Raw genomic sequence first — 72,089 nt, forward strand, 5'->3', positions numbered from 1 at the left:
CCTGGTGCAGGCTCCTCCAAAGCAGGGTGTTCCCCAGAGCAGAAACATGTCAGAAAAAACATGTCCATGAATTTTTTGCAGTTTATGGACTAAGATGTTTCTAACTCCAAGATTTTCCCACATGCAGTCCCACTACCACAGTGGTCGGCAAACAGCGACTTGCGAGCCACATGTGGCTCTTTGGCCCCTTGAGTGTGGCTCTTCCACAAAATACCACGTGTAGGTGTGCACGTACAGTGCAATTGAAACTTCGTGGCCCATGCGCAGAAGTCAGTTTTTGGAAAGGAGGTAGATGAAACAAGTATACAAGACGAGTGTGGATGGGAGAGTTGGAAGGGGTTGACCTCAGCGAACGTATCCCAATCAGACTGAGGACGCTTTTAGCAAAGGCCAGCTTAGCAGTACCCTAATTAAGTTAATAACAATGTACCTACCTATATAGTTTAAGTTTAAAAAATTTGGCTCTCTTGCCGAAACTGGTTTGGCTCAGTGGATAGAGCGTCGGCCTGCGGACTGAGGGGTCCCAGGTTCGATTCCAGTCAAGGGCATGTACCTGGGTTGCGGGCACATCCCCAGTGGGAGATGTGCAGGAGGCGGCTGATCGGTGTTTCTCTCCCATCAATGTTTCTAACTCTCTATCTCTCTCCTTTCCTCTCTGTAAAAAATCAATAAAATATATTAAAAAAAAAAAAAAAATTTGGCTCTCAAAAGAAATTTCAATCATTGTGCTGTTGATATTTGACTCTGTTGACTAATGAGTTTGCCGACCACTGCACTATCATATGACTTTTACTGACTTTCATTCTTCAAGTCATCCTATATAATAAAAGAGAAACATGCAAATTAACCATCACTCTGTCACTCTGCCCCTCCACTCCACCTACCAGCCAATCAGAGCGATTATGCAAATTAACCCAACAAAGATGGTGGTTAATTTGCATATGCAGGCACAGAGTGAAGGCGACTAAAGATGGCGGTGGTCATGGAGCTGGAGCAAGCAGGAGGCTTGGGTTGCTCCAGGCAATGGAGGAAGCCAAGCTTCCTGCTGGCCATAGACTCTGCTGGAGGAGCTGGAAAAAGAAAAAAGGAGGGGCTGGGAGCAGCTGGAGCAGAGAAGCCAAGCCTCGATACTGCAGCTGGACCAAAGGCCTGGGTCCCCAGGTGTTGGAGGAAAAACAGTGCCAGCAGCCAGGGGAAGGAAAGCCTATTGCGTGAATCTTCATGCAACTGGCCACTAGTATTTAATTAAAACATAACAAAATATCACTTGATTACTGTTTAACTCATTCTTTGTCAAAATAATAAATGTTAAAAACTACCTGAAAAAAGAGATGCATTTTTAATGTAGGTAGAAGTCTCAAAATGAATGTCTCATTTTTACATGAATAATCGTATAATTTAACTCAACCTAGAAAAACATTGATGTTTTCTGTTTTGTTAACCTGGACAAACCATCCCTAAAACTAATATATAAAAAATAAAATAGAATTAGCCAGGAAATTTGTGACAAATAAATAGGTATAGGAACTAATGAATAAACATATTATTAAGAGATTATAATTTAAACAAGCTTGGTGCTAGAGCATGAATACACACATATTTATAAATTTGTTAAAACCCGAAAATTATATTCAGTATGGAAAAGGCTATTTAAACAAGGGCATTTCTACAATTGTCTAAGCATATACATGATAAAGTAAGAGTATGATTTCACTCTTCATGTACCTGGGGGATGGGAAGTACCCACTGCAGCCCACTGCCACCATCCTGTCCCACCTAAGGGGGAAATAGTCAAGAAGACAGGTGAGGGTCAAGTCCAGGGGCACAGGTTCCCTGAAAGACAGACCCCATCACAGATGTGTAGGCTCCAAGCTGCTCATAAACCTCACCCCCCCATCAACAGATCTCATCTTCTCTAACTGTTCCCTTCCTTCTTTCTTTCTATGCCACTGACTTATTGATAACACTGGTTTATTGTCCTATTCATCTAAACTGGAGAAACCAGGACATCTGTCCAATTTCACATTTATGACTTGGCTGGTATGGTTTAATTTGTCCCCTTTTGAACACTAATTTTTAGAGCTAATGTCTTGATTAGATGCAGGTTTAATTATTCTGACAAGAGGATTCATAGGTGGTGCTCTGCTCTCTATTCCATCACATTGCTTTTCATATAGCCTCTGATTGTCCCATTTTACTGACAGTAAGAGTAATGGATGTGTTCAGCCTGATCAGGAAATTCACCATCATATGTTTTCTTCATGGTTTTAATAGCTAATTAATAATTCTGTGAAAAAGGAAGAATTTATTATGGATTGTAATATTGTTATGCCTTAATTCTGTCATTTCTTCTGTAATTATTAACTGGAATTTAAGTTTAAAAAGGTGTTTTTCTCATTAACTACTTAGGCAGAAATAAGAGTAAGCACAGAGATAGTAGGAAAAATACTTGTTTTTCTCCCTTTATATATCTGTTGTAAGAATAATTTTTTGGTGGGGCTGACTATAGTATTTTATATATTTCAGGTATATATTTTATAAAAACTAAAATGCTTATATAAAATTATATATGTTTTATTTTTATTGTTGACACTATTACAGATGTCCTCACTCCCCCCTCCCCATCTTTGCTTGCCTCCACCCAGTCCCTGCCACCCCCTCTTTCTTCTCGCCACCACAACACTCTTGTATGTCTATGGGTTATGCATATATGTTTTTTGGCCAATCCCTTCACTGTCTTTTATAATTAAATGTACGCATCTTCCATACTTCTTTTTTCTACTTATTTTATTTGCATGTTTCTTGAATGTATCCAATATTTTTCTTTTTGGATTTTATAAAGCACCATCATTTTCAGGTATATATGTTTTATTATAATTTTAACTTGACATCTTCTAATATATTAATTTTTTTCTTTATTTTGTTTTCCATATTTTCTTTGTGTGTGCTTTTTATTCTATATAAACTGTCTACTTTAGAATAATTGCAGAAAACATGCAAAAATAGTACAGAGGTCCTTTGTACCAACATTTTCTAGTATCTTATATCTAGTATCTTTAGTATCTTACAGTAGTATGATACTTTGATACAAGAAATGAACCAATATTGATACACTGTTATTGTTTATATTAGAGTGTACTTGATATTATTCCTATATGTCTTTCTGTAATAAGAATGTTCATTATATAATTGTTTGAGTTAAAAACTCAATAGAAAGAAATATATAGAAACATGAGTTTGATTTCTCAAAATAAATATTTTATTAGACTTTACTTTTTAAGGTAGTTTTAGGTTCACCGAAAAATGAAGTGGAAAATAACAGAGTTCCCATGTACTCTCTACTTGCTAGACAGCCTGCCGCACTGTCAACATTCCTACCAGATGACAAATTTGTTGCGACTGATGAACCAACATTGATACTCCATCATTACCCAGAGACCATAGTTGACATTCGGGTTCACATTTGGTGTTCACTTTAAATGGGTTTAGACAAATGTATAATGACATGTATCCACCATTATAGTATCACTGCCCTAAAACCCCTCTTCATTTTGCCTATTCATCCATCCCTGTTCCCATATGTATTTTTTTTCTAAAATATATTTTTATTGATTTTTAGCAAGAGTGGAAGGGAGAGAGAGAGAGAGAGAGAGAGAGAGAGAGAGAGAGAATAATCAATGTGAGAAATATTGATTGGCTGACTCCTGCACACCCCCTTCCTGGGATTAAGCCTGCAACCTGGGCACATACCCTGACTAGGAATCAAACCAGCAACCTTTTGGTGCACAGGGTGATGCCCAACCAACTGAGGCACACCAGCCAGGGCCCATATGTATTTTTTTAAAAGATATATTTTCTTTCATGTAGGTGACTGCTTTTTGTCTAATCCCCCCCAAAATAAGGCACAATATTAAAATAAAATATCATATGCTATATTACTGTAAGATTAAAACAGAATGTTGTTTTATCTGAACAGTATATTTATTCTCTTTGATTCTATTTTCCCAAATGCATTTATTGAAGTTATAGGTAAGAAAGTATGCCTCTATCATTTAGTCAAAATTATAGAAATGAACAAATAATTACTTAAGAACTTTGCTCTTTGAGGTGATTATTATGTTGATATATGATATTAATAAGCTCTTATGTGTTTTTAACTTAGATCAGAAGTTAGGCTTTATGCAATAAGTTATTTATGAAATTGATTTTAAATATAACATGCCTGATCAATGGCTCCATTGGGTGAGTATCATCCTTTACACCAAAAAATTGCAGGCTCAATACCTAGTCAGGGCACATACAGGAGGCAACTGATCGATGTTTCTCTCACACATCTCTCTCTCTCTCTCTCTCTCTCTCTCTCTCTCTCTCTCTCTCTCTCTCCCTTCCTCTTTCTCTATAATCATTGGAAATATCCTCCAATGAAGATTAAATACTACTACTACTACTACTACTACTACTACTACTACTACTACTACTAAAAACAACAACATGATAGTCACCAGATACATTTATATCTCAGTAAATTAATAAATTGACATAATTTCTTGCTTTGAGGGTAATATTCTGTGCAAAGTAACTGGTAGTTGTGCTATAAAATTACTAAATACTCCTCTTTGCTCTCTATTTCATTTACAATATTGTAATTATCCATATTTACCAATATATAAATTTGTGAAGAAAAAAGCCAAGAAGTTCTATAGTATATAATTTTCCTCTATACTTACCAAGATTCTCTATAGGAAGAAATAACAAAAAGCATTGTATTCAACCCAATATCAGTGTGTTTAAGAGGCAGACATGGAGATAAACATTAGCTGGTTAAATAAGCACAAAAAACAGCCACAGTCTTGTCCTTACAAAGATGCATTGAACAGCACTCCCCTTTAGGGGTTATAGAGAGTAGAACTGAGCTACTCAAAATGGAAATTTATTCCTCAACATATTGCTGCTTAAATGGGGAATATTCTGATGTCTCTAAGGCTTTTGTGGATAATTTTATCAGTTTATGACCCTAATTCTTCAAGGCCACGAAATAGCTTTTCCTTTTTTTTTTTTCTTCTTTAGGAAGTTAGAGTGTGTCGTGTATTCTGAGTGCCATTTCTCTGTGTTATTCATGGTTCCATTGTTTGGTCTAATTAAACATATACCACATTATTTAGCAGAATTAATATATGCTATATAATCCATAATAAAGCACCATAAAAATAAATCTAATAGTTAAGTCACCAGAGATGTTTGCAGAAGTTTCTTTACTGACTTTTTTTCTAATGCAAGTAAATTGATATGGCATTTTTGGCATTGCTATAGTCTCTTGTGTATTAAATGGCTAATGCAGTGCTTGATAATATGAGCCAAGGGCTTATAAAACAAAATTACTGTAGTACCAACATATTCATGGTAATATAAAAATAATTCACTATCCACTGGCAGAGGCAATAATACTGAGCCCTGTTCATTTCCTTTACCCTTGGGCTGAAAAATGTATTTTGGTCAGGAGAAGCATATGACTTCATGTATGAGCCATTTAATAATTTTTAAAATTAAACATAACTCTTAAATTTCTTTTACATCTATGTTTTATTCAAAGTACTTTTTGTAATGGAGCCTTTCTGTTGTGTTGTAAAGCTTCTGCAGTGACAATAGTTCTGTTGAGCAAAGCATGTCAGAATATTTCTTTATATTTTTTCCAAACAATAATAAAAGTATACCCTGTCTAATTTGACCTTCCTGTTAACTTACAAATAATGTTAATTTATCAATAGTATTAATTAACACGACTCTAATGACTGCATTACTAACAGATATCCATTAACTGTTAGGTTCTATAGCAACTGAAATTTAGAAAACCAGTGTGGAGATTCTAGGAGAAAGTAATTTTAAGAAGACTGGAGAAGTACTAGTCTCCTTTTAACCAGACATTACGCCTAGAAAACTTAAACACATGTGCTTTTAGCTGATCTCTGGATGTGAAAGTGAATTCTCACTGATTTGCATAAAGTTTGAAGATTCCTGATACACGAGAAGACCCAGCAAACTCATTAACTGACCAAGGACAAGAGGATGTCAGCCAGCTCCTTGAAGCGGGGCACTTTCCCGTAGGAGCATGATTAGAGGCCGGTACTCATCTATTCTTGTCATGGACATACCCAGAATAAAAATTCCTATTTGTAGTTCACTCAATCTCTGTCCCATTGTCTTCTCTTCATTTCTCTCTCAGCCCAGGACCACCACAGCATTCAAACTAAGCAAATTGTTTTCTGATTCCATTTCCTTATAGCTATTCCTCCTAATATCTATCAAGGTTAGCCAGAACTCCTCCCAAAACAATAGGCATGGTGAAGACAGAAGGGTTAGGCCTGGGTCACTCAAAAACCAGTACATGGTCTGGTATAATTTATCCACTTCATTCATCTTCATTTATTGTTGAATTATAGGAAAATGCTAGTGATTGTGGCATAAAAGCAAAATAAGCCAACTGAAGAGCATTTATATTCAGAGAGTCCATGGCCATTCAGAGCAGAAAAATGTTACTTTTTCTCACTCGGTGTGTTGCCATTTTCATCCATCAAGATTTTTTGAGCAGTCATGTCTGCTCCCTATAAAGAAGACATTTTCTAACAATAAATTTATTTGTGCCAAAAAATATTCACTAGGCAACTTGCCCCCTGTCTTCCTCATCTCAAGGTGATTCCAGTTTGACTGTGTTCTGGGGCTGGAGAGAAATGTGGGAGCGTGGTCCCTATGTAAGGAAGGGACTCCTCATGACTTAACAAGGCTGGGACCATTTATATTATTATTTAGGGAAGAAGTTTATACTGAAAGAACACTAAACTGCAGCTCATCCGAAGGCTCTTTTGTTTATTATGTAATAGTTGGGAAATATTCTAACAGCTTATCTGTTTAGGGGATCTGGGTGAGGACCTGCTTTGTACCTAGGAAGCACTACACGATCTTAAATGTGCATTGTACCCAGTTAATTCTTGTACTTCCCTGGGTTAGCTCTGGAGCTTTATCATATTCCCTGTCTTGATAGAGGACAGAAGGCCTCCAATTAAAGGAATGCATCAGTAATGCATCTTTATCCTTGTCTGGACTCTAATGTGGAAGTTTCCTGTTGACACTTGTTTTTTCCATCTCTTGCTCTAGTTTGAGTATTTGTAGCATAGAATTATAGCTCTAATTCTGAGTTTATTCCTGTTCTACACTTGCTCCAATAAAACCTAGAGATTGAATGAACTGTGTATTATTATAGTTTTTCATAAGTGGCTTAGCCTTCAGTTTCATCCATTTCAGTGACATTGTCATTCCCACTCCCAGCCTTAGATTCTCACAGACTTTTGTAGAGGGAGCAACTCAACTAGACATGACTCCGCAAAAGATTCTCCCTACTGTTCCTCTCCCACCTCACATCATATGTTTGAAGAATATTTTTGAACATTTATAATGAAAGGTTTAAGGCATGAGCTCAGAGAAATTAACTACTGGATTTGAATCCTGTCTTCACTCCTTATATAAATTACATAAATATTTCTATACCTTGTTTCCCTGATATTTCTGATATCCAACTAAACTATAAGGCCATAGTAATCAAAACAGCATGGTACTGTCATAAAGACTGACATATAGGCCAATGGAACAGAATAGGGATCCCAGAAATAAATACACACCTTTATGGTCAATTGATATGTGACAAAGGTGGCAAGACCATACAATGGGGCGGGGGATGTGAAGAATAGGGAACCTTTGGAACTGTTGGTGGGAATGCAGATTAGTGCAGCCCCTGTAGAAAGCAGTGCACAGTTACCTAAAGAAAATAAAAATGGATCTGCCTTATTTGAAAGAATAGATACACCCCAATGCTCATAGCAGCATTATTTCATTAGCCAATATTTGGAAGCAGCCCAAGTGCTCATCAGTAGATGAGTGGATAAAAAAGTTGTGGTATGTATACACAATGGAATATAACTCAGCCTTAAAAAAAAAAAGGAAATCTTACCTTTGTGGCAGCATGAATGGACCTGGAGATTATTATGCTAAGTGAAATAAACCAGTCAGAGTCAAGTGTCATATGATTTTACTTGTGTGTGGAATCCAATAAACAAAATAAACTAACAAACAAAATAAAAACAGACTCATAGATACAGAGAACAGAATGACAGCTATTTAGAGAGGAAAGGGGTTGGGGCAGAGTGAAAAAGATGAAGGGATTAAGCAAAAAAATTAATACTCATAGACACAGACAACGATAAATTGGTTACCAGAAGGAAAGGGGGTACAGGTGGGGTAGAAGAGGGTATAGTAGGTATAAAGGTTGATGGAAGGAGTCTTGACTTTGGGTGGTGAACACACACTATAATACATCAATGATGCATTATATATTTGTACACCTCAAACCTATATAATTTTATTTATGAATGTCACTTCAATAAATTAAATAAAAAGAAAAATAGGGACAAAAATAGATTCCTTCTTTCAGAGAGGTTATGGACTTGGAGCAGGAAACAGACAATGACGAGCCAGTCTTTGCTACCTGCTGCAGAAGTTAAGCACCTTCAGCGGGCTTAGAAGAACCATGAACATTCATGGAGAACTTTGCAGAGGAGGAAAGGCTTGAAGAGAACTTGAGTGAGGGATTTCGGAGCAGACACAGGAGGAGTCACTCCAGCTATTTTAATACAATTTACATAGAGCTTATGCAGTGCCAAGGAAGTGTTCTAAGCACTGTACAAATATTGAATCAGTAATCCTCATAAAATCCTATAACATAAGGAATATTACTAACAGCATTTGACAGAAAATAAACTAAGGCACAGCGAGGTCAGTAACTTGCCTGAATGGGGACAGAGAAGAACTTGAGCCTAGGCAGGTGGATTCTACCGTCCATGTCCCATCCTCTATGCTTGCTGCCCATCTTGGAGACAGTATGTGCAAGGACATAAGCCTTAGGGAATGGCAATGTCAAAGAGCATGTGCCAACCTGTAGCTACTTGGGTCCAGCTGCAGCAAAGCTGCATGGAAGAGATCAGGGAAATGAAGCTCAAAATGTATGAAGGGATCCTGTCTGGCGGATCTGGATACGCAGTGCAAAATGTTTGCATTTGATCCTATGGGGGTGTGAGATTTTTGGATGCTTTTTGAAGTGGTTGAATTGTATTGCAATAGATGTTGAATTGTATTGGTCAGGTGAGAGTTTGTTTTTAAAACATTCAAAATGAAGTTAGGACAAAATGATGAGTGTGTTTTGGCAGTTCAGGTGCTTTATCACAGCAAACTAGGAGAAATATATGGGAAGAAGAATGCTGATAGTTTGGTAATTCATTGAATGCCCTAAGGCAAGAGATGGGGGATGGGGGATTCAACCCCAGATGTAAATACATATAAAGGAGTAATATCTATATGTAATAACTAGAGGCCTGGTGCACGAAAATTTGTGCATTGAGGTTGGGGGGGGGGCTCTCAGCCCTGCCTGTGCCCTCTCACAGTCCAGGAGCCCTCAGGGAATGTCTGACTGATGGCTTAGGCCAGTTCCTTGTGGGGAGTGGGCGTAAGCCACAGTCTGGCTTCCCTCTGTGGGAGGCGACCAATGGACTGATAGGGGGATAGCACCGGCTGGCACCTGCCTTCGCTAGCCTGGCACCATCAGCTTGCCGGCCCCGCCCCTGCTGACCAGTCATTCTATTATTCGGTCAATTTACATATTAGGCTTTTATTATATAGGACATACCTATTATGAATATGTCATTTTCATTGCTGTATAAAATTGACTAGTAGAAATCTATGTTATAATGTATTTACTCACTCTCTATTGATAAACAGCTACTTTGTTTCTAGTTTTTTCTTTTATAAGCAGTATAGCTATGACCATTCTTATAAATATTTCCATGTACTCCTGTGCAAAATATTCCCAAGGCACACACCTCTGAGTGCGATTGCTGGGCTGTAGGATATATAGATATTTAACTTTACCAGATAATGTCAAATTGTTTCCTGAAGTGGTTTTGCCAATTTGAATTCTGACCAACAGTGCACTAAAGCTTCATTGATCCATTTCCTCACCAGTAATTTATATTATCATATTTCTTAAATATTGCCAATTCGGTGAGTGTAAAATGGAATTGCTTTTGAATTTCAATTTACATATACCTGATTTCTACTTAGTTTGAGCCTCTTTCATTTACTAATAGAGTGTTTGAGTGCCTTCTTTTCCTATAAAAAAATTCTCATCACTTTTGTCCACTTGTCAGTGAAATCCTTTGTATGTCACCTCTTGTTTTTTTTGTGTGTGTCTTTTATTTCTTTAATGGTATTTATTTATTGATTGATAGACAATAGGTCATCAATTTGTTTATTCCTTTAACTACCAAATATTTATTGGTGATTGCTATCTCCCAGGCACTGTTCCGGGTCGCAAAGAAAAAGCACTGAGCCAAACAAGCTATAATCCCTGCTCTCATAGAGTTACATTGCTGTTGAGGATAAAAATCAATAGTAAAAAGAAGAATTGAAATATACCTTATGCTGGATGAACATCAACAAATGCAACTGACATTAGTACTTGGCCCAAAAGCAGGCATTCAGTAAAAATGCTGAATTAATGAATAAACAAATGAGGAAATCCCATGGAGTCATGTGTTCCTGAGATTTGTTTGTTGGTTTATTTGAACCAGTGGATATTGCCTTGATTCCCCTGTATTAGGTATTTTCAGGAATCTCCTGAAGACACTCTCTCTCTCTCTCTCTCTCTCTCTCTCTCTCTCTCTCTCTCTCTTCAATTTGGCATTACTGAGTCAGTGGTCACCAAGCAGAAGCCATCAGTCCCTCTGCCCTCATTCCATCTGGTCTGAATATTCAGGCAAAGTTCTGAGCTATCTGATAAAATGGCAATGGGCTAGTTGATCAAATTATCTCTAATTCACTCAATCTTCCCTTCCATGTATTGAGGGATATTGTAAATAAAAATGAGTTCATTGGCCATTTGATTTCTTCCTACTTATTGGTTGTGAGTTACAATGTTTGGTTTCTTTCTTTCTTTCTTTTTTTAAAAATATATTTTATTGGTTTTTCACAGAGAGGAAGGGAGAGGGATAGAGAGTTAGAAACATCGATGAGAGAGAAACATCGATCAGCTGCCTCCTGCACACCCCCCACTGGGGATGTGCCCGCAACTAAGGTACATGCCCTTGACTGGAATTGAACCTGGGACCCTTCGGTCTGCAGGCCGACGCTCTCTCCATTGAGCCAAACCAGTCAGGGCTGTTTGGTTTATTTCAAAGCAAACCAGAAATGTTATTGTATTAATTGAATCAAAAATTTTCTGATTCTCATTTAAACAAAAACTGAAATTAAACATTGTTAGTTAAAAACATTTTTCAAAATACTATTTCTGATTATTTCAATTTTCAACAACCAGTTTGCTGTTATCTAGACACTGCCTCTGTTTAGGCATGATAGGAACAGATATGGCCATCAATTACAGAAGTGCCAGAAAAAGCATTATCAGCTCCAGCATTTTGCCACATGCAGGGCAGGCCCATAATCAAAATCCTCTACAGTTCTAAAGAATTCATTCTTATCCAGTGTAGATAAACTTTCTGACCACTACTTTCTGTTTATCTTCTCTATTATAATTATTTCTGCTGTATTTATGAGTGACATTTGAATAGCTGAGAATCTTCTTTGAAATTATTTTTTTCCATTAAGTTCAGCCATCATTTGCAAACTCGTGAATTCATTAAAACCTATTTTGAAAGAGAGTGGCTATATTAATGCAAAGACACTGGCAAGAGTAAAGTGTGATGGAACTTGAGTGCTTCTAAACTCCTTGTGCGAAATTTCAATAAAATTTATTTCAGTTATTTGCAGATTCAAATTGTAACCTAAATTAAAATGCTAATCATTAATTTTACTTCTACCAGGATTAAAGTAATTACATGAAAAATATAGACAATTAAGAGAAAAGATCATTTATTCTTTTGGGACATGGCATAAAAGGGTATGCAATTTTGTTTTATATAACCACTGATTTCATAGATTTTAGTTGTTAAGTGAATGATAAAATTGTGTTAGTATTTTGCTAGAAATGCAAGTACATTTATTTTATTTTAAACATATGTTATCTCCCCTTTTGATCGCTTATAAAAATAACACAAGTTCAAAACTGGAAATAAAAGATTATGTTTAGTTAAAATGTTTATATATTTTGTTATTTATTTTGTTAAAATGTGCCTATTGATTGCCTAGTGTTAATAATAAAACACTGTTAACTATTTCGTAGTGTGTTAATTTTCATATTTAAAGAATTTGGTATAATTTTAACTCATCTTTTAGAATGAGATTACTAATACATTGTATTTGAAAATTTATTCTTAGAGTAAATGAGCATATTATGATAGCTTCTAAATATATCTCAAAACATATATGTTCATAAGTGTAAAACTTAATTATCTACTTGTATAAATCATTTACCAGAGATAGTCAAGTTTGCTAAACTATCTCCAGGTATACAGATCATAGGGTTAATTCTCTTCTATGAAAAATGCGGAAATGTCTTGTTTTTTTAATGTCTATCTCTCTATTTTTAGAAAACCCCAAATCTATGTTCAATAGATGCAATTAATTAAATGTCATGATGGGGTCATATGACCAGTAATATAAGCAAGAAATTCCTTTCACATGATCATGAGGCTGAAAGGTTAATGCTTGACAGATGCTGCATTGAAGGAAGCTATTACAAGGAGTGTTTTTCAATCAATGAGATGTTATTATGAGCAATAGGTCCAATTTCTTTTAATCAATGGACCTTTTTTATTACATTTTCTAAGACCTATTCTGTAGAATTCATATAGGCTATTCTTCTCTAGACTGAAGGTTACATTTTTCTTTTTTCATTCAGATATCCTTATGATTTCTAATGAAATCCCTATTAAAATATACTTTTTACTTTTTCACAATTTTTGTTCGTAAAGATTTATTGAACACTGTATTTCAAGAAAGTCATGAGTAGCAACTATGTGCCAGGAAATAAACTAGAACTGGGTACTAAAATATTTTAAGATTATTTCAAAACTTCAAAGATTTTACAGTATAATGGAGAAAACAAATACACTTGCTTAAATATAATAATAAAATATGGGTCATTTTATATCACAATTAATTATTTTTCCTGTGGAAATGACTTCTTTCTTCTCCTGGAAAGGTGTGGCTGTAATTTATAGGGCTAAAGAACATAGGTGGTTAGAAAAGCTTAAAAAGAAGGCACGATTTGTCAAAATATTCAGGTGAAAAGATGGCAAAAACATCCCAACCTGGGTAAACCTCAGAATAATATGAAGGCTTCAATCTAATTTATCTCAGTCTTCCTGATCCGCAAGACTGTAAGGTCTTTTGATACTGCATCAATGTCTTTTCTTTGCTTAAGCTCCAGTTGCATGGCAGAACCTGATATTATTAATTCATTCTTCAAACTGTTAAGCTATTACCTTGGGCCAAGTGCTATTATGAATGTTGGGGACATATCACTAAATATAAAGTAGTTTTGGCCTTGAGGTATTTTAAGAATCTTTGGGCAAACAGACAACTAAAATGACAGTTAGATACAAAGTGATAAGGTGAATACTCACTCATCTCTTTGAGATACATAAAATAAAATATATATGAAATACACCAGTCTAGGATTCAGTGAGGATATTTACATATAATAATAAAATGAAGCATGTCTTTATAGGTAAAATAAGAATAGCACATCTCAGTGTTTAAGGATATGGACCCTTAATCAGGCAACTTGGACTATTTGATCTTGGGAACATATTATGGCTTTACTGAATGTTTGTGGTCGCCCCATCCACTAAATTTATAGGTTGACACCTAATTGCCAATATGATGATATTAAGAGGTGGGGTCCAAGGGAGGTGATTAGGTGAGGAGGATGCAGCCCCTATCATGAGATTAGTCATTATAAAAGAGACCCCAGAGAGCTCCCTCTCCCCTTCCTCCATGTGAGGACACAGTGGAAGATGCCATCTATGAATCAGGAAGCTAGTCTTCACCAGATACCAGATTTGCTGACATTTTGATCTTGGACTTCCAGCCTCCAGACTGTGAGAGATAAATGTCTGTTGTTTAAGTCATTCAGTCTGTGATAATTTGTTACAGCAACCCGACTGGACTGAGCATGTTACCTGACATTTTTCTCTTCTGAAATGTGACAGGTAATAACAGTACATCCCTCCTCAAACACCACATACACACACAGCCATAAAGGTCATTGAGATAAACACATGGCTGCTTTAGCCACCAAATACTCCTTGCCTTTCTCTTTAATGTAAGATGTGACAACTATCACTCCATTATGCTCTCTTTAACTTCTGGAAGAACACCAATGCCCTTGCAGCCATGAAGCATAGAGACGTTCTGCTACTCCAGCACTGTAGTGAGTTTATGAGACATGGGTATCAACAAGAAAATAATTAAAAGAGAAAGCATATGGAACTATTCGGCTATAAGGTTCTGTCTGTAATTTAGGATAGTTATGGAACAAGATCAGTTGGAAACTGAGAAATGAAGTTACACTGCCCTCAGCATAGAAAGACCATGCAAGTTATTTTATCATGAAGTTGTACACAGTGATTGACTTAAATAGTCTCCCTTAGCAGTAGGCAAAGTTAATTATCCAATTATTCTAGGGCATTTCAAATAACTTGTATGAAGTTTTAATATAACTTTATTGAGTTATATTTCATACCACTCCTCATGTATGTATTGTTTTGAAAATTTCTGCAACCATTATTTAAAATTTCTTCTAAAGTAACTGTCATTCCATACTCTGAAAAGTATGATACCAAGAAAACTATGTTTTATGAAAACTTTAAAGAGGGAAAATGCAAAGGACAATATATTTCATAGGTCTAAAGAGAGAAATGCAAGTCTGGCATATCCAACTGACTTAATATATGAAACCACAGAAAAGAAGTAAATGGGGTTTTGGTATATTCTATTGAAGGGTTATCAAAAAGAGCATTTTCCTCAAATTATTCATTTATTAAGCCAAGCAAAGGCAAAATATCCATATAAGTTAGAATATGTGGCAGCAACATATTCCTGCAGGAGCAGAGACTGCACAGCATTCTAATCCTATATAATAAAAGCCTAATATGCTAAGTGTCTGGTCATTCATTCAACCAATTAAAGTGTAATATGCTAATGATATGCTAAGGCCACTCAACCACTTGCTATGATGTGCACTGACCACCAGGGGCAGGTGCTCCAAAGGGTACATTAGCTTGTTGCTGGGGTCCGGCCAATCGGGACTGAGAGAGAAGCAGGCCTAAGCCACCAGGCAGACATCCATTGAGGGCTCCCAGACTGTGAGAAGGTGAAGGCTGGGCTGAGGGGACCCCCCAGTGCATGAATTTTGTGCACTGGGCTTCTAGTAAGAATATATTTGATCATATTTTATTATGGAGGGAGTGGGAAGCCAGTGAAAGGTCTGAAATAGAAGATTGGCTCTCTCTCTCTCTCTCTCTCTCTCTCTCTTTCTCTTTTATAGGCTTTTATAATGATCTACAAATTGGTCATTCAGCTTTGAAATAAGGCAGGGGTAGCAGGATAAGTAAATTTTTAAATCAGAAATATTATTTGTTCCCTGAACCAGTACCTGTGTTTGTTGTTCAAGTAGCTATAGCTGTTTGGATTCCTGGGATATTGAAAGGAATTCAAAAATAACTGGGCCAAAACATTTTAAAGGATATTTCATTTACTATTTATCTTCCACCATGCCCTGTGGAATATTAATGGGAAATAACACAAAATATTTATTAAATATCAATCATACAGTCTTAACTCTTATTCCCAAATAGGTCCCTCCTCACAACACTATTGCAATCAAGTTAACAGAAGAAATAAAAACATTTCTTATCCAGTTTTTTCAAGGCTAATTATATTTTTCTTTGCCTACTTCAAATTTTATGCCATGATCAATAATTTGATCACTGTTCTTTGGAGAACTGAAATACTGAATGCTACATGTCAGTGTGTAGGAACAGTGCAATCCATGTTCCTATGTGTGAGGAGAAAATAGGCAAGTTTGCACATGTATAGAGAAGGCAGCCTCGGACGTTGGAGATATTTCTGTCCAACCATGTGAAGAAGATGCGGGAAGTTCTGATTCTGCCTGGACTACAGAAAGCTGAGATAAGCATTGCTCCCACATTAACAATCAGAAAACCACAAGACAAAGCACAAGTAATAACTTTCGGTCGCCACCCGGAAACCAAGTTGTGATTGTTAACTATGAACTTTCATTACATGAGTTTTCCTGTGAGATGTTGCTGAGGTTAAATGTGGGGTCTCATGGAGAAAATCTGCATTTTATGATGCAAGTTCACTGTGCTGATTGCCACGTGGGGTTTCTAAATGAAGTTCACAGGTGAGGTTTGATTTTGACCACCCAGGACCTGAGAATGCAGGTGATATTCCCACCTGAGGAGCACACGCTGTAGGACTTCTGAGTGTGAGGACTACTCCCCTCGGCCCAATGACACAAGGTGATGACAACATTTTTTCTTTCCTCTCTTTCTTGGAGGGAGCAACGTCTCCTTTGCCTTTACTCTTAAGGGGGTCCATTGGAGCCCAGTTTATTCTAAGATGCTCTCATATTCCCCCATTTGGGGACCTCAGCCTATGGCTTCTACTCCAGCTTTCCTAAAAGCTCTGAAAAATCTGATGCAAATTCACAGGGGCTTGAAAAGTGGCCTCTGGTGATAGCCAGTTTAGAGCTTTGCTCATCTCTTGCCTTCCTTTTTTTTCTTTTTTCTTTTTTACTTATTTTTGACCTCTGCAGAATCTTCATGGTATTGACAAATAATCGGTGCCATAGATACAGTTTAATATGTATTTTTAGCCAGTATGTTTACTTTCCCGTGAGAGTTGCTGTCCAGACCTAGTGGGCGCACAGCTGGAACTGCAGTTCCTCACGCCTCCCTTTGGAGCGGCCGGGTGCAGGTGTTTCTGTGCAGCACCCTCCAGACCAGAGGCCCAGGCTTGTCCCCTTCCCTCCTCATTCCTTCCAAGTGGGTGGTGCCAAGGACATGCTCAGTGAGTGTGTTGGGGACAATCTCCATCTCAGGTCCCAGGGAAGCAAGCACCTGCAGCTGCAGCAGCCCCAGCTCTGTGAAAACAGGCTCCTTTTCTAATTAAGACAGAAACGGGAGAAGGCCATCTGCACTTTTATCATGCTTACAACCAGAGCGCAATCCGCTCTCCTCGCCCGGTGAGCTTTTCCAGCACCATTTCTCATTCATGAGAAAATGCTCAGACATAACCCCAGACTGGCCCAGGTACATTCTAAAATCTGCAGCGTGTTTCCATTTGTTTGTTTGTTTTGCATGAATTAGAGTTCTAACAAATGACTCTATTAGAGTCAGGGTACTTAATCGTTTTATCTCGAATGAACTTCTCTCATTAAAGCTCGTGGGCCCTACTTCCCAACATAGTCCTACCCGGAGTTCAGGAGCAAGGTTGCTGTCCACATTCCATGGGCACCTGTGCCTTGGCCACTGTCACCAGGCAACTTGGCTGCAATTGCAAATGCATCAACATATCTGCTACTAATTCAGCACAATCAACAGCAGTTTTGCAAATAATCAGATCGTAGTTAGTAATCCTGTGCACGCCCCACGCTGTTCAGAGCCACCTTTGTAGTATCATCCTTAATTAGGATAATCAAATTCCTCTTTTTATCTTCATTCAGCGATTACAAAGTCATTTTGTCAGGCATAAATTACTCATTCGTTATTATGGGAAAATGGATTTCTTACAAACTTCAAACAACATATACACATTAGCTTCAAAAGCACATAGTCTTTTAGGAAATAGATACCATTTTCTGCTCTGAAGAAGTCTAATTCAGAAGGACATTCCTAAATAACACCTCATCTGGCTTTATTTCAGTCTGTGCTATTTCAATGCTTCATTGGACTAGAATCTACAAAGCGATATGATTCATCTTTAAAGTTAGCATAATTTTCCTCTTTTTCCTTCGAAAGCCTTTTTATGAATATATTCTTGCCTGAAAGTCACAGAACACTTTTAAAAAAGCTCAGTGTTAGTTAACACTTAAAACATTTGAAGCCTTAAACACAAAAATACTTATTTATTAGTATTATGGTGTTAGTGATAATGAACATAATGATTAAAAAAACTGAAGAAATACATTTATATCTCTGGTCAGGAGACACCTTCTAATTTATTTTAATTATAAAGTTAATTATACAATTTTAATAGAAACCACTTATTTCCCATTTCCTAAGATTGTGCAATGTTTGTAATGAGTGGGACTTGCATCACAGTCACCTGGAATGGTTTTTAGTGATCCCCATCCTCAGATCCAATTTCACATTTTTTGGATGTTTTCTTTTAGTTTGCATATAACATGCTCCACACATGATATCCTGCACATTAAGGTTTAGGAAACTTTAATTTGGTGGTTCAGGTGTTGTGCAGCCTGCAGGGGGTGCTACGCTTTACCTCCATTCTCTTAAGGTCTCCAATGGGGACTGAGAATTAACTTGACAGGACAGATCAGCAGGAGAAAAACATACAGACTCATTTAATAGAAGTTTTACATGACACTGAAGGTCTTAAGGAAATAAGACCCAAAGAAGTGGCCAGGCCTAAGTGTTATAGAGTGAGTGGAACAAACAGAAGCAATTGTGGAAAAATAATTAAACGTGTGATGTGGGGAGGGTAAAGCAAGATAAGAGTTATTTAAAGGTCTGTTTGTAAAGATTTCTATACCCTGGACTCCCCATCCCTGAGGAAAAGAATGTTTTTCTCTCTTGGTGATGGAAGAGTATCTTTTACATTAAGTTTCATCTCCTGTTTTATTTATTTACTAGAGGCCTGGTGCACGAAATTGCTGCACAGCGGGGGTGGGGGGGGGTGGGTCTGTTCCTCAACACAGCCTGCACCCTCTCCAATCTGGGACTCTTGGGGGATGTCTGACTGCCTTCCCCTGCTGGCCTGATCGCTCCCAATTGCCCTCCCCTGCCGCAACCTGCCTCCTCCATTCAAGGCGGCGGAGATGCTGGAATTGGCCTCCTCTGCACCACGCAGAGCCACGGGACCCCCAGGACTCACCATTCGGAATGGCCACTGGGCTCCACCTTCGCTGTGCGTGCAGCCATCTTGTGGTGGCCATCTTGTGATGATGTTGCACAAGGGTGTGATGCCACCTAGGCTTTTATTATATAGGTTTTTATTTTTTGTTAATCTCTACCCAAGTATATTTTTTCCATTGATTTTTTTTTTTTAGAGAGAGTGAAAGGGAGGGAGGGAGGGAGGGAGAGAGAGAGAGAGAGAGACATCAATATAAGAGAGACTCTTTAGTTGGTTGTCTCCTGCACCAGAGGTAAGTGCCCTTGACCGAAATTGAACTGTGGCCCTTCAGTTTGCAGGCCGATGCTCTATCCAATGAGCAAAACTGGCCAGGGCTCAGCTCTTGTTTTGAGGAAAAAATAGGGAGGTCATCTGCCACACCTCAAACCCTAAATTTCATTTACTTGTTGTCTCTTTGAGTAGGAAATGTCTCCTTTGTACCTTAGTTCCTTCATGTATAGGATGAGGATTACCTTAGACCCTGCCTCAAAGTTTGCTTTCTGACCATGCAGTCTAGGCCTGACACTCGTCAAAGGCCTTTTATTTTGTACTTATAGCTTCTTTGGTATTCAGTCCCCTCCAGAATTTAAGAAGCTTCAGATCCATTTGTATCCAGCCAGTCCCATTTACCAGAATGCTTTCCCTGGTCTTTCAGATGTGATTCTAACTCCTGGTTTATTTCTTTGTCTCTGCAACTGAGATGTCACCTTGAGACCATTTGAAACAGTTGGTAGGAAGGACCGCATCTTAATCAGGATTTGGTATTTTTGTTCTTCTCAGGAGTCCTTCTCGGTGTTTGTTACTTAAAATCTTTTGAAACATATTTCTTACTATCTGAGGTCCAGGAGTTTCAGTATTTCCAATCCTTTAGACCCATGTGCACTGGGCTCAGTTGCTTTTGGTCTCTCTTTGAATATCTGCCAGTTCTTGCTTGAGGTACTGGTTTTGTAATATTTTACAGAAGAAACCTAATAATAGTCAATGCACAAGAAAACTGGCCATTTCCAGCTGGTTGGATGACCACTGTGACTCCATGGTTATGTGGTCTGTTCTCCTAGTTTATGTAAGTGATGGTTTTACTAAATGTTTTGCTACTGCATAACTTCCTGACTCCAATATCAGATGTTTTTGTAATTCATTGCCCGACTGGTAGTTAATGTCTCTTGTTTCAGGTGTCTTGTTGTGGCAACATTCATCCTGGTACAATTTTATATGTTAGGTGAAGTGATAGCAGATGTTCATACATAAGTTCCCAAACCCCAAGGGTTTCTAGTAAAATAAACTTAAATTTTCCTCAACTGAAATTAAAAATAAATGTTCCTGACTGTGAGTGACGTTTCTCCCAGAAGTGATCCAGTGTCTTTTGTCCTGTGGGTCTGCCATACTATATAATAAAAGGGTAATGTGCAAATTGACCCTAACAGCAGAACTACTGGGAATGACTGGTCACTATGACACACACTGACCACCAGGGGGCAGGTGCTCAATGCTGGAGCTGTTCCCCGGTGATCAGTACCCTCCCACAGGTGGAGCTCTGCTCAGCCACAAGCCAGGCTGATGGCTGCCAGTACAGCGGTGGTGGCGGGAGCCTCTCTCACCTCCTCAGCAGCACTAGGATGTCTGACTGCAGCTTAGGTCTGCTCCCCACTGGCAAGTGAACATCCCCCGAGGGCTGCCGGGCTGCCAGAGGGATGTGTCTGACTGCCAGCTTGGGCCCAATCCCCCAGGGAGCGGGTCTAAGCCAGCAGGTAGACATCCTCCGAGGGGTCCAAGACTGCAAGAGGGCGTGGGCCGGGCTGAGGGACCCCCCCCCCTCCCGAATGCACAAATTTTTGTGCACTGGGCCTCTAGTCCTATATAATAAGGAGGTAAGATGCAAATTAACCCTCATGCCCTCACAAGATGGCTTCTTATGACCAGGTCAGCAGGGGGGTTTGTGAGGGACGACCAGATGATTGAACAAGCAGGTGGCATGAGGCGACCAGGCCAGCAGGGGGGTTCATGAGGAATGACCGAACGACTGAATATTAGGCTGTGTGGGGTGACCAGACTTGCAGGGGGGGCAATTGGCGGCAACCAGGCCAGCAGGGGGGCAGTTGGGGGTGATTAGGCCAGCAGGCGGGGCAGTGAGGGGTGACCAGGCCAGCAGAAAGGGACAGTTAGGAGCAGCCAGGCCAGCAGGGTGGGGGCAGTTGGGGGTGACTTGGCTGGCAGTGGGGGGAAGTTAGGGGCGACCAGCCCAGCAGGGGTGGCAGTTAGGGGCAATCAGGCTGCCAGGTAGGGGGGCAGTTAGAGGCAACCAGGAAGGCAGGCAGGCGAGCGGTTAGGAGCCAGTGGTCCAGGATTGTGAGAGGGATGTTCCACTGTTGGTTTAGGCCCAATCTTCTGAGGGGTTCCAGATTGGAGAGGGTGCAGGCTGGGCTGAGGGGACCCCTCCCCATGCACGAATTTCATGCACTGGGCCTCTAGTTGTTAATAAGTAGCTTCCAGGCTTGCAGCGCTACTCTTATCAAGTCAGCAAAGGCTGGTGAGTGAGAGGAGAAGGGGGACTGCTTCGTAGGCTCCAGAGCTGGAGGAGGCAGACATCATGTTCATTCATGTTTCATGAGTGAGAACTACTCATAGCAGCCATATAGACGGGCAGGTGCAGGGAGATGCAGTTCCCGATGCATGGTTTCTTCTCATAAGAAGCTCTTGACTATGGATGAGAAGTAGAAATATTTGGTAGGCAGTTATCTCTGCCAAGAGGCATTTGGGAGAGCTTTTCCAATGAGAAGTAATTACACAAGCAAAAGCTCGGAGCATTTCCTTGGTTGATTGGTTTTGAGTACTAAATAGAGTAATTGGGCTGCAGAATATGGTTTTAGAGGCATGGGGTGGGAGGCAGAATCTAAACAATTGATTCTTTAAATGTCGAGCTATGATATGTAGAAAGAAATATATAGAGCGTTGCTTTGTAAGCTGAGGTCCATAAAGCAGTCTTGAAATTAAATTTTACTTTTGAGGATAGGATATTTTTTGTTTTTTCTGGGAGATTTCCCATAGTTTTCTTTAGAATCTAAAAGTCTTAATTAATGATCCTGTTAGGTGTTTAGAGGGGGAACTAGTGATAAAGGCTGGGAGCTGGGAACTGCCCTGATGGGGTTTAGGTCCCAGGTCTGTTTCTCTCTAGTTGTGTGACTTTCTCTTTAAATACCCATTTCGTATTTGCAAAGTGGAGTTAATAGTGGTATCACTTCCCATAGAGGTTGGAGAAGTAAATGGATCAATATATGTTAAGCACTCATACAGTGCCCAGAACACGGTGCATACTCAATGACTGTTGGCTGTTATTATGATCATAATTTTGCAGATGTTTTGATACGGATGAAGAAAGAAATGAAAGTAGGAGGCTACTGCCATAGAGAGAGAATCGAACAGAAAGGGCAGATGCACAAAAGATATTAAACGGGTCTGCAATTTTGTAGAAGCCCTTAGTTGAAATATATGTGCTACATTATGAAGTTAGTCTTTTTATAGCATCAGTTCCCAGCAATTTGCATAACATTAGCTATAATTATCACTGCTATTACTATTACAATTACTATTATTGTTTGGCTCTCTTCCTAAGCTAAATGAGTATCTGTAAGGGGAGGAGGTTCATATTCCTTTTGCTGAGTTAGCAGCAGGACCACAGTTTGGAGTTCCAGCACATAGACAGGTCTCTAGGGGATTTTTAACCTATATTGCCTAGAGCCAACAGGTGTACTTTCCATTGAGCCCAATTTTCTTTGCTACATCAAAGACTCTTCCTGCATATTGTAACAGAAATCAACAGATCAAGTGCTGTCCAACAGAACTTTTTTTCAATAACAGAAATATTCTTACCTGCTCTGTCTATTAGGAGCACGTGGCAGCTCAATACCTGAAATATGGCTAGAGTGACTGAATTTCAATTGTTTTCATTGCAATTAATTAAATTTAAATGACCATGAGTGTGCTTGGTACACACAGCACTTGATAGTGCAGCTAAGTTGTGTGAAAAATCTGTGTGAAATAGATGATAATAGAATTTCAACTGGAACCAAGTGAACCTGAGTCAGAAGCAAAAAGTTGAGGTTTAGTGGAAGAAAAAGTACATGGAATAGCCAGTATGCAAAATCAAATATGGCCACAGGACAATGTCTTCCTACAATCACACAGTAACAACACTGTGTTTCTCCCGTCATCTTTGATATGTCTAATCATCTGCCTTATATTTACATTGAAGTTTCCAAAAATGAAACACTGCTATCTACATTTGAGCATAATTTTATTATACATTGTTTAAAGGCCTAAACATCTAATAGCAATTTGAGGGACTTAAAACACCTGCATAACCCAACTCAGAAATCAGTTCACTCTTCTCAGAAAATTCTTATTTTTCTAATAGTGCCAATAAGTTTATTGTGTTGAGGTATGGCTTCCCTGTCTGTCATTATCAGACCTGCTTTCACATGCCTGAGGAAGTCCCTGCCCTGATTAAAAACCTTCATTTATGTCTTGCATTGAAGACAGCATAGAGTCCTGGACCCATCTTTCCAGGTCCTGGTGATCCAGCCCTATGGATCACCTATGGCCCCTACGCACCATCACTTGTCCTTCTTTATCCCAGGAATGTGGCAGATGGACCAAAGGCACCTGAACTAAAGGCACATGGCCCTCACTCTTTTTTATCAGTTCCTGTTGCTTTGTTTCCCAGCACTTATTAAAGCAAAATTATTTTATTTATACTTTATATTTTTCAATTACAATTGACATAAAGCATTATATTAGTTTTAGGTGTATACTATAGTGGTTAGACTTTTATATTACTTACAGAGTGATCCCCTGGTAAGTCTAGTATGCACTTGACACCATACATCGTTATTGCAATATTATTAAATATATTCCCTATGCTGTACTTTACATATGATGACTATTTTAATAACTGAAAAATTGTACTTCTTTCAATAAAATATATTTTTATTGATTTTAGAGAGAGAGGAAGGGAGGGGAGAGAGAGAGAGACAGACATTGATGTGAGAGAGAAACATTAATCCATCGCCTCCCACACATACTCCAACTAAGGATCAAACCCACAATCTAGGTATGTGCCTAGACCAGGAATCAAACTGGCAACCTTTTGGTGCATGGGATGGTGCGCAATCAACTGAGCCACAATGGCCAGGGTGGAATTTGTACTTCTTAATCCCTTCATCTTTTTTTCCCCAGACTCCCAAACCTCCTTCTATCTAGTGACCATCAGTTTGTTCTCTAAATCTATTTGTTTTTATTTTGGAACCCTTCCTGTCATATAAGCTCCTTTACAACCAAAGCAGGGACAATCCTGTTTATCTTTATATCCCACTATTTAGCACAGTTCAAGGTTTTCAGTGACTAAATGATTCAATGAATGACTCAATAATTTCCCTTTGCCCAGATATTACTGAAAAATCCAAGATTCATGAAGAAGTCTCTGGTAAACAGATATGAGATCATGGGTTAGATTTTATAAAATTGAGAGAATAGGTATAAAATAAAGGACAAAAGGGTTCATCGCCATGAAGTGTGTTCTTTATGGTCATGGCATGCAGGCCACCTCTCTGTCTGAATCAAAGAACCATCTCTCTCCAACAAAACTCTGCAACATATATATGTTATATATAAATATATACATGCTTATAAATGTGACTGCAAAGAAAGGAGTTTGGATGCTTCCATGAAAATTCAGAGGGAAGAGGAGGACAACTTTTAAACATATTTTAATAATACTTTTTTGAAGACTTGGCTATCAAAAATAAAAATGCTCTTTAGCAAAGACAAAATGTGGCAGCCTTCACTGGCAAAGGGTTATAAAACGAACTCCAACTTCCCAATAAAATATTTTGCGAGCACTTATCTTTTTACATAAAAATAAGTCTTCTCAAGTTCATGGGGTTGAATTCAACTAATACAAAAACAATTGATAAAAATAAATGCATTTTCTTTTAGTTGCTTTCCTTTGATTTTAAGCACAGACTGTCATTCTACATGAACATTGGCATAAACCAATGTCTGAGTTCACTGAAAGAACATGCTTTGCAATAAGTGAGTGTGTATGGAGGAGGGTTATGTCATGCCTGCTAACTAGTGGGTCTTAATTTTTCACTAACATACTCTTAGGAAGCATGTATGAAATGAAACAGTCAAATTTTATATAATAACACTTATCTCGCCCTAGAATATATAGAATTACTTACTTTCCTCTTCTCAAAATATACAGTCTAACTTTTTCAGCCAGCATTAGTAGTAATGAATTGTTAATGCCAACAACATTTTAGCTTTGGATATTTGCAATACTATAAAATGATATTTGAATGTTCACCAATTTACTAGCTGGTTTAAATGCAGCAGGGTTTATGAGGTGAAAATATCAAAGAAAATAATCTGAAAATTTTCAGTACTCTGTAAGTTAAAAATTTATGGAAAATGTAATAAAAGGGTAAATTTTACTCATGCTAGTTACTGATATAATAACAAAAAAGAAAAGGTAAAAGATTCACAGAGCATTTACATTAATTTGCATATTATTTAAGAATAATAGGGAAACTATATAGCTGATTCAAAAGGGTGCATCTCAAGGGAACTAAATTAATAGATACAAATAAGAACAATGTTGAAGCATCTGCATTAAAGAAATAGTCACAGTTTGCACTAAGATTTTATAGTAACACTGATGAAATTTTTATTAAAATAATGAAAAGGGAATTGAGGGAAGAAAGAAAACATCAGTAGGAATATAACTACTTTTAGAACCTGCTACTGGGGAATCCATGGAGATGTTGTAAGGCCTGGTTATAATATCAAATGAGTTATCTTTGAGATCTGAAGCATTAAGGCCACCTACAGATGGAAGCAGAAAGGCTGCATACAACAGGAAAGATCTCAGGTAATGGACTAGAAAAAATGTAATTCCTCAGTTTCCCAACAGGAACATATTTGTTTAGAATTTTAAATAGTTGTGTTGACTTTGGCCTTTTTTTTTTTTTCAGCTTAAAATTTCATGGATTCTTGCCTTGGCCAGTGTTGCTCAGTTGGTTGGGCATTGTCCCATGTATTGGAAAGTTGTCAGTTGGATTCCCAGTCAGGGCACATGCCCAGGTTGTGGGACTGATCTCCATCCAGTAGGGAGCATGCAGGAGGCAGCCCATCTATGTTTCACTCTTACATCATTGTTTTTCTCTTCCTCCCTCTGTTTCTAAAAATCAATAAAAATAATTTTTTTAAAAGAAAAAAATGGATTTTTCTTATAATGCTAAGAGAAACAAGAAATTTGAAGTTTTTCAAGCAAAGACACGGACAATAATTGGGAAGTGATTCCAGAAGGGGCTTGCATTTGCAAATTGAGTCCAGGTTAGAGGAGTGGGTAGACAAGATTCAGTGAAGGTAGAGGTGTATGTAGATAGAGACAAGATATGCACAGGCTGGAAGTTTATATTCTAAGATAAACTTCTAAGAGAGCCCCTGACATCAATAGGGTTTTATTTGAGGCCCTGGAGCTTGAATTCCTGGTAGAGAGTGCCTACTGCATGAGGCTGCTCCCCACAGTTTGAGCTGCTTGAGTGCAATCAGGAAGGGAGGAGACCCTTGGTCCATTTCGCTGGTGTGCTCCTCAACGTGGGGGTGAAAATGAGCAACAAGGAGGTTTGAAGCCCCAGAGACCCTGCTAGTGAAATGATGGTTCACAAATGCTGAGCTGATAAGAAGAAAACGAAGACAAAAACAACCCTGATCTTCTTCAAACCACTGAAAGAGAATTCAAATATTTGAGTAAAACATTAACAAACTGTCTTCCATGTGTGTGCCTCATGAAACACTATTTTACTATTTAGGAAGTCATGTCCTCATGTAGCAAGTACCAACAGAAGTAAGTGGGAATTATTTTTTGTTGTTTTTGATGCCTGAAAGCATAATCATGTGAAAATGTAGAAATTCTTTGTACATGTTAGGTGCAAGACAGGAACTTTTTTTCCAGTGGAAAAAAAAAAATCCTAACTTGCTACTCCAAGTTACTCTTGTTCAAACTTTTCAGCTGTCTTTGTCTTTCTCGTGCCCTTGAGATAATCGGTAATAACACGCAGCAGCACCTTCTTCCTTTAGGAAATTGATTACTCTTTGATTTCACACTCTCTTAGCTTCCTCTCCAGTTAGTGTGATATTGGTTGAATTTTCTCTGCCTTCTTTGTTTCATAATCCCCATTTGCACCGAGTTATAATAGTGAAGCCATCTCAGTAATATTTGGAAGTCTTTTGCACCAAGCTCCTTAGACAATGTTAATACAATGAAAATGAAAGCTGAAATGTCCTTATTTCAAGTGGGTATTTATACTTTCGTTAAGGAGCTGATGCCAGAATGGGGACAATAAAATTACATGGAAAATTGTTATTATGAATCATTGAATATTTAATGAGTTATAGAAATGAAAGTGTCAAACATTGGAGCTGGGATGAGAAGCTGTGAGGGGGAAAATGATAAAACTGGAAACCTGAAACATTGCAATTTTGCTGAACCCAATAGGAGATTCTACGTCATCCTGGCTCTGAGAGTTCTCATCCTTATAGAGTGATGCCACTGAGCATTGGGTTTTGGTGCTATTGTTGGAAAGAGCCTTATAGAAAAAAGAAATGAAACTCTTCGGTTTTTTTCGGTCTTTCTTCTGGATTAGACTTGGGGTTCAAGTCTAATGAACAGCAGGAGATTCTATTTTCCCTTAATTGATTTCCACACAAAGTTACATGAAGGGTAACTAACATTACTAACACAAGCGAGCACCTTCTCAAACCACTTCCTATTTGTGTACTGGAGAAAGAATATTTCAAATTCTGCATCTCTAATAAGTCAGTGCTTTTTCCTTTTTAAAACTGTATAACTGGTGTTCAAGTGACTTCCAGTTATTTCAAAATGTCAGCTAGTCACCAAGTTGAAGACAAGATGTAACTAGAAATTCATAGTCAAAAGAGAGACAGAACTGCCTAAGAATTGGCCCTCAAGGCCCTGCAACCATCACTCACCATTGATCTCTAGCTTCTGTCACAAGATAGCCAGGGATTTGAGGGCGTGGGTGGGTGTCTCCCTCCTCTGGGGCTACTGTAACAGAAGAGCACACACTGGGGGGCTTCAACAACAAACATTCATTTCTCACAGTTCTGGAGGTTGGAGGTCTGAGACCAAGAAATGGCATGTGTTTACATTATAGAAGATCAATAACAAATGGCTATTGCAAATGCTTCAACATTATAAGAAAAGCAATGTTCACTTTGATGGAGAACAAAACTATAAATCAGGCTCTGGAAAGGTTAAAGAATGACTGTTTGCAAAACGTAGCGGGTCACCTGAGTGTGCCCACTGAATCATCCTGGAAATGCATGGAACATGAGGCACAATGGAGACAGGATGAGTACCAAAATCAGGAAGATCTCATACAATAAAAATGCATGAGGGTAGTACTAAACCCTTGACTGAGAGATTTGATTGATTGGGTGAGACAAGTGGGGATCCATCAATAGAGGATCCAGTGTCACTGGAGTAGCAGAATGTACTAGAAAGAAGACAGTAAAGAAATCCCTGATTGTCAGAAAATGCTCTAAATCGTTCAGTCTCCATGGCCATGTCATCAAAGCAGCAGATGGCAAAGAGCTAATGAAGCCAGAAAACATCAATATCTGCTCAAAAGAATTGTTGGTGAATTTCAACAAGCCATTGTAGATACTGACAATTGTCCCCAAGATTTAATATCTGGAAGTAAATCATTACTTATTCAGTTACATCAGAAGAGAAATCATTTGTTTAAGCACAATAATAATATGAAAGTAAAGAGTCATTCCTTTATTCATTATTAATATTTGATTAGGAAAAAAAATTCTTAGGCTGGAAATCAATAACCCTAGATTAGCCACTAATTATCTGTTTGGCCTTCGGCAAAATACTTAATAATTCTTGGTATCAGCTTTTTTCTTTGTAAAATAACGTGTGTGTGTGTGTGTGTGTGTGTGTGTGTGTGTGTGTGTGTAGGAGACATAGTGAAGAGGATTTTTAGGGCAGTGAAAATACTTTGTATGACACTATAATGATGGGTACATGTCATTATACTAGTATATTTGTTCAAACCCATAGAATGTCGAGCACCAAGGATAAATCCTAATGTCAACTGTGAACTCTGGGTGAGGATGGCATGTCCTTGTAAGTTCATCAACAGTAACACATGTAACACCTGGTGAGGATGCTGATAGTAAGAGAAGCTGTGCTTGTGTAGGGGCAGGGGGTATATGGGAAATTTCTGTACATTCTTAATTTTTCTGTCAACCTAAAACTTCTCTGAGAAATCTTTAAAAAAATAAAGCCAGAAGGAGAGATGAGAAGTAAGAGAGGAAAACTAATAAAAGGTTTGAAGAGAAAAAAATGACAATGAATCAATGTTAGCAGAAATGTATATTGTACTGTTACTGAACAACAACAACAAACAAAAACCATGAAGAATTAAAAAAAAACAACAATCTGCAAGTTGAAAAATCAAGAAAATAAATTAAACTCAAGGATAAGTTTTGTCATGAAAAATAACTCACAAGGTTTTCCATGGCTATCAAAGTTGAACTTCAAAATAAACTCCGAGTTTTCGTGTGACTGAAACCAAGGAGAAAATACTGTCATACTCACAGATCACATTAGTCATAAGATAGAGACACACCATTTGCTGAGGATAAGTAATTATTTTCCAAGCACTAAGGCCCTGTTTAATATATGTGATAATTAAAATAATGGCTATATATCATTTTTGTATAGTTTTATAAAGAAAGCTACTTCAAGCTTTAAAAAATATTATAATCATTCCTAAAAAAGTATCTGCAGTTGTCTCTTCTTCTGCAGATTTCTATTTATCAACTGTAATATTGAGTTAACTGAAAATATTAACCAAAAGTTTAACTAATTGTCATGTGATAAAACATATATGTTAAACCTTGTCTAATTGAAATTTTTTTGAAAATGATAAAAATATTGCTGCTCTGTTTATATCATAAGACTACTGTATACTGAATCAAATATGTACATATTCCTTTGTTTTAGAAACTTGGAAACTCAAAATCAATTTGAAACTCAACTTCAATAGTCATGGAGGATTTTAAGATGTATCTTTCTGTGACTGAGAAATAGGATTTTTCTTCTTTAGCTGGTTGCTATGGTAGATTACATTGATTGATTTTCAAATTTCAAAACTGCCTCACATGCCTGGATAAATTACACTCCTACTTGTTTAAGGTGTGTGATTATTTTTATAAGTTGTTAGATTTATTTTGATAATACATTTTTTTGAGAAATTTGGTTCATAAGTGATATTGGTTTGTATTTTCTTTTTCTTGCAATGTCTTTATCTGGTTTTGATATTAGGGTAATTCTAACCTCATAGAGTGAGTTAAGAAGTGTTCTTTCTGCTGCCAGTTTCTGGAAGAAATTGTGGAGAATTGGTATCATTTCTAACTTAAATGCTTGTAAAATTCACCAATGAAATTACCACGTCTGGCTATTTCTTTTTTGGAAGGTTATCATTTATCAATTCAACTTTGTTAATAGAAAAGGCTTCTTGGGATTATCTGTGTTGTGTTTTTTTTTCTTTTCTTTTTTCTTTGGTGAGTTTTGATAGTTTGTGTCATTCAAGGAATTAGTTTAATTTACATGTTATCAACATTGTTGATTAATGCTGTTAGTAGTTTACCTTTATTATTCTTTTGATGTCCATGAAGTCAGTAGTGGTGACCTTGTTTATTTATGACAGTAGGAATTTGTACATTTTCTCCCTTCTTTGCAGGGAGCCTTGTTAGAGGTTTATTCATTTCATTGATCTTTTCAAACAACCAGCTTTTGTTTTCATTGATATTCTTTATGCTTTTTCTATTTTTAATTTTATTGATTTCAGTTCTCATTTTTATTACTTTTTGTTCTGATTGCTTTAGGCTTAAATTGCTCTTCTTCCCCTAGTTTCCCAAGATGAAAGCTTAGGTTATTAATTTTAGATATTTGTAATTTTATAATATATGCATTCAATGCTATAAATTTCTTCCCAACCATCGATTTTGCTACATACCACAAATTTAGATAACTTTATTCTCATTCTTATTTAGATTAAATTGTATTTTTATTTCTTTTGAGACTTCAGCTTTGATTCATGGGTTATTAAGAAGTCTTTTTATAAACTGTCAAGTATTTGAAAATCTTCCAGCTTCTCTCTTTTATTGACTTCTAGTTTAATTTCATTGTGTGTGAAAAAATACTTTGTATGATTTAAAAAAAAAACTAATTTTTTATTAATTTCAGATAGGAAGGGAGAGTGAAAGAGAGATAGAAACATCAATAATAAGAGAGAATCATTGATTGGCTAGCCTCCTTCACCATCATTCTCCCTCTCAAACCCCCACCCCCCGGGGATTGAGCCCATAACCTGTGCAGGTACCCTGACTGGGAATTGCACCGTGGTTCATAGGTTGACACTCACCACTTAGCAACACTGGCTAGGCTGCATGATTTGTCTTTAAAAAATTAAGTTTATTGCATGTCTCAAGATGTAATCTATCTTGATGGATGTTCCATGCCAGCTTGAAAAGGATGTGCAGTCTGTTGTTGAATGAACAATTCTATAAATGCTACTTTAGATCCAACTGATGATGGTACCATTCAGATAATCCATATCCTTCCTGATTGTTCACCTGCTTAATTTATCAACTAAAAGTGATTTGTAGAAGTAAACAGCTATAATAGTTTGACAATGTAGAAGAGAAATGCAGTTGGAAGGACTGGTATGTGGAGCCAAAGGCAGAGGAGCAAAGCACAGGTTGAAACTCCAGAAACCACACCTCATGGTTAGCACAAGAGAGGGAGAAGGCAGCCAGCTCATGAGGTGGGTGCTAGGGCAGGGCTGACTGTGGAAATTAATCTAGAGCACATGAGCAGCCTTTGAAGATTATGTGGGTATCACTTCCAAGTTCTTATCTTTTATTCTATTTAGCATTTTCAGAGATAAATCTTTGCCTCTTCTCAAAAAAATTATTTATTGATATTTTAAAGAGAGAGAGAAAAGGAGAGAGAGAGAGAGAGAGAGAGAGAGAGAGAGAGAGAGAGAGAGAGAGAGAGAGATTTATTGTTCCACTTATTTATGCATTCATTGGTTGATTTTTGTATGTGCTCTGACCAGGGATCAAACCTGAAACTTTGGTTTATAGGGATGACACTCTAAACATCTGTGCTACCCAGCCAGGGCCTGCCTCTCATTTCTTAATTAATTGACCTGGTATTGAAAATTATGATTCTGTAACTCCATTTTCTTAACAGCCATTGCAGTTTTATGCTCTGTACACAAAATGCCTCTAATTTAATTTTTATATATCCAATTAGAACAACAGGACAGAATCTTCTTGAAATCTCTATCTTAAAAAAAAGTTGTGCCTCTGTGTGTGTTTGTGTTTCATCTCTTCATAGGACAAGCACAAAAAGAGGGAGAGTTACAGAGATGTGTTTATTTTACAATGAGAAAAATACTTTTCTTGTATTACATAAGAAATCATTACTCTTCCAGCAGGTGTATAGGTGCTATGTACTGATGAAAATCCATACATATTTGAAAGGCATATGCATTAAACCATTCTCAAATACTTCCCCCCCCATAATATTAGATAATAAGCTGTCTTTGTAAAAGAGCTCATGAATAGCAATAATAAATAAATTAACTTTTTTTCTGAGTAGGTTAACCTTGTCTTCAACACTATAAATCCAATATTTACTATGTGCCTTTAGCCAGGTTACTTAATTATCTGAGCCTTAATCTTTTTTAAATAAATAAAATAGGAGAAATAATTTTCATTGTTAAATTTTGTGTGGATTAGAGAATATATATATATTCTCTCTCTCTCTCTCTCTATATATATATATAAAATTTATATATATATATAAAGTTATATATATATATAATTTTAGCACTTATTCCAGCAAATGTTATGTACCTAATCGATAGTAGTTATTACTGGTGATGCTAATAGCATTATTGATAAAATACTTTAAGTCAATAGACTTAGAAAGCTATTGAATGATGATTTAAGAGGGTGTCATCATATTTGACTGATGTTATAGACTGCCTCAGAGACCCTCAATTTTGTTATTGTAATTATTTTAGTAATGTTCAAAAATCAATAAGAAGATATTGGCTATGGTTTTAAAATGATTTGATTTTCATATTAAATTGTCCATTCCTCATGGTACCATATATGCCCACAAACTCATGAGTGACTAAAAATACTAAATATACTAAAATCTAAAATACTAAAATAATAATAAAACATAAAAATACTAAAACATTTTTGTAATTTTTTTCTTAGTCTTCTTTTGCTCAAATTTCTGTTTCTGTAGTACCTTTTCTTTTTAAAAATATTATGATTATATATAATCACTAGAGGCCCAGTACATAAAATCCTTGCACTGGCAGGGTCCCTAGTGGGTGCTGGCTGCCAGCCGGGGCCTCCCTCCCTTCCCCCGGCTGGCCCCACACTCTAGTCAAACTCCCAAATGAACTCCCAGTTAAGGGGACAATTTTCATACTATGCTTTTATTATATAAGATATATAATGGAATTTTCTGGACACTCTGTTCTGGGCCATGTCTCTAAACCATTAGGTCTTGGCTACTTTTCAGAAGCCCATAGATCCTTTTGTTATCGCTGATGACACTATTTACAAGAGAAGCTTCCTTACTTTTCCAAGTCATAGTCCCACCTGGTGGAACAATCATAATTTTTCCCAGGAGAAGGGGAAATGGCTTGAATATTGGCACTTGCATGCATCTCCACCTTCATCCCACAATTCTTCACCCTAAGTCAGTCATTTCTCCTTCCATTAGACCTTCTTTCTCCAATTTCTCCTCCAGGACCACTCTACAGAGATGGACTTTCAAGCCATTTTTGTTGTTGTTATTTAAGTAGTACATACCTGTGTTGTATGTAAGCACTTCCAAAATTATAGCTTCACTATTTCTTTTGTGTTTCCTTTACTTCTTAAAGTTGTTCCTTATTTTATAACCATCCTCAAAGTAGACCTCGCCATCATACAACAGTCACCTAATCTGTATGAACATGGAGAGGGGCAGAGCTGCTGTGCTTCTTGGAATATTACTCACAATTGCACAGTGAACCTTTAACAGAATGCTGGTTTGTTTCTATAGACACAAAGTACGGAGGGTCCCAGTCCATAAATGAACCCACTTTTATTTTTATTTATTTATTTATTTTTATTGTTTAAAGTATGACATATGTCTCCTTTTCCCCCGATTAAACCCCCATGCCATTCCTGCCCCCCAGGACAAGTTCCCACTGCCCCAGTGTCCCTGTCCATTGGTTATGCATACAAGTCCTTTGGTTGATCTCTTAACCTCCCCCCATCCTCTGCCTTTCTCTGAGATTGGACGGTCTGTTCAGTGTTTCTTTATCTCTGGTTCTATTTTTGTTCTTCAGTTTATGTTGTTCATTATATCCCACATATGAGTGAGATCATGTGGTATTTATCTTTCTCCAGCTGGCTTATTTTTTTTTTAATATATTTTATTGATTTTTTACAGAGAGAAAGGGAGAGAGATAGAGAGTTAGAAACATCGATGAGAGAGAAACATCGATCAGCTGCCTCCTGCGTATCTCCCACTGGGGATGTGCCCGCAACCCAGGCACATACCCTTGACCGGAATCGAACCCGGGACCTTTCAGTCCACAAGCCGACGCTCTATCCACTGAGCCAAACCGGTTTCGGCGAGCTGGCTTATTTTGCTTAGCATAATTCTCTCCAAGTCCATCCATGCTGTTGCAAATGGTAAAAGTTCCTTCTTTTTTTATAGCAGTGTAGTATTCCATTGTGTAAATGTACTATAGTCGTTTAATCCACTCATCTGCTGATGGGCACTTAGGCTGTTTCAAATCTTAGCTATTATAAATTGTGCTGCTATGAACATAGGGGTGCATATGTCCTTTGTAATTGGTGTTTCTGGTTTCTTGGGATATATTCCCAGAAGTGGGATTACTGAGTCAAATGGGAGTTCCATTTTTAATTTTTTGAGGAGTCTTTATACTGTTCTCCACAGTGGCTGTGGTATTTTTACTTACAGATTATATGTATGTTTACATATAACAGAGTTGCAAATGATAAGTTTTTTTATTCCTTTCTTTGTTGATGAACACCTGTTCTGGAATCTCAAGTTATGTGCTTATAAAATGAAAAAGCCTTCACCATTTGCTTAACATGATATTCTGTGTATGGGAGACATTTCCTATTACTCTGGTATTGTCAGTTGTGCCTCAAAACTGGGGCTCAAACACACAGCATTCTAAAGACAGCCACAAATCCCTGTGGCCAGATAGACTCTCAACAGTTATGAAGAGTGGAGAGAACTGGACCCACCAGATCAAACCAAACTCACAATCAATCTCAAAGCATGAGATAGAGGAGGAGGACAAGAAGGAGGAGGAGGACGAGAAGGAGTCATGGGAGTGTAAGATGGAAGGGCAGAAGCTCTTTCTTTTGTGCAGTGGAATCAGAGAGGAGAGTGGCTCATCTTTCTCCTAGAGGTATAGGAGACTTCCCACGTATCGCTCCTGGAGCCTCCTCAAGAAAGGGCAGCCCCTCATTCCCTGGATGGATAGTCACTATGTAGAAATGCCCAGGCCTGTTATTAATAACCAACATTACACAGGAAGTACTGCTGCCTGTTTAAGGTAGTCTTATGGGATGTGCTTTCAGGCATGAAAAGGTGACTTACTTAACACGTTGGGGACAATCATTCGAGAAAAAATTTAGAGCTGTGTAACTTACCCAGTTAGGACAGTTCAGCAACCCCTTCCACAAGGTTGCTCTATTTTTGAGATGAGGGGCATGGCTCAGATTAACTGATGCTTGTGCCCCTGAAAAATAGCCAGGGCTTTTAGAATAGAGTGTAGTCAGTGCAAGAATTACTGGTGTGCTGCTGGATGTCATTTACATCTCATCTTCAAAGTTGATATGAGGCACTAATGGTTTATCATTCAGTTGATCACAGCATAGAATGAAAGATCTGGCCCAATCCTCCAAAAATTAAGAATGCAAAACAACAACAACAACAAAACAAACAGAGGAATTAAGTTTGGAGGACATAAATGCTAACAGCTTTCAAAAACTTATTTAAATGTACTCTAGAAAAATATCTATTTGTGTGTATGTTAAGTATTTACAGAATAATACATGCAGGACGAACATTTATTACCCAAAAGCTAAAGAGCTATGCAAGTGTTCAAGTATTCTTGTTGAGCAAGGTGAGAATCTAACGGAGTGGTTGGAAATCATTCTAAAATAGTCAATTTACATTTCTATCACAAGTGAGTACAGACTAATAACCATAATTGAATCCTTTTAATGACTAAAGTTCTTGAGGTTTGTCAGAGTAATTATTAAGAAACTTCACTTCATTGTGTAGAGGAAGCATAAGTGTTTGAGTTGATTTTTAAGTTCAGGATATTAGTAATCTTTGCGGAAATTCCTGATCATGCTGTCTTTCTTAAGATTTTTGTAATTTATCCATTTCTCCAGGAGGGAATTGTGGTTGATTATGTGGTTTCTGGTTAATTAGGCTTTTACAGGATGAGTGCCCTGAACCCCCAGGCAGAGTGCTTACTGGCCAGATTAAATACCCAGCGCCTTGCTTAGAGGGAACGATCCCTTTACTGATGACTGGAGCAGCAAAATGATGACAAAGAGGCCGTTCTAACAGATGTCTACAAATAGCAAGAATTACTTCCCAGCCCTCCTACCAGTTCATTTTTGGTCCTTTGTTCAGCATAAAATGAAAGGCTCACTGCTAGGGATGGTTTGGGACATTTACAATATTCTCCAATATACTTAGGGGAAAACGAGGAGGCTGGTGGTGGTGAGCTATTTGTGGTCTCTTCTCCTTAGTTCCCCTCTAGATATGAAATAAAATTAGAGTAATGGGCATAATTAACTCTGAGTCTCATCTCAGAAGAATAATTTATTACCAGGTTAAAACCCCTTGAACCAGAACTCTAAGTGATTTGCAGTGATTATTATACAACACTTTCACATTTTTGCTGACCTAGTTTACTTTTTTAAAAAGAAGGGAAGAAGGTGAATTATGGAGTAAAAATGAGTCTTACCTATTTCATCAACAGCACTGATTTTGACAGGCTGTTTTTAAAGCCACCTTGAAACCATTATATTCTTGACTCATTGGCTATGCCAGGGTAACTAAGATTTTTAGTTCTCTTGGTCCTGCAAAGGGTGTTGAAGGGACCATTGATGATATGGGTCCGGTTGTAGTATCTGTGACCACGCCACTTCTTCAGCATTATAACCTGTAACCTTCATTCTCAAAAAGTTTAGACTCAGGTTGAGAGATGGAAAGCCAGGACAGAAATGGAAATTCAGAAAACAATATCCACAGATGACAGCATCTACATTGAGATAAAATTAAATTATAACTTTTTGATCTGTGTCTTTGGAAGCATCGTGCTAGGAGTGAGACTAGCATAGGGCATCTTCATCGCCCAGTGACAAGTGAGGAGGCCAGAATGGAGCCTGGAAATTGATGTAACAGCAAATACTTAAATGGCAATATGAAGCAACGCATTGGAGCAATCAAAATCACATACACGGAGAACTTCACAAGGAGCTGGTCTGGAGACTGTGTTTGGTGTGTGCAGAGTGAGTTCAATGAAAATGTTCCAAGTGAGGGTGATAGGGGAAAGCAGCATGAAGCATTATTCCTGTACCTTGGCTTGGCCTGGAAACGTGTTACCAATATTAGGAACAGCATAAATTGATGAACACAAATAGATCCAGAGACATTGAATAGACCATCCAACCTCAGAGGGAAGGCAGTGGAGGGAGCAGTAAAAGATCAACCAAAGGACTTGTATGCATGCATATAAGCATAACCCATGGACACAAACAGTAGAGGGGTGAGGGCATGTGCTGGGGGCGGGGTGAGAGCAGTGGGGAGAGGTCAATGGGGGAAAAAGGAGACATATGTGATAATTTAAACAATAAAGAATTGAAATAAAAAATGATGGCACTTGATGTAGGGTTTTGATTATAGGTGGACTTATAGTATGAGTGAGGACTTGCTCTGATGATTTCAAATATGCTGTTCCCGCCAGTTTCTGTTCATGTCAAGGACAGGTGAGGGTCCTCATGGTAATTCCCATGGTCAGAATTGTTTGTATTCTGTGCCAATTATTATTTGGAGAACTCTAAAATTAAAAGCTACAAAATGAAGTCCCCCTTCCCTCTTTAACATAATTAACTCTAATGATAGAACAATTTGGATTTCATTGCAAAACTCTTTGTTTAACTATTCAGTGGGACATGACTGCCAGATAAGACAGAAAAGGGTAATAATAATAAAAATTCATCAGGGCATGTTGGAGTAGATTTTTTTGCAAGCTTTAGTGGCTTTTGCTCTTCTTTTGTGAAAAAAGAGGAAATAATTCTACTATAACTTCTATTTATTGCTCTTTGCAGAATGTATATGTTCTAACAGGAGATGGAAGGGAAATGAGAGAATCAAATTTGTGACACTTCCAAATATGCTCATATTTCTATTTCTTTGCAGCTTTGCCCTGTTTCAGAGTTGAAGAAAGTCATGTTCTGAACTCCATTTTCATTAAGATCAATAGTAAACTGATAAGCAGATATTGGAGAGGCACTAATATCCTAACTGCTACTGATAAGCCAGGATCTCCAGTTTAAGTATCTGCTGGATTAAACAATACTAAAAAGCTGATATTTCCTGGCATATGGGGGTCTTTGAAACCATAGTGAAAAATTAACTTTAAGTCACACAAAGAGCACACAGCCAATGGAATATACCAATAAACCACTTATTGATGGCAATTAGCTTGTACAAAGATTTTGTAGATAGAGACACTCTCCTCCCTCCCCGCCCCCCCCCCCCAAGACACCATTAGTCTTTTCTTTTGGGACACAGGAGTAATGTGTTAACAGATTGGTGGTATTTTAGGACCATGGCCCTGATAACATGTGTCTTAACTTGTGAACTCTGTAGAGTGTGAACTCTGTAGAGTAGGTCTTCAGGGAATCGTAACTGCCTGATGTGTCATCCTCCCACTGAAGACAAGTAAGGGGCTACTTATTTCATATTTTGTCCTATATCCTCTATTTTTTTCTTTATTGATTAAGGTATTACATATGTGTCCTTATCCCCCTATTGTCCGCCCCCCCACTCTCCCCACGCATGCCCTCACCCCACACCCTGTTGTCTGTGTCCATTGGTTAGGGTTATATGCATGCATACAAGACCTTTGGTTGATCTCTCCCCCTTACTCCCACCCTCCGCTACCTTCCCTCTGAGGTTTGATGGTCTGGTGCCGTGGTCCTCAAACTGCGGCTCGCGAGTTACATGCGGCTCTTTGGCCCCTTGAGTGTGGCTCTTCCTAAGCCTTAGGAGTACCCTAAGTAAGTTAATAACAATGTACCTACCTATATAGTTTAAGTTTAAAAAACTTGGCTCTCAAAAGAAATTTTAATCATTGTACTGTTGATATTTGACTCTGTTGACTATTGAGTTTGCCAACCACTGGTCTGGTGGATGCTTCTCTGTCTCTGGATCTGTTTTGTTCATCAGTTTATGTTGTTCATTATATTCCACAAATGAGTGAGATCATGTGATATTTATCTTTCTCTGACTGGCTTATTTCACTTAGCATAATGCTCTCCAGTTTCATCCATGCTGTTGCAAATGGTAAGAATTCCTTCTTTTTTTACTGCAGCATAGTATTCCATTGTGTAGATGTACCACAGTTTTTTAATCCACACATCTGCTGATGGGCACTTAGGCTGTTTCCAAATTTTAGCTATAGTAAATTGTGCTGCTATGAACATAGGGGTGCATATATTATTTCTGATTGGTGTTTCTAGTTTCTTGGGATATATTCCTAGAAGTGGGATCACTGGGTCAAATGGAAGTTCCATTTTTAGTTTTTTTGAGGAAACTCCATACTGTTCTCCACAGTGGCTGCACCAGTCTGCATCCCCACCAGCAGTTCAGGAGGGTTCCTTTTTCTCCACATCCTCGCCAGCACTTGTCGTTTGTTGATGATAGCCATTCTGAGAGGGGTGAGATGGTATCACATTGCCATTTTGATTTGCATCTCTCAGATGATTAGTGATTTGAGCATGTTTTCATATGTCTCTTGGCCTTCTTTATGTCTTCTTTTGAAAAATATCTGTTTAGGTCCTTTGCCCAGTTTTTGATTGGATTGCCTATCTACCTTTTGTTAAGTTGTATGAGTTCCCTGTAAATGTTGGAGATTAAACCCTTATCAGAGATGACATTGGCAAATATGTTCTCCCATGCAGTAGGCTTTCTTGTTGTTTTGTTGATGGTTTCTTTTGCTGTACAGGAGCTTTTTATTTTGATGTAGTCCCATTTGTTTTTTTCTCTTTAGTTTCCATTGCCCAAGGAGCTGTATTGGTGACGATATTGCTTCAGTATATGTCTGAGATTTTGCTGCCTGTGGATTCCTCTAATATTTTTATGGTTTCCCATCTTATGTTTAAGTCCTTTATCCATTTTGAGTTTATTTTTGTGTATGGTGTGAGTTGGTAGTCTAGTTTCATTTTTTTGCATGTATCTGTCCAATTTTCCCAACACCATTTATTGAAGAGACTGTCTTGACTCCATTGTATGTTCTTGCTTCCTTTGTAAAATATTAATTGAGCATAGTGGTTTGGGTTGATTTCTGGGTTCTCTATTCTATTCGATTGGTCTATATGTCTGTTCTTGTGCCAGTACCAGGCAGTTTTGAGAACTGTGGCTTTGTAATGCAGCTTGATATCTGGTATTGAGATCCCACCTACTTTGTTCTTCTTTCTCAGGATTGCTGTAACTATTCATTCTTTTTTCCAGATGAATTTTTGGATAATTCGTTCTAGGTCTGTGAAATATGCCATTGGTATTTTAATGGGTAGTGCATTGAATCTATAGATTGTTTTGGGTAGTATGGACATTTTCATGATGTTGATTCTACTAATCCATGAACATGGTATGTTCTTCCATCTGTTTATGTCTTTCTCTATCTCTTTTTTCAATGTCCTATAGTTTTCCCCATACAGGTGTTTTACCTCCTTATTTAAGTTTATTCCTAGGTATCTTAATTTATTTGGTGTGATGGTAAATTTGATTTTTAAAAATCTCTCTTTCTTTAAGTTCACTATTGTCCTATAGCCTTTAGCAGCAAGTACCTAAACTGCTTTCATGGTAGGGATTTATTCATGCACATTACCAAAAATACATCTCTCCTTGCTTGATTACTATTATTACACCTTGCTTGATTACTATTATTACATTAATTGAAATATGTATTTTGTGGGAAAAATAAAGAATGACTTTATTCTTATCTTATAAGTTTTGCCATTTTCAATAAAGACCCCATTTTTCGTTCTATTTAGTAATGTAATGTATTCTCATCACTGAAAAATTCATGGGAAAATTAACATGTGTTTATTTTATAGATTGTCCATATAAATATTTTGGGAAGGTAGATATTATTTGGCATTCATTTAAACAATTGTCTCAGGTTTCTTTGTTTTTTTTTTCTCTGTTTCCCAGCTACATGCAAAATTTTTCATAGAGTGATTCTAATCACCTTTTCTTAACAGCTGAATCAGTGAGATTCAGATAGCATTTAGCTATGTTTCATGTTCCTATTTCTGAATGCCCTTGATCCTAGGTGAGAAAGAAAGCATAAAGGGACTAGTAAGCAGTGTGTGATGACAGGTCTTCTGGAGTTGAAAACACACAACTAACAAACCAAATGTAAAAATCAAATACACAAAAACAGGAGGACATCTTAGACACTGCCACATCTTTGATTGTCTGTTAGGTAAAGTGCATGTGCATGTTTGCTCAAACACACACCAACACAATGCAGGCAAATGCACTTGTTAGAAATTACTCTGAAGCTTTTCTTTGTGTGTGTGTGTGTGTGTGTGTGTGTGTAAATCATGTACTTTTTATTCTTTTATTCTCTTACATTAATGGAAAAGAAAGTTACCATTATTAAAAGTATTTAAGATTGCCATTCTGAGGCATGGCCGTGACTTTCCATTCAGCATGTGCTATATGGTACAGAAGAGAGGCTTGGAAAGATCCTGCTTCTCGCCCCCCTCCCCCCCCATCGTGTCCTGCCAGGGCAAAAGGCTTCTGACCTCTGAGTCTTAGATTCCTTATTGGTAAAATGCATGTAATATTTTTCTCTCTCAGAATAACTGGCCAATTTTAAGGTCATATAATATTATCTCTGCCAAATAGAAGGGGCTCAATCCTTGTACCTCTTTTTATTTATCACTTCATCATCTATTAACGACCACTATATATACGTCTGTCTCCTGGGATCACATGAATAAAATTCACCTACAGGGAAGGCTTGATGCTAAACACAAGACAGTAATCGGAATAACTAATGTATTGTGAGAAGTGAACTAAACGTGGTGAATTAATCTTGTTTCATAAGAGATGATATGACAAAATCTATGTCACATAAAAATATGATATTCAATAAAGTAACATTAAAAATCATTGAAGAAACTGATTTAAAGTTTCACCTTTATGGCTGTGACACCTAACAAGGAACACAATTGCGAGAATATTGCTCTTCACTTGTGCCATGTTCTTCATCTTCAGGAACTTAGAGAATTATTTCTGATAGTCAGGAATCTGTCAGCAGGGTTATGTGAAGAATGGGGCTACCTCACTTTGATTGCATTTCCTTTATATTCAGAGGAAGAAAGCCATTTTCCTTATTTGAAATAGGTAGAGATTTTATTTTCTTGAAATGAACATAATCTCCCTAAAGCACTGAATTTGGTGCTTAAAATTCTGATCATGTCCTAGAACTGCAAGTTTGGTAGAATAATGTAGATCCAATTTGTGCGTGTGTGTGTGTGTGTGTGTGTGTGTGTGTGTGTGTGTGTTGGGGGGGTCATTCTCTGACTCTGCTTATACCGTTACTATACAAATAAAAAACAGATTACTATTTTACTTTTTAATTTCTTCAGTTCAGTTGTATATAGTGTCCCCTCTGCTTGTCAGTTACCTCTTCTGGGCGGTACCATCGCACGTCAGAGTCTCCAGCTGAGGAAGTGAGCTCAGAAGAAATATGACCTCTCCAAGGTCGGCACCACTTCTACTCCTGTTCTCTCCTCAGTGCTCCCCTGCACTTGCTCAACAAATATTTCTGGAATAAATAAGTACTATGTGTACCACATTCCACTCTCAAAGATTTTTACACACTTGTCATGATGAAGGTCAAGATGATATCATGTAACATTAGAGAGATGATCTGACAAAATGTTATTTACAAGTTATTTCAGAGAAGGGAAGAACATAAAAAAGCGCCATGTTAGATTTTTTTTTTGGCTTGGCTCAAGCTGCAGAAAAATTTGAATTTCCTTTGCTGGAACCTTTGTTCTCAGGCTTCCTCAGAGGAGACATGTGCTCTCTGAAGACCAAACAGAGAACAACACAAATGGCCTGTGTTGGGATCCACGAAGCGTCCACAGTACCCAATAGAGGCATCTGCTGTGAACTTGGAGTTCTTTTCTCAGTAAAGTACTGCCTGCACTTAATGCTGCAAAATAAAGAACCCCATCAACTTTCTCTGAGCTGTTCAAATAAAAATAAAGGAAATGCTTAAAAGCAAAGCCCCCATCTAGCATACATACATTCAATCATAGATTTAATTAAAGTGTGACCATTATAAAGTGTCATAGGGCTTGATGATTTTGCGGACTTCAAACTAAAGTTCCTTCCATGATTCTATCCAATGTCCTAACAAATGTGGAATCAACCTGGTACGGCTCCTGAAAATGTGAATTTCAGAAAACCTGGGTTTGAGTTTTTGCTCTAAGATTACCGGCTAAGATTACTAGGCTTTTAGCCCTCTGATTATCTTTTTCTTTAACTGTGAAAAAAGTTACTGCAGCAGTTAAGTCACAAAATCTGGTAAGATGTGTAGGGAACTATGTAATGTAACACACATGGTAGGTAAATTCTTTTTTTTTTTAGTCTACATTGGTCATTAAATGAATTAATGTTAAATTTATTTGCGTTTTTTTCCATGTCCACGTATTTCCATAAACCAACAAATGTCATTGCTAAGCAGCCCTGCACCTTGGCAAATACGTCGTCATCACTGTAGAGCAGAGGTGGGAGTAAAATAACACTTTACAAGTTGTTTATCTTTCCTGAAATTCCTGGTTGTTTTGCTAAAAATACTTGGAATTAAAGAGTGGAATGAGTGGACACATACAGTATCATAGGCTTAGATGAAAACAGCCATACATTATTATTTTGTTCATTTGAAGCTCCTATATTTAGATAATAGTATATTAACTATCTTTAATGAACAGTTATTGATTTACATTGAATTAAAGCAAGGAAAAACTTTCTCAACATTTTAAAGAACAAATTTTCTCCTGTCTCAGTATTTTCCATCTTTTCTGACTCAGCAGAAATAGAACTGAATGACTATGGTCCCTGGATCTTTACGTACTTACAGAAGTTAAAAAAAAGCACCAGGATATAATGAAATCAATGTTTTGTGCACCGTTTAATTGTAACATCTGAATGAGTATTTAATATGCTGTCTTCTCCTACTGTGAATCAAATATGTATAGGTTATATTATTCATATTTTTTCAGTTAATGGAAATGTCAAAAGAACCTCGAAACATGAATGAAATTTCTCCCTTTTCTTGTACTTAGAGAATTTCACTCCCAGTTCTGAAATTGATTCTTTTCACAAGACCCTGATTTTTATGCCTCTGACCTTTCAGATCACCCACCACTGTCCTTCTGTCCTTTTAATTCATAATTCTCTGAGCTACTATTCTCCTTTTTCCCCCTCCTTACTAGCTTCTGGCATTTCTGTTCTGTGAAGTGCACTTGTAAGATTGAAGGTCTAGTAGTGGCTTGAAGAAGAAACATTTTGAGTCAGACTGTCATCATTTCTTTTTGGCAACCTCCCTTCTTCAGATTTTTTTTTTTAAATGACTCGTTTCCATGTTAATATTGTATACATTTAATACTGAATTTAAAAATCCTGATGTTACTTTTGTTTTTCTCATCATGAATCCATCTGTGGTTAATGAGAATAAATAATCTTTGTATCATAGTCCTCTCTTGAAGGGGGTCAGGAAAATTGTGTGTGAAGCAAATACTGTATGAGTAAAACAATTAAGCCCAGAACACCCCTCCCCACTCTCCCACTGCGGAAAATACTAAGGAATGTTATAAGTGAACTAGCCCTTGAACTCTCTCTCCTCTTCCATTCTCTCCTAATGGGCTGTGGGAAGAGGAAAATTTTCCAGGACAAAAATACCCCCGCTCTGAACTGTCTCAATCCAAACCTTCACCAAATTACAGATGGTGTCCTGTCTTATCACTGCTGAACAGACCTCGGGGTTTGAAAGGGTTTAGAAATTTGCTTAAGTTACCACTTCCTGAACATAATGAGGAAATCAATGTGTCTTGCCTTTTGAAAGGCTTATGAGCGCAGAGGAATTCATCCCGAGTGTGCCGCCATAAGCAGAAATGCCACAGCAGGGTCTTGCTCATCAACTCAGAATCAGAGATCCCTCCGATAAAACCCTGTTCACTTATGGACTGGGACCCTCCGTACTGTGCTTCAGCATTTTGTTATAAATGCCTCTGGCAGTTGTGAGTGACATAAGAGGGTTCACAAAGTGCTGCCCCAATTCAACTAAGACTTTGAGGGTGAGGGGAAAACAAGTTCGTAGAAACCATCTTTTATTTACTCCAACACTTCATTTGAGGAGGTAGGTTATCTGCCTGTGCAAGATAAAAGAGCAAACGTCCGTGACCCCTCAGGGACTACGTATCATATCTCGGCGGTGGTAAAACCAATAGGTCTACAGGTGGATGTGACTTTACACACACACACAAGTGGGGTCAAGATCCTTCCTTTCTGGGCCGAGTGGATCTCTTGTCCCCGGGCAATTTCTGTATCATGACTGTGGGATGTGTGCCTGCAGGAGGGAAAGCATCCTGTGGAAAGTTACCTGATGTGCTTAGGCAGAATGATACTCTGCATGTCTCCACACTTCCACCAAAATTCAACCTGCCCACAACGCCCTTTCCTCCTGATTACCTGGGAGTAAGCACGTGGGAGAGACAGCCTGGAAAATCTATACTGCATTTTCTCATTCTGAAAAGCTTGTTTCAGTGCAAATATTTGAGGCAGAATGAACACAAAAATCCATTGCATTCCTTCCTATGAAAAAGTTATCGATGTTTTTTCCTCATAGCTCCCTTGCCGGCTTGTAGCATTTCCCCACAGCTTCTGCATCTGTTACCTCTAAGCCCATAGTTCAGATGTTGCCTTTTTAATACACTTTTAAATTTCGAAAGTGTTGGATCTACCAAAAATTTGGAAAGCACAGAGCTTACATGAACCTTACATTCAACTTTCCCTGTTGTCAGCAGCTTACCTGGATCTAGTACATTTCTTACAATTAGTAGACATTATGTTCTATAATGAACCGTGCACTATCCTTGCTTCCTTATTAACTCGAGTCCTTACTTTGCTCAGAATTCCTTAGTTTTTACCAAATGTCCTCTTTTGTTTCACGTTACAGCATCATCATGTCTCCTTAGCCTCCTCTTGGCAGGGACAATTTCTTTGACTTTCCTCATTTTTGATGACATTGGCAGTTTTGTGGAGGGCTGGTAGAGTGTTGTGTAGAATGTCCCTTAATTAGAATTTGCCTTGTGTTTTTCTCATGACAGAGTAGGATTAGATATTTTGGAGAAAAAATATCAGAGAAAAAAATGTGTTATTTTTATTAACTCAGAATAAGGGCACATTCTGCCACTTTGTCTCTTCGTGTTGAGGGGAATCTCGATGATCTGTGAAGGGGTGTTTAGAGGCTTTTCCTCTGTAAAGTTACTTGAATGTCTCCCCTTTCCACACTGTCCTCTTCGGGAGGAAGTCGTTGTGTCCAGCCCACACCCAAAGAGTGGGGAATTGTGCTCTGCCTCCCTGAGGGCAGAATGTCTTTGCAAATTAATTAGACTTCTTCTGCACCAGAGATTTACCTCTTCTCCACAGTTTATTCATTTTTTCCACAATTTACTGATATCAGTATAGACTCAGGTATATTTAGTTTGTACTTTGGGGTGCAATCTGATAATATTTTTTATATATTTTTCCTCATATTGTTCCGACCCTGGGCATCAGGATCTCTTCCATTGGCTCATTGGTTCTGGTGTCTCTTTGACGCTCCTACTTTTTTTTTTGAGAACTTCTTTACTTTCTGGTATTATGAGATGATACAGGCTTCTCTTGAACAGTTCCTTCTCTGTTCCTAGAATTCATCATTTCTCCAAGGATGCCAGATCCCTTTACTGGAGAATGGAATGAGAAACCAAGACTGGGATATTTGGTGAGCTTGTTGCTGTTGGGGAGTCCTTGCTTCTCCTGTTGTCAGTAGACAGAGCAAGAAAATGTAGGGAAATATAGGTGTGGATGCTAACCCATGTACATATGCACATCTATAGATATTTCCACATGTCACCACCGATATCTTTATCACGTTAAATATGAGTTCATACTGATGTCTCCAACTCCACTGCAGGTCACTCCAGCCTCCCCTTGCTCATTTGTAGCCCCCCTCCAACAGGGAGACCCTGGCTTCCGCTCTCCTGTCTGTGCGCTCACTTAACTGTGCATTCATAGCATATGCATATATGTGTGTAATGGTGTCAAGATTACTCACCTATATTTCCTCCCTTGAAAAACAGCTTTATCAACTAAAGTACAGGTCTCATATAATTTTTTTTTCTGCCCCAGTCATACAGACTCCACTCATTTCCAAAGCTACTTAGGTCAGCATCTTGACACCCTTACCCTCTAGTCAGGGTTTTTCATATATCCATAATACAGTTAGATTGTTTTATCACATTATGCATTCATTCTCAGTAATTTTTGAAAAAGTTGCACACGTTAAGCTCTCTGTGCTGTAAAGTTTGATGAATTTTGACAAATCCATAATGTCACCATTCACAATGATAGTATCACACAGAGGAGTTTTACTGTCCTAAAAAGAAAAAAGATCCCATGCCTCAATTTTCTTGGGTATGTCTAATTCATCAACCATACAAATGAATTTTATTTATGAATCTGCTTATCTGCTCAGTATAATCAAGATACTTTGGTTTTAAGGCTGGAAACTCCAAGGAAATCAGATATCCTTTATCTAACATGCTCAGTGCAGGAACTCTTGAAGTCTCTGGGGATAGTGTGGAAAGAACCCTCTTTATTTACCACTTTCAAGAGACTGCACCATTGTCTTAATTTCTTTTTTTTTTTCTGGCAGTATATAAATTATTTATTTTACTTTATAATATACTTTTTATTGTTTATAGTATTACAGATACCTCCCCCTTTCCCCCCCTCTTTTCCCTCCTCTACCCAGCCCCTACTCATACCCTCCCCCAACAGGTCTTCATTACCCTATTGCCCATGTCCATGGGCTGTCCCTGTAAGCTCTTTGGTTTATCTCTTCTCATCCTCTTAACCCCATGTCAAGGTATGTCAGTCTGTCTTAAATCTCTTCTCCCCAAATATTTTGTAGTTTGCATTGGTGTAACCAATTAAGTCTGTTAAAATAGTCAAAATATTTCAGGTAGAGAAACACAATTCTGTTCTATATTTTAGCATCTACCCATTCTTTTTATGTTTCTGGAGGAAGGGAGTGGCAGATCAGTTGAGTAAATTATTCTAGTTCATTTTCTTATGAAATTGAGATATTAAACATTATTAAGGGAGAAGGGTTGTCAGGTAAGTGAGGCATCCAGGAGAAAGTGTGGGGAGGAGGTAAATGCATATTTTCCTTGTTAGAGGGCATTAGAGGGCAGGACGTAACAGATTTCTATGTAGTGCTGTTCTGAGTAATCAGTAAGAAGATTGATGACTTATTTAATATAGTCACATGCTGGCCAAAGACTCAGAAAATTAAAGTTATTCATCCAGCACTTTGCTGAGAAAGTAGTAATTTTACAATTTTAAGTTACTCAAGAAGTTTTTGACTCTGCTACTTCAGAAGGGTCATTTATATAATAGACAAGGAAAATGCATTTTGCAAAACCCCTCTAAAAATAGACAGATTTTCACTGAAAATGTCAGGGGTCATTTTCCAGTATGCTCAGTAAATATATAAGCATTTTACAAAAAAAAAAATACCCTTGCAATATCTCATATTGATGTAACCTGTGTGGACATTTCCAAGCTTGTAATTAGAAATATTTGTCAAAACATAGATTGCAGGATCTAATGCTAGGTTCACTCCATGCTTAATTGTAACCTTATGAATGTCCTGCTACTTATTCTAGAAAGTATAAGTAGAACATATTTTCTAAAAATAACAAGCAGCGGGCATAATTGCAGATACACTTCTGAAATCACTAAAATGTGAAAATGGATTATCAAGGTTCAGAGACTTGAGAAAACCAATTATAATATGTTTTTCAGAAGCTTTCTGAACTATTTAGTTTTTGTAAGCAATATGATATAACAGATACATCAATGAGAAAATTAACATGTCTATTAAATATCTTAGCTGGCTGTGTTTGCCATAATGGAAATGGGAGGCAGAAATGATTACTTTTGACTTACACAAAATGTTCAGTTCATACTAAATTATTAAAACAATTTTATGGGAAAAGCATGAAGTAACATAAAAACAGAATAGTTTTATTTCCATCAACAAATAGTAGAGTCCTGATTCATTCATTACTCTATTCTTCACCTAAAAATCATAATGAATAAAGTATTGGCCCCACCCTTTAGCTTGGGTCATCAAAGAATACTTCCTGAGGGTGCAGTGTTATCCTTGACAAGTGTTGACAAATTAGGTAACATAGGTAATACATTAATGAAAAATTAACACATGACAATTAATGATAAATTTCTTTTGAGACACATACATACGCAAAATATGGAAAATGATTGCACCGTGAGCATGTTTGTCTCTCTAGGGTTGCATCTATATACAGCTTCACGGTATTGCGCAAGAATTATTAATAGCAAAAGATAACATTAAACAAGAATAAAAGCACTTGCTGGGCTAAATTTGGTGTTCCTAAGTGTCACTGATGCTGTCCTCAAATGAGCTACTGACACAGAAGTCAGACATTGCATCCTGGTCCTCAGAGATCCCACGGGCTGCAGGAGGGAACCCAAGGAAGACCTCACCTGTTAATGCCAAGGGGTTGGTTAATATTTCAGCATGTAATGAGAAACAATCATGACTTCCACATAGGACATTTCAACACCTTTGATAACAAGGTAAAACATCAAGCTCACTTCTTAAGTTATTCAGCTTACAATTATTGTGTAACTAGTACAATCTCTACACTATACAAAGCACTTGATTATGGATTTGAGTAAGAAAGTTCCTGCTACATGGAAGCCACTATTCTCAGAGAAAATCTGACCTCAATTATAAAACAGGTCTATTTTATCTCTTTTGAAAAGCCTTTTGCCCATAAAAGTCTACTTTGTTCTCATTGAAAATCTAATCTTTGTATGATTCCTCTGTTATCTTTCAAATCTGTCTGAGGCTTTTCTATTTATCCTCACGGTGCAGCAAATATATGAATCCTAACTATTCTAAACACATAAAAATAAGGTAAAAAGCAGTGTATATTTGTCATGAATTTATTTTATGCACTCTTTTCTGATGATCAAATCTCCTCAAAATACCTTGTTTAGACATATAAAAATATATGGAATTAGGTCTCAACACATCTTACATAAAAATCAATTTCAGGTAAGCTAGAAACTTAAATATGAATGACAGACCTTTTTGAAAATAATATAGAAGAATATCATTTATCTTAGGAGAGAAGTGTGCTATTTTTTAAACAAAATACATCTTCTTTATATTTTTGAGAATAAAATTTTCTAATTTGAATGTTGAATGTACTAAAATTTTCCTTATGGTGTATGCTTAGTTTATAGCCTATCTATTCTAATAAAAGGGCAATATGCTAATTAGACTGGAAATCTTCTGGATGTCCTTCAGGACAAAGCCACAGTGGTGGGGGCCAAGGCAGAGGCAGTTAGGGGGTGATCAGGCCGCAGGGGAGGGCAGTTGGGGGCGATCTGGTTGGCAGGGTAGGGCAGTTGGGGGTGATCAGGCCGGCAGAGGAGTGGTAAGGGGTTGATCAGGCCAGCAGGCAGAGTCGGTTAGAGGCAATCAGGCAGGCAGGCAGTGAGCCAGCAGTCCCAGATTGTGAGAGGGATGTCCAAGGGGTCCCAGGTTGGAGAGGGTGCAGGTCGGGCTGAGGGACACCTCCCCCTGCATGAATTTCATGCACCAGGCCTCTAGTATCTCATAATTTTCTTATCTTTTGTGTGCTTGATTTTTCTGGTTATTACTTTTTCTAGTTCTTAGTCACACTGATGTATTTCCTGAATGTGTGTGTTTATTAAGTTTATATTCAAGTGTTTGTCTCTGCTCAGTGTAAATCCAGAGCCCATTTAGAAATAAATTCATGATTTGAAGCTCTTCATAACATATAGGCTGCATATTTTCAGGTCTCAACTTGGTGTGAGACTGGCCACAGGGAGCCTTTAAACACAAGAGCACAGAATTTGGGGTTCCAAGTGGTGCACTCCTGTCTGCAGTGGAGGCCACACCTGAGGGGACAGAATGTGGGGCATCTTCTGCCCTGGGCCCATGAGAGTCACATCCCACCCCCCTGGGGAAATTTTCTGTCATTAGTTTTTTATCTCTCTAGTTTTATACCTTTTTCCCTTAATTTATGAGCATATTAATTAAGCATTTAACGTATTTTTAAAAATATAAAGCCTTTTAGAATTATATTAATAATTTTATTGTACTATAATAATTATACTAGTAATTCATTTTTTGCTGCATTAGGATTGTTTAGGATATTTTTCGCCACCATACTATCAGAAAATCTTTATTCATTAGTTTTTCTTGTCTTTCTTTTACCATTATCTTTCCCTTCGCTCTACTTTAAAATTGCCATTTATTCTCTGAAAATTCTATTATCTGATTTCTTCATTTCCTGGTATCAATAGCAATACAATTCAGAGTTTTAAAAATGCAATTCAATAAATATTTTCTAGGAGTTTAAGAGATAATACATAAAAATGAGTGTCTCCTAAAAGCACTGTCACTTTTTGCTCTGCAAATGAGTAACTAAACACCCATGAGAATATTTGTTTGCAATACCAAATTGCCAATGCATTAATTCAGGAACTGAAATGCATTTCTACAGGCTTTAGCTTGGTACTTTCTCTATTAAAATATGTATTTTTAGTGTTTGGTAATCTACAGATGCATATTTTTTTGCAGAGTGAATATAATTGTTTTCCATAAAGTTGTAGAGTTTATATGCTTTATAAGATAGCCTGATATTTGACAATTGTAAAAAAAAAAAAAGGTAGTTGTAAACAGTGATGTGTGAATGACAGGGGCAAATAAAGCCCACTCTGAAATAGTTGTGGGGCTGTGGGAACCTTAAAGTGGATGATTAGAGTGCCCATAACTGCTGGAGGGCGGTGGGCTCTGAATGTCATGATAAATGGAGCATGTGCTGTCTTGGATAGTGGGGAGTGTCATGGTAAATGCTGGTTGCAAATCTCATCTGGCAAATTAGACACCCCGAATCTGGTGCTCGCTGGGCACTTCTATAGGTGAGGAATTTCTCTGTGACTTGATTTGTGGCCATCTTCTCCATGAGCCATTCAGGAGCAATATTGAAAATGAAATCAAAGGGCAGTGCCGTTGTATAACTTTAGTGGAAGAACATTTCTGGAAAAGAATCGGATTCTTTTCACCATCAAATTTACTTAAGTAAGGTTACCTGGCAGTATACTATTTGTGTAAACATTCATTCTAGACATAGAGCTAAAGACCGTGTGATAATGCAGGAGGGAAGGATTTGAAGTATAGTTTCATAGTAGTTAAACATTCATCCCTATTCCCACCTGTAGTTGTTTAGACAATGGGTAAACAGTATAGAAGGCTGAAATAATTATCACACTCAGAATGGAGCAGAAACTGTGGAATTATTTACCTTTGAGGAGACAGTTCTCTGACTTCCTAACACTGATCTACTTCTCCACTACTCGCCATGTGAATAGCATATGTATTTTTAAATTGGCAATTATCATTTTAATCTCCATTATGAGTTTAAAACCTTTGCTTGCACTGAATCAGTGTGACTTTAAGCAAAAGTCCATTTATTAAATCTTTTATTAGGCTTTTCATTATGCATGCTTGTAAAGATCTTAATAGAGATGTTAAGTAATGAAATTTTGCAAGTCCCTAAAATCTTCATAAATCTCCATAAATTGACTCTTTATGAGAAACCTGCTTTCATTGTGTCTGATTTTTATTCATATGCAACCAAAATGTTAATATACTTTAATTAGAGCTAATATGATTTATCTCTTCACTCATTATATAAGTTAATTTTCTTCCAAAGAAGTCCTGTTTTCAAATTCTCTCCAGCAGTGTAGAATTAAAGTAATTATGGTTTGGCTCAGGAAATTAGTCCTGAAGGTTCATGAATGCTAAAATAAATTGGAGTTTTCACAGGATAGATTGGGCCATATGCTTTACAGAAGGAAAAAATAAGAGAAAGAAAATGATTTCTGTTACTACGTTTCCTACTGAGGATATATTGAAGGTAAATAACGAGAAGTCTGGACACTGCAAAAACCAGGGCAGAGAGAATGGTCGTCATTTTTATAGCTTCCAATTGATCAAAGTGGTTTAGAACACATTCATTCAGAATCCAGGCATGGTTCCCGAACAAGAAACTGCTCTTTATTCAACATCTGGTTTCATAAAAGTTCGGGCTTCATTGAGTGATGAGCTCAAAAAATGTTCTGAAATTTACTAGGAAATGTTAAATGATCTGTGCCTTTTGTTTCAGCTAGAGGATTTAGGTCTTCCTTTTCTAAATGTTCTACACTATCCCTCTTTACCCTTCTTGGCATTCTCCCACTGTGACTACCTAAAACCTTCAAAAGTACATTTACAATGATATTATTGTGTGTCTTTCTCACACACACAAAAGTTACCACCCAGGGAATATTTTATAGGTACTAAAATTCATCCATAAACAATGCTTTTATTTGTTCTAAAATTAGAACACATTTATTTTAATTAAACTTCCCCAATATATTTTTGTGAATTAAAAGAGAAAAAGTCTTTCTGTAAAATACCTCTATTCTGAAAAATATTTTTCTCCTGGGTACACAAAGGTTGTGGGAAAATAGAGTTCACATGAAACAAACTGAGAACCACAACATAAGAGGAAAATTAAATGAATATGAGAAATATATTACAAAATTAATTTCTGCTATTCTAGCATTGCAGTACCATAGTGAAGCCTGTTTCCAGTTTTTGGTTCTTGTATGAAAATTTTAGAATATAGTATATAATTCCTATGTATAAAAGGTGATTGAAAAAGACTTTATTATTTGCTATACTTTCTACATAAATCATAGCTCCATGTAGATCCCTGATAGATTATCAGTGAGCACATCTTGTAGTGAGTTCTTTCCATGATCTTTCCATTCACCATTTGTCTCCTATGGTGGAGAAATCAGCTCCCAGGCTCACAAGGATTGTCCATGTTTGTGAGTGTGCACGTGTGAATGCCTCTGTTAGTGGCATGATGGGTGCTCCTCATATGTTGTGGATACTCGGTGATTGATGATCAACTAGGTGTTTCCATTGTGCTGTTCATCATGTAAGATTTCCTTATTAATATCTCTTAATCTGATAGGTCATACTTAAGAAATTCTGTCTACTGCTAATCATGCCCTGTTAAAGAATAAGTTATTAAGTGTCCCTGCAATTTAGCTTGTTGAGCAGGGGTCCTCAAACTTTTTAAACAGGGGGCCAGTTCACTGTCCCTCAGACCGTTGGAGGGCCGGACTATAGTTTAAAAAAAAACTATGAACAAATTCCTATGCACACAGCGGCGGCAAAAACACCCGGCTGGCCAGATAAATGTTTTCGGAGGGCCGCATGTGGTCCGCGGGCCGTAGTTTGAGGACCCCTGTTGTTGAGTATATTCAGACATACATCATCTATTTTTGTCTCTGAAATTTTAACATGTTCACTTTGTTTTTAAAAGCATTCATACAGCCTGGCTGGCGTGGCTCAGTGATCAGGAGGTCACGCTTCAATCCCCAGTCAGGGCACATGCCTGAGTTGCGGGCTCGATCCTCAATGTGGGGCATGCAGGAGACAGCCCATCAATGATTTTCTATCAGCATTGATGCTTCTATCTCTCTCTCTCGCTTCCTCTCTGAAATCAATAAAAATATATTAAAATTATTTTAAAAAAACATTCATACAAAAAAGTTCCTATAACATGTGTTCAAGACCAGGGAAATTGGAATCTATCTTGGTTTACATTTTGGTTACCTACTTACTGGTTTTGTACTTAAGAGTATGTTACATTAAAATTATATTTTTTTCATCTAACAAATGAATAAAATAGTACCTATTATGCATGGTTGTTCAGAGCAGAGTACATACCTAGTATATAGTGCTTGAGACATAGCAGGATCTCAAGATGGCAAGTTTTATTCTCTTTCACTCATCTGGTAACAACGTGGACATTACGTAGCATGGTAACTAAGCCACAACCTGTTGGGTGAGGAAATCTAGGTTTAAATACAATTTCTGCCTGTTGGTGTTTATGTAAAGCACTTAGAACAGCTTTGTCCAATGAAAATGTGAGACAAACTACAAATGTGGACTACAGATGTAATTTTAAGTTTTCTAGTAGCTATATTAAGAAAAAAATGGGTAAAATGAGTTTTAATCATTTATTTTATTTTACACAATATATACCAAATGTAATCAATATAAAAACATAATGAGGTATTACACATTGTTTTTTCATAGTCTTTAAAATCGAGTGTGTGTTATCCACTTTGAACACATCTTAATTTGGATATGGCCACATTTAAGTGTTCAATAGCACATGTAGCTTGTGGCTTACCATATTGGAGCGTGTAGACCAGGAGAAATGTCTGGCATATAAGCAACCTTTAGTATAAGTATTATATTTAATTTTTTTCATATATTAAAAATATCATAGTACTTACTTATAGAGTACTATTAGAATCAAAGAAGATAATGTGCAACAGATAACGCACTTTTCATAGAAGTCTGGCTCCTAATAAGGACTCTATTAACACTATCAATACTATTATTATTTGCCAAAAGTCTTAGGAAATATGGTTCTAGATATTATGATTTCATCCCTGCCCTGGAGGAGACCAGTGGAAATGAGGATTTATTTCAGTGCATTTTGAGTAAAGGAGTATACACATGTGGCTGCTGGTTGTTCTGTTTGCTATTTTTAAAAAATATATATTTTTATTGATTCCAGAGAGGAAGGGAGAGGGAGAGAGAGATAGAAACATCAATGATGAGAGAATCATTGATCGGCTGCCTCCTGCAGGCCCCCTACTGTGGACCGAGCCCACAACCCAGGCATGTGCCCTTGACCGGAATCGAAGCCAGGACCCTTCAGTCTGCAGGCCGGTGCTCTGCCCACTGAGCCAACCTGGCTAGGGCCTGTTTGCTATTTTGATCCATTCTTCTTCCTTTTCTGTCCTGTTCTGTAAGCAGGAGAATGAGCCCAGCATACTGTACCAGCTGGACTCCCTGAGAGATGGATGATGATGGTTGAGCCAATGGGAAGTGCCCAGGGAAGAGAGTGGAAACTGGAAAGAAAGAAACATCATCTATTTGGTCACATTTATTTCCTGATTGGACTCCATATCTCCTGATGTAATACAGCCCTGGGCAGTGAATCTTCCATACTTCTAGCTCTATCACCATTGTTTAAGCTATCATTGCTTTGTGCTTAACTAGCAATATTTTTCTATTATTTCAAGTAAAGTGTATTTTTAAACATTTCTCCTGCAACTTGTTTACAGGCAGGCCTTCAGAACATGACTAACATACTTTCTTAGTCTTTGACTATAAGCTGCATGACAACCAAAGCAACTGAAACATTATGAATTAAATTATTTAATTCTAGCTGCCAAAAATACTAGGGGCATTAAAACCACAAGGGGCTTGGCTACCGATGGACTAAATGACCTGTTTGACACTCCGATTCTGGAAATCTGTGTTCCTCTACTGCCACTGCATGGGAGAGTTCAACAGTAAGAACTGTGGGTCTAGGACCTATTTCCCACTTTCCTCAATTTGCTCCAAGACTGTTTCCTGTAGACATCCCCACCGCCTCTCCACATGCCTTCAGAGGGAGTGCTCCATGAATTCCACATAATCCATGAAACTCTGGAGAAACTCAAGACTTGGAAACATCCTGGAATTAGTGATCCCCACTTACATTCTTCTACCACATTCCCAAAATCTTTCTGTGACCATTGACCTATTTGGGTGTGTTTTCATTTTATGCCTCCCGCCCCCATCCCCGCCCCGCCCCAATGAGTTATAAAGTGACATAGGAACACAGCTACTGGTTGAGTTCCTGTGGCTACTTAACAAGTTAGCACAAACTGGATGCCTTACAGTAGAAAAGTCTATGCTGTCAGAGTTCTGAAAGCTGGATCTCCAAAGTCAAGGTGTCAGCAAGGCCATGTTCCCTCTGAAGGTTCTGGGAGAGAATCCAGCCTGGCCTCTTGCAGCTTCTGGTGGTTGCTGCAGTCCTTGGCATTTTTTGTCTTACAGAAGCATCACTCCCATTTCTGCCTGTCAGCACATGGCATTCTTCCCATGTGTCGGTCTTTGTCCAGTGCCATTTTATTATATGGAAACTAGCCATTCAACTAGGGTCCACTCATTCAGTATGGACTTAACCTGATTACATTGGCCAAATTAGTTCATATTGACAGATTCTGGGTAGGTATTTGAAGAACATTATTCAATCTAGCAGTCACAAAAGCTTCTTTGTAGTGATATCCAGGCATCTTCTCAACCTTTTACTCTACATAATATGATACTTGAATCTGTATCAGTTATTCACATATGAGTTCAATTTATACAAATTTTAGTATGTATCTTTTTCATTCTTGTCAATCTCCTATTTATGTTTATTTTGCATGCACTGTGTGAAATGTAATATTCAAAAACATTTTTAAAATGTCTTTATTCTTCTTAAGTCTTACACATCAAAGATATGATTTTCCTTTTAAGCTTGTCAGTTAATATCACCTCTTTTTTCATAGTTTATTTATAGCTACCACTAAATATAAGAAATAGTTTCAGGCCAAAACCGGTTTGGCTCAGTGGATAGAGCGTCGGCCTGTGGACTGAAAGGTCCCAGGTTCGATTCCGGTCAAGGGCATGTACCTGGGTTGCGGGCACATCCCCAGTAGGAGATGTGCAGGAGGCAGCTGATCGATGTTTCTCTCTCATCGATGTTTCTAACTCTCTATCTCTTTCCCTTTCTCTCTGTAAAAAATCAATAAAATATATTTAAAAAAAATAGTTTCAGTATTTTACAATGACACATGAAAACAGCTTATGAAATAAGACATGCACTGTGGAAGCATAGTGTGTTATTTTCCTATGGTTCCTCTAATAAATTGAATCAGACAGCAATCTGCTTAAAGATTAAGCTCGCAGTTGAGAAATAAAAATTTTAAGCAAGCTGAGTTCTAAGAGAAAGGATTTAACTGAATAGTGGGCCACTGTCAGAGAAAAGGATCAAGAACTCTAATGACCAGTTTAATAATAGGTAGAGTAGACAAAATTGAAATTTGAGAGGACCTATTTTTACAAATTAACACTTTACCAGATTGGAAAATATTTTAAATGATACTAACAATTTTCAGTGAACTGGAAAATAGGCATTTTGATAGAGGAAAAAGTGATAAAGAAGAAAGTTATAATATATAGAGAAAAAAATTGAAAATCTCCAGTAAATAGCATAAAACATTCATGTTTACATTCTTATTTCAAGGAAAAGATGAAAAAAGATGAAACACAGTCGCTGTGTTTTCAATGCACTTTTGTTCCCAAACCTCATAAGCATGTCCAAAGGAATATAAAGATAATAAGAAATCCATGGAAAAAGTGACAAAACAAAAGTATTTGGTGCACAGGCTAAAAATATGGGAGAGCTCTTATATGATTAAAGTAAATGAATACTCAATAATTCATCCACTTGTTGGACATTATTAATCCTTTACTATGTGCTTGGAACTGTCTTAGGTGGAGGGTATTTAGCAACGGGAGGAAAAAAACAACCAGTCTCCCTAGATGCACATGAGGTAATTGCGCACTCTTCTTGCTGTGGCCGGCCTCCTAAGGTATCATCGACATGTTCTCTAATTCATCTTTGCAACATGGTTCCCTTTTAACTGTGGAGAGAATGAGAAAAACGGTCGGGTTATTGTTAAACAAGATAAATTGTTATAAATTATAATTTTTCTTAAAACATTTTTAACAGCCCGTTAACTGATAAGATACAATGGAGGGGAGAAAGAAAAGACAGGTTGCTAAGGAAACAGTAGGCTTTAAATGAGCATCAGAAGGAACAAGCAGGTAAAATGCATGAAAACTGGCTCTATAATTAAAGTCTTTCACCGTTTCAAAATTGATAGTGCCGGGTGCTGCGAAAAATGACCGACCTATTTTCTTATCTGGCTCAGCCCCCAGTGATATAATGGGCGAGATCAGATAGACTCTGTTCCCCTTGGCCAAACTCCATCATTTCCCAGTCCTAACGTTGCTCAGGTCCTTGTGGTGAATTATGTATTTCATTTGTATGTCTTAGTTATTCCCTTATTTTCCAACTTTCCAGTGAGAATTAAAATACAGAGAAGCCTAAACTACAATCCTGAGCCCTCTTCATTTACTAGTATTGTCTGCCTCATGGACTAAAGGAGAAGTCACTTTCTGCCTGAAAGACCATGGGCTCTGTCCACTTGTGAGCTGCCTGACCTTGCATAAGTTTCTAAAATCTTCCATCTCTTTGTCTGAAATGGAAATATAAAAAAAAAAAACTATTAATAAAGTTTATTTGTAGACAATGAGAACATATGTCAAACAATTATCTGAGAATTGCTTGGCCAATTTCCTGACTTAAAATGCATTTTTTCTTTTTCTTTTTTATAGTAAAAATAACAAAGCAAACATTGGTTGTGGTTTGATAAATAGAAGCCATGTTCATATGATAAATTTAAGAGAGATTATGAATTGAGAGAGAAGTGACACTAGACAAAGGAGAGAGAGAGAGAGAGAGAGAGAGAGAGAGAGAGAGAGAGAGAGAGAGAGAGAGAGAGAGAGAAGCAAGGAGAACATTATTGAGGAGGGAGACCGAGAGGGGGAGAGCAGAAAAGGTGGAGAGGTAAGTGGGAAACAGAAGTGAGGCCTGAGCTCAGCATGAACACAGGAGTTTCAAAGCCATGAAGAGAGGGATGTTGTGAGTCTGTCATGTTCCAGGAACCTCATTTACCACTTTTTGAAAACTCACAGAAATGTAGAAAAGCAGGTAATACAGGGTCATAGATGAACTGTCCACCTTGGGTCACACTTAATCACACTTTACATAGTGCTTTTTCATTAGTCAGGGTCTCATTTGCCACCAAAGAGTCTGGCCCAGGTCTCCAGAGGTCCATTCCTTTATCTTCCAGCTTCCTAGCGGGACCTCAGGTCTTTGATTCACTCAAAGAGGCTCAACACCTCCAAATCTGTAATCCATGGCTCCTCCCCTTTTCTACACACTCACCGATTGGGTTGCAGAGTTGAAACTGTGTTCCTGTAACATTTCTATGGACTATCTGGATATGCATGTGGAATTAGGAATGACAAACACTTCAGCATTGTTCAAACTCTTACAAAAAGGGAGGAGAGTGTGCTTTGTTTTCTAAGTCAACCAAATGGCTTTAAAAATGCGGAGAGTGATACTCATGATGTATTTCTAACAGTGTTCCCAGAACTTTTGAAACAATAGGACATAAGATTTTAGAATTGCCTTCAATCTGAGTTGGCAGAAGATGGAGAAACATAATGATATAGGACAGTGTTCATCTGAGTTTTCAGAAATGCGCGATGGAATCTGAGAGAGGGTTTTATTGAGCAGAATTCGAGTCTGCATTCATTTCCAGGCCGCATTTCTTGTGACATGGAACATTTTCATCCTGAAATTTTATGATAGGATCGGGAAGGCACCCATCAGAAGAGACACATCCAGGTGTGTCTGCCCTCAGAAGCTATACTGCTGTGAATGACAGTAACTAATTTTTTTAAGTGCATCAATTTTCCTGCTCCTGAACTATTATATTCTGGTTGTAAATGGGTTTAAATAACTTTTGTGACCAGGTCTACCTGGGCATGAAAGGCAAACAATTGCAAGGGGTGATTTGAGAAGCTTCCTAGTTATAAAACCATCTTCTCAAATTCCCCACTTGGAGAGATTTCTCTACATTTTGTTCTTAGGATTTTCACTAGAATATAAGCTCCTTAATGGCAGCGGGTGTCTCTGCCTGGGCTGCCCAACACTATGTCTCAAGCTTCAGGGAGAATGCTCAGTGTATAGGAAATATCCCCTCATTATTTGTTGAACAAACTGCTTTCTCTTTTCTGGAAGCTCCTAATTCAAATGCAAAATTGCCATTTAGGAGGGATGGTTAATCAAACAGTGTTAACTTTTAATACCTTGGGCCCCACTGGACTGACAAGAATGAACCTGAGAGAGAGGGTAGCTGTGTCTGGTTCTGAGAAAGATAAACAGAAATATTTTTAAAAATTGGTTATTTTATTGCACAATATAGTGCTTGATCTGACCTTAATAGTCCATTTGACTCTGTTTCAGTGTTTACTTCATCTATTCCAACTTGCTTCTTAAAGTGCTCTGGTTTAAACATTTATAAATCATATACAACATTCCCTCATTACCTCCAACTCAGAGCATTACCTTATAAATATGATGAACATAGGCCAGCCACTCCTTTGAGCTACATGTGAAACATCTCTCATTACTACTGTTCTCTGGTCACACTTTTGATGTGGTTATAACATGAGACTCACAGCTCCTTCCTCAGGTCGCTCTGGCCTTCGCCCATATCATTCTCACGTTCCTTACTACGTGGGATTTATTTTCAGCACAGCTTCTAGAAAGAATTGCGTCTTCAAAAAGAGATTTAGTACCATCCTCCCATCACCATAGTACACATAAAAATAATTGTAGTGAAGAAAACATGAAAATCTATAGGCAAAAATGTCCTCATGTTTGGCCTACAAGGCTAGACTGTTCAAAACCCAATTTTATGCATAACAAAAAAGGCAGAGGTGGTTCTGAAGCCAGGAATGGACATCCCAGCGAAGGACAAACAGGTGAGACTAGATGAGCTGCTTGATGGTGAGGCCAGAGTGTATATGTTGGACTGCAGGTTCCAGCCTGAGACCAACCTGGGTTTCCCACCTCTTCCTGTACCACCTGTGGATAATAACATGCTGCTTAATATCTTGTTGCTTCAGTGACCATGCATGCAAACAATGATGATAACCTTTACCTCACAGGTTGATGATAGAATTAAAGTATGTAAAACAGTTGCTGAATAAATGGGTGCTATTGTTTTATAAAATTAGAAGGCTCTAGATTATTGGCAAAGAGACCTAAGGCTGGATTCAAATACAATTCTGCTACCTATTAAGCTAAATGAAGGACTTCAGGTCTGCTATTCAACTTATCTTCATTATATGCGCTGTTTCCTCAACAACAAAATGGAAAATAATACTATTATGTATCTGAACATGTTATATGAGAATAAGTTTGTCAAAAATAGATACAGATATGGTTATATTTATACATTTCTCTTTTTATCTATCATCTATCATTGATTTACTTATCTACTATCATGTATGTTATCTATTTCTCTATCATTATCTATCTATCTATCATCTATCTATATCTTTCATCTATTTATCTATCATTATCTATCTGACAGTTATCTATCTATCTATCTATCTATCTATCTATCTATCTATCTATCTATCTATCTATCTATCTATCTATCTATAATCATCTATCTACTATCTATATTGTTCTGTTTTCATTGCCTAGAACATAGAAATATCCCACAATGAGTGGCAACAATTAATACAGGCATCTTATTGAAGATTTTTCTGAATTATAATTTTATTTGAACATGACACTTACCATATGTAGTAATGTTCTTTTAATTGAATTCTCATTTATAATAACCTTTCATTCTCACTCTCTCAAGTGTGATTTCTATAGACATAAAGTGATTATATTTTGGTAAGAAAAAAAAAGATAAGAAATTTATACTCCTTCATGCTCACTTGGGACACTTAAACATCAAATAATATCAAATCTATCTCACTCTTATCTGCATCTGTGTGTGGTACAAGATGGCTAGCAGCACCTGTGCCATCCATTCCAACCACCTGGTGGTCACTTTTATATTCTTTCTTCCTTTCGGAACATCTAGGGAGGGGAAGCAGCTGCAGTGCCCAAGGCCAACTTCCAAGAGGCTGGTGGTGCTGTCGGGATCATGCTGGTGATGCTGGTCCATTGGTGCCTGGTCCATTCTCCGGAGATTGGACCTGTAGGACTACTGAGGGAGTGGCTGCTGCCAACCTCTGCTGCCAACCGGTGGGCTGCCAGGACAGGTCTGTCAGCTGAGCGGAGCTCCCACTGTGGGAATGCACTGACCACCACGGGACAGCTCCTGCATTGGACATCTGCCTCCTGGTGGTCAGTGCGCATCATAGTGACTAGTCATTCAGTAATTTGGTCTTTGGGTCACTTAGGCTTTTATATATAGATATATTTAAGCTGTATATATACATATATTTAAGCTGTATATCTACATATATTTAAGCTATATATACATATCTATTTAAGCTATGGTGGAATCTAAGATGGTTGCAGAACGTGAAAAATCTATCTATATTACAAACATGTGAAACAACCTCACTGGGGTAGGGGAATGCAGGAAAAATGCTAACCTAAATCTTTGGAAAATGAATGGAGTCTAAGAAACTGTACACAATTATTGTGCTCTAACTGATGAAGATGTTTCCCACATGGGTACAAATGAACAATTCTGAAACCACTACACATGTGTACTGGTATTGAACAATTACGTCAGTGGATGGTGGATGGTAGGAACCAGTTTTCTCACTGTTAGAGTGGGAGGTTACAGATAAACAAGGGAGGAGGCAGGAATAATCTATGCGGTAATGAATTAGAATTGGAAACATTACTATCAACTCATGTTTAACCTAATATAGACACAGATAATTATATCTAGAAATGTTTATACATATATGTGCATATATGGATGAATACACACACATATACTTCCTTGTGGTTCAGCAGAGAAGATCTATAAGCAATGACTCCCCATTATCAATGAGCACATTCAACATTAAATCTTGGTTTCTCACCATTCTCCAATTACATGGTTCCTTGGAGAAATGGCTGATTCTAGGGCCAGGGAAGGAAATATCCAAGATGAGGCTGGAGTGTCTGATAGTGCCAACACATAAGAAAGTCTTCTCTCTCTCTCTCTCTCTCTCTCTCTCTCTCTCTCTCTCTCTCGATGGGCTTTGTAAATGGAATCAATTAGGAGCTCTCATTGGCCAAAACTGGAACAATTTGTGCAATAAATAAACTATAGTAGTGTTAATTATAGTATAATGCAGAGTATAAAATAAATATCCAAAATTCCACACTAATATAAAGATTAAATAAGTGGGGAAGAAGAGACAAACCTCCCGTACAGAATTCCTAATGTTTATATGCCACTCTGGACCCCCCCAGGTGGGGCCTAAGTGGCCCCTTCTTATCTGTGTTGTCCATACAGCAGTTTCAACTAAAAGAGCACAGTATTAAAAAGAGTAATATAATAATTTTATGTTGGAAAAACTTGACAAGCAGTTGATTGTTTGAACTTTAACATCAACAGAAATTTCATTTTGATAGTGTGTTCCCTTCATATGATACAATAAGAATAGCATTTTGCCTCTGTGATTTTCCTCCAAAATACATATAATCATATTCTAATCATGAAAGAAACATCAGATAAATCTCACTTGAGTATATTCTATGAAATAGTGTGCTGGCGACCAATTCCAGCATGTCATAATTTCAAGAGTTTCATCAAAAGGTAGATGAGACTTGGGGACTCAACAGGGTTGAGTCACACATGTAGTCACCTGTTGAGAATGGCTAAAGGCATTTCCTCAAACCTGAATAGGAAACTGATTGTGGTTGCCAGACAGCTAAAAGGCATCCTAATCTACATGTTATTGCCTCCTACTGGCCAAACACCTGAACAGCCTTAGGCTAATTCCCCCTTTCTGACAATGGACTATGTACCAAACCCTGACCCTTTGAAGTGTATATCTCTGCCTTGCCTCAGGACAAGTTGTGTTAATAAAAAGCATGGGGCCCTGGGACAGAGAGAACCTAAGACCTTAGACTTAAGACCTTAGAACTTAGCTCCTTTAGCTAAGCTCCTCTGACCCCCAATGCCTTTCAAAATTATATTTCATCTCCGGACCCTTTATTAGTCCCTGAACTCTTTAATCTACGCACAGCCCCTTTTCCAGATTCCTCAACCCTTCTTGATGCTGGGTCAAGAACCCCAGCATAATAGTGACTGCTACTCTTTAAAGCTGTCAAAATAATTCCAAACAAGGGAAGTCTGAGAAAATGTCATAGCCAAGAGGATCCTGGGAGACACAATGACTAAATACCATGTGGTGTCCTTCATGGGATTTTGGAACAGAAAAGGGACATTAAGTTTTAAAAAAATATAAGGAACTATGAATAATGTATGGCTTTAATTAATTGTAATGTATTAATGTTGGTTCATTAATTGTGACAAATATACCATACTAATCTACTCTACTAAAATATCAGTAACAAAGGACACTGGGTGTGGGTTATATTTTTTTTCTATGTTATACATGCAGGTATTTTTGTAAATACAAAGCTATTATAAAATAGAAATTGTAAGACATCATAATTTTATTTAGTAAAGAAAATAATTTAATTCTATCTTTCCATGATAAAAGCAGTTTAAAACCAGTTAGCCCCACATCTTGACCTCAGTTTAGAACCAGTGAGCCCCACATCTTGAACTCACAGATGATTTGATGATTCCAAAATAGGAATTAGAAATAATGACCCTATTGGAGAGGTGAAGTAAATGGTTTCTCCAACATGAAGATGAAGAAGAAGTCGTGTGATAGTAAAATATTCCAGGCTCGGCCTGGGTGAGGTTTGACTTAAACTTTAAAGAAATAGTCTTCTGTTGATGGGTAAAAACAGTGCTTTTCAGGCCAGTACCATCTAAGATGTGACTGGGAGATCCATGCAATGTGTGGAGACAGAGGGTCTGACTGGGGCTCAGTTGACCTGTGTCCTTATGAGCGGTGTGTGCACCTGAATGATGAGGTGAGAACTGGTAAGCAGCCTCTGACACGACTTCAGAGGCAGCATGAGCAAAATTCTTCCCATGGTAAGAATCATTCAAAAAGAAAGAGAGAGATGGAAAATTAATGAGAGCAATTTTAGAATAAGGGCATTCATTATAGCGACATGTTTGTGCTTTGAATTAGAATGGGAGACAACAGGAGAACAAAGGCTCTGACGGGTATTCTGTTTTTAATTGTTCCCAAACTCTCTCCTCTGGGTGGCACAGACATGAGCGGCCGTTTGATATGACGGCTGCATCCCAAGTGCAGACTGAGGGTGAGATGAAGCCATTCAGCTAAGTTGCTGTGTGTCAACCTCATGTTCCTTTCAGCCGGCTTTTATGGGGGACACTTTCAAAAGTTAGTTATAAATATTTACTAAAAAACTTCAGTCACCTGGGAAAGACACAAAATCAAAGTCATTCACCATCATTTAAAGAGCAAAAGGGTGTCTCACATAAGCATTGTCATGGAAGAATTACCTAAGTGATAACATTATGAAACAACAGCATATGTTTTCAAATATGAGGAAAGTTTTGAGCAATTGGGAAAAGCAAGTGAGAGCGACAGACAAAAAACAGGTAGAGGAGCCAGTTGCAACATTTAAAACCTATGTCCATAACTTTGCAAAATATAGCTTATTAGGCTACTGAGTATGTTGGAATTAGAAAACCTAGTCTATCTTAACGCTATTCTTAATTTATCATATCCTTCAGAATAGGGTTTGTGCAACATCTTAAGATTTGCACCATTTGCACATCCATCATATTTTTCTAGATGACCAGATATTAAATGTGAAGTTAGAGGAGCAAAATCAGTATTACCAGTTTCAATTTTTGAAACAATAATTTCGGTTGTATCAATTACCATGAAAGCATTCTTATTTTTGGTTACTTATTTGGAACAATTTTAGATTTGCAAACCCTGATTTTAAGGCTGTATATGTCTTGCGTTGAATTTGTATCAAATTAAGAAAGAATTTATTATTATTTTTTTGCTGAATCTTCAAGTAAAACTTTAACTAGAAATAAGTGCTGTTTAGAGGTAGTTTGTGCTGAAATAAAGTTCAATTTTATTTTTTTTTTGCCCATCAGTAGCCTCAAATTCATGAATCAGATTGTTGTAATCAATTATTTTGCAATTTGTCAGAGGTATATACATTAGAAAATTAATTATACATTATGAATGCCTAGAACAATGCATGTTAAATAAAATAAAAATATTTTCTCTGAATAAAAATGAAAGAGTAAATGGAAGCCTTAACGTTCTATGTTCATGGACACAGAAATCTAAATAATGAGTAATATATGATCGATTTTAATTCAGTTCCAAATATTTCTCATTTTTGTTTCATATGATCAGCAGATATTTTTGGATCAATTAACAACTGTGTATTTTTAAAAATATGTTTATATTGATTTTTAGAGAGAGAGGAAGGGACAGACATAGAGAGATGGAAACATTGATGAGAGAGGAACATCATCAATCGGCTGCCTCCTGTATGCCCCCTATTGGAGATTGAGCCTGCAATCCAGGCATGTGCCTGACTGGGGATATAACAAGGACCTCTTGGTTCCTGGGTCTACACTGAACCAGTGAGTTTATGTATTTTTAAGTGATTAGCTATCGTCTATTGTAGGCAACAAGTGTGAGAAATATAGAAAGAAACAGGTGGGAAAGTCCTCAAGTCTGTAAATTCATAGCGAACAGAGGGCAATAAAAATTATGATAATATGAATTAGTCTCCTAATATATAAGACCTACAGCAAAGGATGCCTACCATTTATTTCAATTTTATTTCATTTCCTATCCATTGTGAGCCATGATTTGGATCTGTTAGTACTTTTTGGTTATTTTATTTGACTCAGAGCTAAGTTCAGTGGACAAAAACGTTCTATCTGAGGGTGTTACCAAAAAAGTAGTAATTTACTACTCAGTTTTTCAGCTGCCTGAGCTGTGATATCAGTTGGCTGGGAATTTAAAAGGAATTCCTGGATAACTAGGTGACTACAGGGAACTTTGCGAAGCTGACACATATTCTTAGAGATCTACGAGGTTGCATGCTTGGGAAGTTGGAGTCTATGTCCAGGGAACACATAGGGAAGGAGAGGGCCCCATTGTTTATCAGCTAACCTTAAATCCCTGTTCACGCAGAAAGAGAAAACTAAGGCAGTCTTGTAATCTTTCCAAAGTCTGAGGACATGTTTTCTCCCATAGATCCTCTTGGCAAAGGGTGGCAGACAAAGAGGCAAGGCATTTAAGGAAATCTGAACTATCATTGGCAGGCCACTGGATTACACCAGCCCTGGGGTTGGTATAAGCCAGCCTTAAGGATTAAAAGCAACATCTTAAAAAAAAAAAAAAAAAAAAAAAAAAAAGCTAGCAAGCTAGCAGTAAAGTCAATAACAAACTCTAAGGATAATGATGTGTTATTGTAAAAAAAAATGTGAGATAAGAACACCCAAGAATCCTGGCAATTTACTAGACTCATATAATTGAGGCTTATGTCTTTTCTCTGTTAATTTTATGTACTCATTTAGATATTCAAACCTTACACATTATATATATATATTCTTCTCAGTTTATTTCAACCACAGTATTCCAACCTTCTGTAAAACCACAGAGCCTTTAACCTGTACAATCAATTTAAAATTAAATGGGTTTTGTCCCTTGCTGTCCGTGTGAGTTTGGACAAGTTACCTCACTTCCTAAGTTTCAGTTTCCTTTTTTCTGTGCCAAATGGGACTAAGGATAGTGTGACTCTGGTAGGATGATTATAAGGATTAAATGGAATAGTGCACATAAGGCAGTTGGCACTGTGCCTGGTAAGAGCTCTGAAAATGGTATATTATATATTGGTACTATACATTTTAATGATCTGCAATATTGCATTTTCTCTTATCTGAATTCTTACAACATTATTCTATTTTCCATATAAGTTGATTTATTTTTCAAATCCATTGGAACCTCTTCAGGAGAGGGATCTTGTTTCTACTAGCAACTAATGAATTCATCACTTAAATACCATACAAAATAACGTTTCTAGACAGGGATTCCTAGTTGGAAGTAGAGTGCACCAGCCAGCTTATCCACACTGCACCTAATTGTGAACACTGATGTGAATAGAATTTCAAGCCAATTGACACCAAGCTGGTAACTTTAAATTGTCCATGGTGAGGGTAATTGCCGGGGTTCAACCCCAGCAGGTCCAGGAGTCCCCAAAGGTGTAGACAGAGTCGGTGAAGAAGGAAGGACACGGAGACAGTGTTCAGTTGATCAGCAGCCTAGCCAGGATCTCCAGCCAAGTTCTGGTCTGGATCTCCAGAGAGGTTCTGCTTAGGATCTCCAGCCAGGTTCTTTGTCCATGTTCTCTTGCTAGGTTCTCCAGGTTCTCCAGCCAGGTTCTGTGTCCATGTTCTCTTGCTAGGTTCTCCAGGTTCTCCAGCCAGGTTCTGTAGCCATGTTCCCTCGCTAGGTTCTCCAGCCAGGTTCTGTCCAGGTTCTCCAGCCAGGTTCAGTCACCAGGTTCTAGTCAGGTTCTCTTGCCAATTTCTGTAGTCAGGTTCAGTCCAGGATCTTTTGCCATGTTCTCTCCAGCGAAGTTCTTCTGTCTGTGTAGGTTCTGTCTTCTAAGTTCTGTCTCCTAAGTTCTGTCTTCTAAGTTCTGTGTGTAGGTTCTGTCTTCTAAGTTCTGTGTTCTAAGTTCTGTGTCTTGCTGTCTTGTTACATCTGTATTTATACCAGTTGATTCAATCCTATCAATCTCTATTCCAAAGGTTAGGGCATTTCTTATCTCCATTCCAGGGAGTAAAGATTATGTAGCTTAAGCATGATTGTTCATAGTTAAAGTGATTAGCCGCATGGCACTTAGTTGAGGGGTTTTATTCCCTCCCTAACTTCAGGGGAAAATCCCTACCTGGGGAAACAACCTTTCTCAGAGAGGAGACCTTGGTTAAAACACATAGTGCCAAGAAGGTGAGCAAACATATTAAGAACAGTATGCCATATATGCTAGGACCCTTGAAACAGCAAGCATGGACTGGCTCCCGGCAGGTAATTGTTCCATAAAATAGGCAAAAGCTACAAACTAGTTCCATCCACCACTGTAAAACACTTTCTGTATTAGGGTTCTCCAGAGAAACAGAACCAGTAGGAAATATATAAAGATACAGATACAGGTAGAGACATAAAGAAGAGATTTATTATAGGAATCGGTTCATATAATTCTGGAGTGGAGAAGTGCTACAATCTGACATGTGCTAACTGGAGACTCAGGAAAGCCAATGGTATGATCAAGTTCAAGACCAAAAGCCTTAGAACCAGGGCAACTCAAGCAGAGAGCAAATTCTCCTTTCATTCATTTATTCTATTAGGTCCCTCAGTGGATGCGAGGAGGCCCACCCACACTGGGAAGCATGGATATTCTTTATTCAATCTACTAATTCAATGCTAATATTTTGCAAAACATGTGCATGTGTGTGAGTGCGCACACCCGCCCCCCCCCCACAGAAATAATGTTTTACAAGCTCTCTGACTTAACAGCTGACTGACTTAGCTCAGTCAGGTTGGTATATAAATTTAATTATTACACTTCCCAAATACAATATTGAATATAAATTCATTGACTGAATGACTGAGACACTGCAATTGTAACAAAAAGTGTAGTCTACAGAAGCAAAAAATAAAAATCTAACTTTTAAAAAATTACCCTGATATTTATAAAGTGAATATATATGTTTACTGTCACCAAATAATTGCATCTAAAAAAAGCTGCTTGTAGAGATTTATAGAAGAAAAGAAATACACTAAATAATAGTTGTATACAAAATTGAATTTAGAATTCTGAAAAATCTCAATTGTTGTTAACCTTTTGCTCATTCAATTTTCTCATCAAATACTTCTTTGAATAGCTTACTAAATCATCAAGAAAGCAATTGCATTTTTATGATAAATATGGCATCATATTCAGGGCTTCATGCAGACAATATTATTCTTATTGTTGGGTTACAGTCAAGGAAGGTACTTCTCAGCAGATCTTTTATGTCTTCAGCCTTTTGTCATGAATCACAAAGAGAAATGCAACTGAAGTGTCAGAGCTGCTGTACCAGATGCTGGTGATTAAATAAAGCAAACAGAACAAAACCATTCTCTCTCTTCTTAGAGTGTGTGATGCATTCTCCCCAAGCACCTCAACACATGTCCCCTTGGTCCCTCTATGTAATTCCCTGCACCACCCAACACAAGACTTCAAAAATGTTCTTATTCAAAATATGTTTCCTTTTCAATTGTATTGATGGTTTTAAGTATTTATCAGTGTATCAGTAGAGGTGAGATCAATAGAAAGGT

Source organism: Myotis myotis, unplaced genomic scaffold, assembly GCF_014108235.1.
Source record: "Myotis myotis isolate mMyoMyo1 unplaced genomic scaffold, mMyoMyo1.p scaffold_m19_p_1, whole genome shotgun sequence".
Classification (NCBI taxonomy): Eukaryota; Metazoa; Chordata; class Mammalia; order Chiroptera; family Vespertilionidae; genus Myotis; species Myotis myotis.